The sequence below is a fragment of the Papaver somniferum genome, chromosome 9, assembly GCF_003573695.1.
Source record: "Papaver somniferum cultivar HN1 chromosome 9, ASM357369v1, whole genome shotgun sequence".
Lineage (NCBI taxonomy): Eukaryota > Viridiplantae > Streptophyta > Magnoliopsida > Ranunculales > Papaveraceae > Papaver > Papaver somniferum.
Window position 1 is genome coordinate 15024298 of NC_039366.1, and position 72089 is coordinate 15096386.

At 36.6% G+C, this 72089-nt stretch overlaps 2 protein-coding genes, 1 long non-coding RNA gene and 1 pseudogene across 5 annotated transcripts; all 4 read left to right on the forward strand.

Annotated features, from left to right (window-relative positions):
* Positions 1 to 20358: 20358 nt before the first annotated feature.
* On the forward strand, positions 20359 to 21582 carry LOC113311442 (F-box/kelch-repeat protein At3g23880-like). The gene has a single exon (XM_026560281.1). The coding sequence runs from the start codon at positions 20359 to 20361 to the stop codon at positions 21580 to 21582; it is 1224 nt and encodes a 407-aa protein (XP_026416066.1).
* Positions 21583 to 28185: 6603 nt separating this feature from the next.
* LOC113311443 lies at positions 28186 to 28816 on the forward strand (annotated as a pseudogene).
* A 5667-nt stretch (positions 28817 to 34483) lies between these two features.
* LOC113313908 lies at positions 34484 to 37285 on the forward strand. Of its 3 annotated transcripts, none has more exons than XR_003342120.1 (3): positions 34484 to 35910; positions 36043 to 36153; positions 37005 to 37285. It is a non-coding gene; the product is annotated as an uncharacterized LOC113313908 (long non-coding RNA). The 3 variants fall into 3 exon arrangements; XR_003342121.1 differs by lacking the exon at positions 37005 to 37285 and adding an exon at positions 36890 to 36947; XR_003342119.1 differs by lacking the exon at positions 37005 to 37285 and having other exon boundaries at positions 36043 to 36253.
* A 28588-nt stretch (positions 37286 to 65873) lies between these two features.
* LOC113308571 (putative F-box protein At3g52320) lies at positions 65874 to 67806 on the forward strand. Its single transcript, XM_026557033.1, has one exon. It carries the CDS (start codon positions 66351 to 66353, stop codon positions 67722 to 67724), a length of 1374 nt encoding a protein of 457 aa, XP_026412818.1. The 5' UTR covers positions 65874 to 66350; the 3' UTR covers positions 67725 to 67806.
* The last annotated feature ends 4283 nt before the right edge of the window (positions 67807 to 72089 follow it).

Below are 72089 nucleotides of genomic sequence, written 5' to 3' on the forward strand. Positions count from 1 at the left end.
AATATCAGTCGTGGAAGTTACTTCCGCTGACTTAGAACCTGATTTAGGGAGTACAAAAACTGTTCAATTCCTTAAACAATCTTTACTAATTATCTGCGAACCTGATTTACTTCACATTCAAGGTTCGAATTATGTTTTAAATAAGATTGAATTCAGTTTTATCTCTCTGTGTACTAATATATCTTACTGCAGGTTCATGTTTATGACTAATCATATTAGTTGGGTTGATCCCCAACTCTTCAGGCTTTATATATATGATTCGCAGCTTACCTTGGGGTACCAACTCCACATTGTTTGAGAACGTGCTACTGTCAAACAGTGAAACAAATACCTTTCGCCTCATGGGAGTCAACCCATCATATTTGTTCTCTGCACTCTATCTTTTACTTTTATTGTATTTTAAAATTTCCCGCCTTAATTTTTACGCTGGATGACTCAATTACATTGAGGACAATGTAATATTTAAGTGTAGGGGTGTGGCACTTTCGTTAGGAATTTTTAATAATAAAAAAAATGTTATGACCAGCTGTGTAGCGGGTCTAAAAAAATTAAAAAAGAAAAGATGATCAGCTGTGTAGCGGGTCTAAAAAAATGTTATGACCAGTCGCTTTTTGTTGTCTGCGGAACGTCTTCACGACGACCCATAGTAAGGCGGAGAATCCCTAGTCCCCAGACGCAATCCTCCTAAAACCCCGCTCTTCTTGGACGCTTCAAAGTATGGCATTCGCTGGTAGGATGATGGAAACGAGAGTTGAATTTGTAACCGAGAGATTAACCTCCTACTGTGGTCGCCAATTTTTTTAGGGTGAAAACGGTTTCTGCTGATTTCGGTAATTTCGTGTGCGTGGGTGAGAAACGAGTCTAAACCCTAAATAATGTACTGCACGGGAGTACTTTAGATTCGAGAGATCAATCTGCACAAATCCGGCCTAAACCAAGAAATGGTCGTCCCAGACTTGCTTCGATCACAAAGTGAAGGAGAAGGGTTGGTTTTGGGGAGGGAAGCGAAGAGAATGTTGAGAACAGAATAGTTGATTCTGGAAGAGTAGTTGTTTGACGACTTTTATCAGAAAGTGAAACGTTAGCAATGTGGAAGCTAACAGATGATTTTTGAGTGTTGTATATTCCTGACCAAGCTTGTCCTTTTGTGGAAATAGGTGAGACCTATTTAAACAAGTCGCAACGAAACATACGCTGGTCTCGAAAGAGTTGGAAACGGTTGAGTAAATGGAAGAAAGCGGTAATGGGTAACGCCTGGAATTGATGTTTCCATAATGAAGGAAACGTTTCATCATTACTTCTTGTGTTTACTAACCGCGTCACTCTTATGATACTTTCTTATGATGGACGTAGTGTACGCCGCACGCTGTAAACCGCTAGACCAATACCCTGATGAGCATCCCCCGGTTTATGACATGTTTTGATGTCTCGAGTTTTTTCGTGGAAAACGTGAAGCATGTTGCTTCTGTTTGGCAAGTTAAGCTTGGGAGGATTATCGGCTCGGTTGTGACCTTCGACGGTCGAGATTTTGCATTTTGAGAGGAAAGGTAGCCGTTGATTGTTCCAACCTTCCGTTTGGCATCCAGTGGCATGGAGGCGTGGCTGGCATGTTCGTGCATGCTTTAGGCGCCACCAAAATTAGGGTTTGGTATAAGCCGTGGAGTTTTGGCATTGGGCTAGAAGTTTCCACGCATTTGGTAGCGAAACGGCTGATATTTGCATCTCAGAAGGAAGGGTGGTCATTGATTGTTGCAACCCTTCGTTTGGAAGCCAGCGGCATGGAGGCATGACCGGCATGGCTTTGGTGCGGATACGTGGTTGGCATGGTATGCCGTTGGCACGTTGGTGCGGTTGGCATGGTTGGCATGCCTTGGCGCGGAGACGTGGCTAGCACGGTATGCCATTGGCACGGTGGTGCGGCTGGCATGGTTGGCATCCTTGGCGCGGAGACGTGGCTGGCATGGTATGCCATTGGCACGGAGACGTGGCTGGCATGGAATGCCATTGGATCGATGGTGCGGCTGACATGGTTGGTATGCCTTGGCACAGAGACGTGGCTGGCATGGAATGCCATTGGCACGGTGGTGCGGCTGGCATGGTTGGCATGCCTTGGCGCGGAGACGTGGCTGGCATGGCATGCCATTGGCACGGTGGTGCGGCTGGCATGGCATGCCATTGGCACGGTGGTGTGGCTGGCATGCTTGGCATGCCTTGGCGCGGAGACGTGGCTGGCATGGTATGCCATTGGCATGTGATGCGGTTGGCATTCCTTGGCGCGGAGTCGTGGCTGGCATGGTATGCCATTGGCATTGTGGTGCGGTTGGCATTCCTTGGCGCGGAGACGTGACTGGCATGGTATTCCATTGGAACGGTGGTGTGGCTGGCTTGGTTGGCATGCCTTGGCGCGGAGACGTGACTGGCATGGTATGCCATTGGCATGTTGGTGCGGCTGGCACGGTTGGCATGCCTTGGCGCGGAGACGTGGCTGGCATGGTATGCCATTGCACGGTGGTGCGGCTGGCATGGTTGGCATGCCCCGGCGCGGAGACGTGGATGGTATGGCATGCCATTGGCATGTTTGTCTAGCATGCGCGGCTGGCATGTGCAGAGACGATGCCAATCAGTACTGAGGGCTCTGTCGTGGAGCATGGCATATATAAAAAAGGTACCCCAGTAATTTTACGTAGGTATGTTTGGATGGTTCAATAAATGTGCTAGTGGCGACATTATTACTCAAGTGTGACGTCATTGTCTGACTAAGGTTTTACGATTTTAAACCTAAGTTAAAAACCACCATCAACAGATGGATACGATATTGAATTTGAACCATATAACACGGAAGAAGAAGGAGATGAATTCGTTGAAAACGAAGATATGCCTTTGGGGATGTACTACGGACCGTTGTTCTATCCAGCCGGGTATGTAATTTTCGATCCTCGTCGAGTACTCCGCTAATTTGGGTTTATCCAAACAGTCCCATATGATGATAACCAAAAGTTCAAGTTGCTGCCGAAGGGAGGTAAAGGCACAAAGAGCACCTCTGGTTCATGGAAACCAAAATATGATCCCGAGCCATCGCTTCTTCATTGAAAAGAAATGGATAACAACATGATAAGTTGGGAGGCATTAGAGAGTTTGCGTCAAAGTCCTTGTGAAGTTGTAGAAGAGTATATGGATTAGTATATATAATCAAGTTTCCCATCCCTTCATTATTAATAGAGAAAGTCAAGATCTTGTTGAAGGTGAAATCGTGGAGGCACAATCAAAAGAAGATGCGGCAAAGAAACCCTCTGACAACAAAATTCATAGTGTATCCGAGGCAATGATGCTAATGGTAAGTGATTTCTTTATTTACTCTTTCAAAAGTGTTATAAAATATGAAGGTATATTCCTCTCTAATTTTTGGTTTGAAATGAAATTAGTTGTCGTCGGCAACTAAGTTGTTGAGGAAAATGAAGAAGAAAGTTAGTTGCAAACAGACGACATCAGTGGCTGAGCAACAAGGTTTCTGCAACGAATTGCAAGATGCCATTCGCGTAGGTCAATCCTACAATGCAAAGAAAAAGTCGATGAAGAAAACCCGACAAAAACCCGGAGGCCCAAGTGGAGGTGGTAATGCATCTGATACCAATGATGAACATCGAGGCCGTGGAAGTGATCGTGGAGGTCGTAAAAAAGTGGTCGTGGAGGTGGTAGTCGAGGTGGTGGTGCATGAATATGTTTTTTTATTGCACTTCGATGTTTTGGAATAAGGGTAGTTATGTCATTATCAAAAAGAGTAGATAAGGGGTGATGATGTTTTTTATCTAGTGACCCTATTTTCCCATTGGCACGGTGGTACGGCTGGCATGGTTGGCATGCCTTGGCGCGGAGACGTGGCTGGCATGGGATGTCATTGGAACGTTTGGCTAGCATGCGCGGCTGGCATGTGCAGAGATGATGCCAATCAGTATCGAGGGCTCTGTCGTGCAGTAATTTTGCGTAGGTATGTTTGGATGGTTCAATAAATGTGTTAGTGGCGACATTATTACTCAAGTGTGATGTCACTGTCTGACTAAGGTTTTACGATTTTAACCCTAAGCTAAAAATCACCATCAACATTAAGTCCCTTGCTTATCTCGGAACAGGGGCATTGTTGCGAGGTAAGCATAAGATGGTGACAGACAAGGACAAAATCGAAACGACAAGTCATGAAAAGATGGTCGGGAAGATCCGTCTAACCTTTTTTGGATGCAAGGAACATATGCGATTCCCATGTTGGAGGTGGTAGTCGAGGTGGTGGTGCATGAATATGTTTTTTTATTGCACTTCGATGTTTTGGAATAAGGGTAGTTATGTCATTATCAAAAATAGTAGATAAGGGGTGATGATGTTTTTTATCTAGTGACCCTATTTTTCCATCGTTCAGTATGCCTCAAAAAAAATCAGTATGCCTCAAAATAGGTTTCTTCTTAAGAGGAGACCCGGGCTTTGAAGAACATATAGGTTAATTTGCACAAATTAGGCCCATTAGGATACGTGTGGGCCCTTAATGGATGTTTGAACCATGTTTTAGGGCATACCATGTAAAGATAAAAATAGGTTATTTGATAGTAAAATTAAGATCCCGTTATCCATATATCTTGCTTAATGCCAAAACTGCATTTGTTTACAATTTTTATTTTTATTTAACTTTTTTTTCAAAAATAATTTTTTTTTTTTAAAAATAATGTTTTTTATTATTTCTTTTTTAAATTTTATTATATTATTGGATGGATATTATTCCATGAAACTAGTTGCAAGCCTAACAAGCTAAGCTCCAACGTCATACTACTACATTAGTTGAACAAGTTGTTGTGCTAACCTACCAGCGAGCCTCATGGGTAACCTAGCCAAGGGAGCCGAAACGGCGGGAGAGGATGAGATTGCGTCACAAGGGGGGCGAACTAACGCTACCTTCCCGCCATTGGGGACTCGAACCTGGGACCTCCTAGAGCGCGTTAAACTTTGGGGAACGGGGATGACCAGCTGAGCTAGGGGCCCGATCCTGAAACGTTAGAACCACCATCCTCCACCATCAACACCCCATTCAACCGAAACCATTGAATCTTCAAAATAACATCGTTTCTTCCTCCTCCTCTCCTCCCAATTGTTAGCACACCATCATCCTCCACCACCTTCGATCTCCTCGCTGTCATAAGTACCACCAGCACCACATAAATTTCTACCATTTTTCAACTACAATTTCATATACCAATTAATTTTATTTCAATTCATACCTTTTTCAATTGAAAGAAAAGCAGAAATTAAGACATGAAATTAGAAATTAGATTATTATAAGAAATCAAATCTACCATACACCCCGAGATTAGAAGAAAAAAATTCAAATTGTAAAATTTCATCTAAGTTTCTTAAGAAAATTTCTTAAGAATATAACATCGTCAATAGAAGAAAAACCCATTGCACAATTCACCCAAACTCATTTTGGAACCAGTTCAAAGATTAACTCATCTTTAGTAAATATAATTGAAAATAAGTATGCTGATAGTAAATGATTAAAATAAATGACGGAACCCAAATCTCAAAAATTAAACCAAATATTTCTCCCAGGAAATAATTTTACCATGTACTGATTCAATCAGCACCATGTATCCAGACGATTTAAGCTAAAAGAGGTGAACATATGAAGAGGTTATAGCAATGTAGGCGACTGTGGATGAGTTCTGATTACATACTGAGGAGGAGAATAGGCAGGCTAATCTAAAAGATTTGTGTTTCTAAAATGAAAATAAAAAAATCAGGTGTTTCACACGTGTCCCATTTATGATAAGGGTTAGCTAATGAAGTTCCATCCTGCCAGTCCATCTATGAGTTCATTTTTCTGCTCTTTTATTTGCTTAAAAACTTTATTTACCTTTCCCATTTATAATCCTTCTGTTTCTGAAAGACCGTCCTCTATTTTATTTTGGTCTGTTGCAAAATTATGTCCATCTTCTGTTTATAGTCATATTTTTCCAATAAACTCTCTGATGTACCCTTAAAGTTTTATTCTCTATTTACAATCCCATAACAATTTTTGGTAGTTTTTATTACTAACATTTTTATACGAATAAATTAGGCAAGTAACTAAGGGTATGCATGTAAATTACTACGGTCTCCTTAATATTTTGACAAAGTCAAAGCGGACTGTCTTTTGGAAACGGAGGGAGTAATAACAATGTCGTGCCATTGTGGGATTTCGCATCACCACCAATATCACTGAGGCCACCAATGGCACCAGCACTATCACCGATTCACCATGTTGATGTCGGATTTGAAGCCATCGTCTTCCATGTGTATGATGTGTGTGATGTTGGTGTCGAAATCATATCGTATTAGATTACCCGGCCAAAACTAAAAAATCCATGTTCGTGTCCTTGCTATTATGGGACCGGTTATCCACTACGACTTATTACTAGAAGAGCATCTCCAACAGAGGGTGAAAGTTTTATTTTTTTCTTGACACATAGGATTTTAGACCCTCATTTAGATTAAGTCCATCTCCAATAGTAGGTCTTATAAAGTAGGAAGGGTGTAAAAATAAATATGAAGGTCTTAGAGAAAGTCTTATTTAAACCTTGGGAATGATCTCCATGTCATCTTTTTGACTATTTTTTTATTGTTTTTATTAGATAAAATTTTCTAAGTTAATAGGAAAAAAGGAATCATTGTTATCATTATCTAAAAAAACAAATTCTAAAACTAACACCTCACACTACTGGAGATGGTTCATGAGAAAAGTATTATTCTTTTTACTACGTATATATAACCCCACAAATAAGGATCTAAATAAAAACTCCACGTAGGATTAGTAGCACCCACTGTTGGAGATGCTCTAAAGAGAAAAGAAAATTGATCGCACTTGTCTTCGGAGTTACAATATTTGTTTTACAATCTTATTACAGTGGTGTTTTGTTTTGCTTCGGTCGGCCCTTGATGAGTGCTTAAAAGTGCATATTTTTATATATTTTTCTTGGCATTTAACTCATCTTTTGTGCATTAATTCTCCATTCTAACCCATATTCTGTATTTTCATTGTTTTCAAGAATAAATATTTTTATTAATTAATTTTGCATTTTTAGGTAATAAATAAAGTTTGGATGAATAGCGGAGCGAAAAGAGCAGAAAAGTAGTGAAAAGCCGGGAGGAATTACACAAGGAAGCCGCGAAGAATGTTGTGCACAAGACCAAAAGGCTAGAAGTGGGCTTGAAGAGGAAGAATTGTTCTTAAAGAAGATATGGGCTTGGCATACCCAAGGCCCAAAACCCTCACCCAAGTCCATTTCATATATCCATACCCGTTTCCCTTTCTAGCCGTCAGATTGGATCATCTCAGCATCTTACGGTCGTAGCATCGCCAGTCATCAAAGTCTAAAGCTCCTGTCTAACACTACAGCACCTAACTCCATCTTGAGCCGTCAGCTTCGTTGTACTTCAGCATCCAACGGTCGCTCCTCGCTCCCTTCCATCTCGCCGTTAGATCGATCTATCATTTCCGCATCACACGGCTCAGCTTCGCGAAACATCAAGATTTGATGAGCCCGCTCAACACCCAAACAACCAAATACCTATACCCGCAAAACAAACACACCCTTCTTCCCAAAACCATCGACTCCATCTTCTCCATTCCTTTACAGCGACCATCACCACCACCATGTCCGCTCAACCACCTCCATCACTGTACCCCATCAATCAGCCACCCCCTCCATCACTAAAGGACACCACCATGATACTCTCTAGCTCCTTCTCTCTCAACCCTTTTATATTTTCAAAAACAGTGAACCTAGAAACTAGGTTTGAGAGAAACAGAGTTAGTGAAATCAAACCACCAATTACGGAAGAGGAGAAGCAATAGAAGAATGGGTCGAGACCATTGATTGATTTCAGAGATTAGGTAAAGGTCAATTTTAGATTTTTTAGTAAACCCTAATTTTACTGATTTGGGGATTTTGGATTTTTTTTGTTGTAACTATAAAAGGGTGTTAGGGGTTGTAAAATTCGGCATCTCTGGGCTAGCCAGTGACCAATATTTGCAGTTCAATATTAATTTCGAAATTCATTTTCAATTCATGTTGAATCTCTCTTATGCATAAAGGTTGAATGTGAATTGTATGCTGTGTAATGTGGAGCATGTTTATACATGTTAGTATCATGATTACAAGCATGTCTGTGTAATGTGGAGCATGTTTATACTTGTTAGTATCATGATTACAAGCATGTCCATGTTCTAATTCACTTGCTAGGGTTTGCTGTTGCTGCTGCTGTGAAGCTGCTGTTGCTGCTGCTGCTGAGAAGCTGCTGTTGCTGTTGTTGGTGCTCCTCCTGCTTGCTGCTGCTGGTGCAATTCTGCTAAAGTTGCTAAGGAAGATCCAAGCCCAACTGGGCTAGTGCAACAAAAAGGGATAAAAAGCCCAAATTTGAGCTTCCCTCCAAAAATCAAGTAAGCCTAACCCATGAGCTAACCCAACTGGGCCTCATTAAATTTATTTGGGCTTGTATTTAAGTATTTATATTTGGGCCTGTAATAATTTTAGTTTTTCTTTTTCTTTATTTTCTATTTGGGCTTGTAAAAATTTTTCTTTTTCTTTTTCTCTTTCTTTTATGGGCTTGTAATTATTTGTTTGTTATTTTTTCTTTTCTTTTGTGGGCTTGCACTTTATTTTGGACTATAGGTTTATATCCCATCCATTGGGCTCCTAACCTTACAAAAAAAAATTCTGTTGGGCCGTGAGTTAAGATTTTTCTCACCAAAATTCTTCAAAAAAAAAACCAAGAACCAAAAGCCTTTTAGTTGGTTGGGCTTTGTCCCAATTAATCCAAAAATTTTCTAAACCCATTTTAAACCAAAGTTTCTAACCCTTTCAAACCAAAAATTTGGGCTCTACATTTTATAAACCAAAACCCATTGTGAAACTAAAAACCCAGCAAAACCAAATTTTAGGTCGTGTTTTTTTTCATTGACTGTGGGCTTGTTAGATGTTATTTCATCGATCAATGATCTTATTAGGATATGGTTGTGACCTTTAGAGACCAATCAAACCGACTAATTAGAGTCAATCCAATAGACCCAATAGACATACCCACATCTTCTGAGGAAAACACACCGGACCAACCTGAGATAATGGAAGAACCCCGTAGTCTCAAGGATTACATGTATCCCACAAGGACAAGTCAACCCTCGTGCATTGTTTTACCAGAAGCTGCTAGTCATTATGAGATAAAATCGAGCACAATACAAATGCTTCCCGTGTTTAGAGGAATTGAAAATGAAAACCCTTACCATCACGTGAGAGAATTCGAGGAGATTTGTGGAACTATACGTTTCACTCAGATGTCTGACGAAACCCTAAAGTTGAGACTATTCCCTTTCTCTTTGAAGGAAAAGGCCAAGTCATGGCTGTATGCTTTACATCCACAGTCAATTAGGACATGGGACAACCTCACAAAAGAGTTTTTCAAAAAGTTCTTCCCTAATCACAAGACTGCGACAATTCGTCAAAGTCTGAACAGCTTTGTACAATTAGAAGGTGAAACCTTAGCTAGATATCTTGAGAGATTCAATGAATTGTTGCTTAAGTGTCCCCATCATGGTTTTGAAAAATGAAGACTTGTGCAAATTTTGTATGAAGGTTTAGATGTCTCCACCCGAACAATTGTAGAGTCTATGTGCAATGGACTCTTCACAGATAAAAGTGCTGATGACTCTTTGGCTTTCCTAATTGAAGTTGCTGAAAAAACTCAACAATGGGAGTCCATTCGTGAACCTAGAAAGACTACACCTGTAGATAAGTTCCATAGAATTGAGTCTAATTTTGAGGGAAATGCAAAAATGGCAGCACTAGCAATAAGAATAGAAGCATTAGAACTTCAGAAAAACGTAAAACCTTCTACCACTACTTTCAGTGAACATGTCGAAATGGCTATCTGTGATATATGTAACGGTTCTGACCATCAGGTCAGTGATTGTCCGGAAATGCATGCATTCCAAGAATCTAGGCTAGAACAGGCACATGCTAAAACAAGAGCATAACCCTTATTCACAGACCTACAACCCAGGATGGAGGAACCACCCCAATTTTTCATGGTCTAAAGGACCCATTCAAGGAGGACCATCTCAACCCACTCAAAGCTATCAAAACAATCAAGGCTATCAATACCCTAAAAATCCTCAACAGCAGTCGTACCCTCAATACACTGCTGACAAGAAATTGTCTAGTATCGAAGAGAGTATCAATCAGTTGACCCAACATCTGATGAAAAATGAGAAAGCAACTGATCAACGAGTCTCCGCTCTAGAACTACAGATGGTCAAATTTGCGATGCACTGAATAAAGAGAAAAGGGTAAACTTCCTAGCCAGCCCCAAAAAAAAAAAGAGGATATTTCAAGCAGGCACATCATCTTGCAATGAAACCTCACCCGATCAAGTCCATTCCATCACCACTCTCCGAAGTGGTAAGATTGTTGAGAACAATGTAGGCATACCACAATCAAATGAATCTGAGCCAAACATATCATTGCCTGCACCACCAAAGAACACCTCCAACTTAGAAAAGGAGCCTGAGCACATTAGTGAAGCCGACAATCCCACTGTTGTGAATATCCCTCTAACTCCTAATGCTCATGTTGCTCCATATCCTCAGAGGTTAGTTCGCCAACAGATAAGCACCCACTACAATGAGATGTTAGAACTGTTCAAAAGAGTCAACATCAACATTCCTTTTCTTGAGGCAATTAAGCAAATCCCTGCATATGCCAAATTCCTCAAAGACTTGTGCACTCAAAAGCGCAAGATTAATGTGCACAAACGTGCTTTCTTAGCTGAACAGGTGAGTTCCATCATTCTGAACAAAACTCCACCTAAGTTTAGGGACCCAGGTTGTCCAACAATTTCTTGCACTATAGGAAACCACATGGTCAATAAAGCTTTATTAGATCTAGGTGCAAGTGTGAACCTCCTGCCATATTCTGTTTATGCGCAGTTAGGTCTTGGAGAATTGAAGCCAACACCCATAACTCTCCAATTGGCGGACCGATCCGTCAAAGTCCCTCGAGGTGTAATTGAGGATGTTTTGATTAAGGTTGATAAGTTCTACTTTCCTGTAGACTTTATTGTCTTAGACACTCAACCTGTACAAAACCCGGATAGTCACATTCCTGTCATTTTAGGACGTCCTTTCTTGGCGACGTCTAATGCGATCATCAATTGTCGTAATGGAGTGTTGAAGCTGTCTTTTGGAAACATGACTGTAGAGCTGAATGTGTTTAATGTTAGTCAACAGCATGTGAATCTTGATGATGAGGATGTACATGAGGTCAATATGATTGAGAGTTTGATACAAGATTCATTGACTGGCATTATGTCAAAAGATCCCTTGCAAGCATGTTTGGAAGATGTTAACTTGGAGTTGTATGATGATGAATACATTGGTGAAGTCCAATCTTTGCTCGAATCTGTACCTCAAATGGACATCACTAAATGGCAGACTACAGTGGAACAACTCCCAATTTCTGAGAAGTTTGTTATATCTTCGGATGAGTCTCCTAAGGTCAAACAGGAATTGAAACCATTACCTGATACTTTGAAGTATGCATTTCTAGGTCCTTCTGATACTTTACCTGTTATCATTTCTTCAAGATTAAACATAGAACAGGAAAACAAGCTTTTAGGAGTACTTGAGGAGCAGAAAGAAGCCTTAGGATGGACCATCTCAGATCTCAAAGGGATAAGTCCCACCATTTGCATGCATCACATTAATATTGAAGAGAATGCCAAACCATCTAGGGAAATGCAAAGGAGACTTAATCCTAACATGAGAGACGTTGTTAAGAGTGAGATCTTGAAGCTACTTGATGCGGGTATCATATATCCGATTTCAGATAGTAAATGGGTTAGTCCCATTAAAGTTGTGCCTAAGAAGTCAGGCATTACTGTAGTTCGGAACGAAAAGAATGAGTTAGTCCCTTCACGTACAACCACAGGATGGAGAGTATGTATCGACTACAGGAAGTTAAACACAGTAACAAGAAAAGATCACTTCCCCCTTCCCTTCATAGACCAAATGCTAGAACGTGTGTCTGGACACAGTCACTACTGTTTTCTAGATGGCTTTTCCGGTTATAACCAAATTCACATTGCACAGGAAGATCAGGAAAAAACTACATTTACGTGTCCATTTGGGACATTTGCTTTTAGACGTATGCCCTTCGGGCTGTGTAATGCACCTGCTACTTTTCAGCGTTGCATGATGAACATTTTTTCAGACATGATAGATAGTTTCTCGAGATCTTTATGGATGATTTCTATGTGTTTGGTTCCTCTTTTGATGAATGTTTGGACCATCTGGTCCTTGTGTTGTCTAGATGTAAGCAAAAGAATCTGATTTTAAACTGGGAAAAATGCCACTTCATGGTAAACTCCGGCATAGTTCTAGGACACATCGTTTCGGAAAAAGGAATTGAAGTAGATAAAGCTAAAGTCGACCTCATTCAACATTTACCACAACCCCACTCTGTGAAGGGTATTCGATCATTTTTAGGTCACGCTGGGTTCTACCGGCGATTCATCAAAAACTTTAGCCAAATCTCAAGACCTTTGTGTAATCTACTTGTCAAAGATGTTGTCTTTCACTTCGATGCTGCTTGTGTGAAGGCATGGGAAGAACTTAAGACTCTCCTCACCTCAGCTCCTATTGTCCAACCACCCAACTGGGAACTACCGTTCGAATTCATGTGTGATGCCTCTGATTATGCCGTTGGCGCTGTTTTAGGACAGCGTGTTGATAGACTACCATATGTGATATACTATGCTAGTAAAACTCTTAATGATGCTCAACTCAACTATTCGACTACCGAGAAGGAGTTACTTGCCGTGGTATTTGCATTAGACAAGTTTAGATCTTATTTGATAAGATCTAAGATCATCATATACACTGACCATGCGGCTTTGAAGTATCTTCTTTCTAAGAAGGATGCTAAAGCTCGCCTTATTCGATGGATACTCTTATTACAGGAATTCGACATCGAAATCCGTGATAAGAAAGGTTGTGAGAATGTGGTTGCTGATCACTTGTCCCGATTAACTAGTGAGTCTATTGATGAATCTGAGCTGATTAGAGAATCATTCCCTGATGAACAATTGATGTCTGTGTCAAACCTTCCTTGGTTTGCCGACATTGTTAACTACCTTGCTACAGGTAGAATGCCCTCACATTGGTCGAGACAAGACCGCTCCAAGTTCTTGGCTGAAGTTAAACATTTCCTTTGGGACGACCCATATTTGTTTAAGTACTGCCGAGACTAAATCATTAGGAGATGTGTACCCGACATGGAACAGAAAGATGTGATATCTTTCTGTCATGACCAAGCATGTGGAGGGCATTTCAGTGCCAAGAAGACCGCTGCAAAGATCCTGCAGTGTGGGTTTTACTGGCCATCGCTGTTTAGAGACTGCCATGAGTATTGTATTGCTTGTGAACGCTGTCAGAAACTAGGAAGTATCTCGAGGAGAAACACGATGCCGTTGAATCCTATTTTGATAGTTGAGCTATTTGACGTGTGGGGGATTGACTTTATGGGTCCATTTCCTATTTCTGAAGGAAAATTATACATCCTAGTTGTTGTTGATTACGTTTCGAAGTGGGTTGAAGCTGTTGCAACCAAGACGAATGACCACAAGGTGGTACTCTCATTTCTGAAGGAGAACATATTTTCACGTTTTGGTACCCCTAGAGCTATAATCAGTGACGGTGGTTCACATTTATGTAACAAGTACTTTGAGTCTTTAGTACGCAAGTATGGCATAACCCACAAGGTTGCAACTCCGTACCACCCTCAGACAAGCGGACAAGTAGAAGTTTCTAATAGGGAAATTAAGCACATTCTGGAGAAGACGTTCAACCCGTCAAGGAAAGATTGGTCATTGAGATTGAATGATGCTTTGTGGGCCTATAAAACAGCTTATAAGACACCAATTGGCATGTCCCCTTATCGTCTGGTGTATGGAAAGCCATGTCATCTTCCTGTGGAATTAGAACATCGAGCTTACTGGGCTATCAAGAAACTTAACTTTTCTCTTGACAAGGCGGGTGCACAACGGAAACTTCAACTCAATGAGTTAGAAGAATTGAGGAATGAGGCTTATGACAGTGCCAAGCTGTATAAGCAAAAGATGAAGTTGTTTCATGATAAGCGTATACTGCGCAAGTCATTCACACCGGGTCAGAAAGTTTTGTTATACGACTCTCGGCTGCATCTTTTTCCAGGAAAATTGCGGTCCCGATGGACCGGCCCATTCCTAGTACGCACGGTATTCCCTCATGGAGCTGTGGAACTTGAAGATGTCTCCAACAAGAACATTTTCAAAGTGAATGGGCAGCGATTGAAAGCGTTCCTTGAACCACTTCCGCCTGACATTGAGGCAACCGATCTGGAGGATCCCGTCTATGCGTCCTGATTGGTCCACCCTTGTACATAAACCAGGTTGAACGTTCCATTTTATTTTATGTTTTTCCTTTTCTGTACAGTTCTTTCTTTTGCACTTTTTAAACATTGAGGACACTGTTTAATTTAGGTTTAGGGGTGATAATCAGTATATACCCTTATAACATGCTATAATTGAAAACAAAACTCCTCCCTCTTTTTGAAAAAATGAAAAATGAAAATAAAAAATTAAAAAATGAAAAAAATCATAAAAATGGAGCTCATTTACCTTGAAATGTTGACTCTTGTGCAAATATGTAATTTTTAGGAGTCTTAGTCTAGATATTTAGGCACCCCTGATTCTAGCACAATTCACATATTGATAAGAAACTTGCACGCGCACGATCTACCAATACATGTATAGCCTCACCTTGAGGTGTTCTATCGGAAGTTTTAGTTTCCAATCACTTTAGAATACTGAACGAAACTTGACTAGCTTGTTCTTTGGTTGGTTGGGATAGAAGGTGGAGGTTACATTAAGAAAAACAACCATCGAATTTAACTGGGTGCATCAAAAAGGGCTACCTCTTGCAAAGTGTCATGTAATTTTTTTTTCTTTTTCCTTTTGTATCAAAAGTGTTTCCTTGTTCCAAAAAAAAAAAAAAAAAAAAAAAAAAAAAAAAAAAAAAAAAAAAAAAAAAAAAAAAAATCAAGTATTCAAATTCCATTTGTGTCATGTAAAGAAAATAGTTCTCTCTTATCCAAAAATAAAAGAGAGTAGTCAATGTAAATAAGAGTCATGTAAAGAGTCATCTTTTGTTTTATTGTAATAAGCAAGGAAGGGTGTATGCCATTGATGTACAACGCGAGTAATTGTGAAATACCTCCAACTCATTCACAATTCTCGTAAAGTCCGGACAGCTAGCTAGATTTCGACCTCAGTTCTTAGCCTGAGAAACTATCTCTTGGTGATTAGTAGTCATAACATCCGATCTTTCTTTACACATGTGTAGATACACTTTACACTCTTATCACATGTCTTTATTTGTTATCAGTGCTAGGATTGTGCCTTAGACAGCTAGATTGACATCTCCATTTTGCTGTGAGCTTAAACTGTCTTGCACATGTCACATTTGATGGAATATGAGCTTATATTTTGACCTAGAACTTTGTAGGTACGTTCTAAGCAAACCTTCACGAGACTTCACTCGTCCACTAGGGACACTTAGTGGTTTAAAAGGCTTAGTGCATACGCTAAATGCATTCGAGAGACCAGCGACAGTGGTATAGGCAGGATTTCCTTAGTTTTGTTTTACTTGAGGACAAGGAAAATTCAGGTTTGGGGGTATTTGATGAGTGCTAAAAAGTGCATATTTCTATATATTTTTCTTGGCATTTAACTCATCTTTTGTGCATTAATTCTCCATTCTAACCCATATTCTGTATTTTCATTGTTTTCAAGAATAAATATTTTTATTAATTAATTTTGCATTTTTAGGTAATAAATAAAGTTTGGATGAATAGCGGAGCGAAAAGAGCAGAAAAGTAGTGAAAAGCCGGGAGGAATTACACAAGGAAGCCGCGAAGAATGTTGTGCACAAGACCAAAAGGCTAGAAGTGGGCTTGAAGAGGAAGAATTGTTCTTAAAGAAGATATGGGCTTGGCATACCCAAGGCCCAAAACCCTCACCCAAGTCCATTTCATATATCCATACCCGTTTCCCTTTTTAGCCGTCAGATTGGATCATCTCAGCATCTTACGGTCGCAGCATCGCCAGTCATCAAAGTCTAAAGCTCCTGTCTAACACTACAACACCTAACTCCATCTTGAGCCGTCAGCTTCGTTGTACTTCAGCATCCAACGGTCGCTCCTCGCTCCCTTCCATCTCGTCGTTAGATCGATCTATCATTTCCGCATCACACGGCTCAGCTTCACGAAACATCAAGATTTGATGAGCCCGCTCAACACCCAAACAACCAAATACCTATACCCGCAAAACAAACACACCCTTCTTGCCAAAACCATCGACTCCATCTTCTCCATTCCTCTACAGCGACCATCACCACCACCATGTCCGCTCAACCACCTCCATCACTGTACCCCATCAATCAGCCACCCCCTCCATCACTAAAGGACACCACCATGATACTCTCTAGCTCCTTCTCTCTCAACCCTTTTATCTTTTCAAAAACAGTGAACCTAGAAACTAGGTTTGAGAGAAACAGAGTTAGTGAAATCAAACCACCAATTACGGAAGAGGAGAAGCAATAGAAGAATGGGTCGAGACCACTGATTGATTTCAGAGATTAGGTAAAGGTCAATTTTAGATTTTTTAGTAAACCCTAATTTTACTGATTTGGGGATTTTGGATTTTTTTTGTTGTAACTATAAAAGGGTGTTAGGGGTTGTAAAATTCGGCATCTCTGGGCTAGCCAGTGACCAATATTTGCAGTTCAATATTAATTTCGAAATTCATTTTCAATTCATGTTGAATCTCTCTTATGCATAAAGGTTGAATGTGAATTGTATGCTGTGTAATGTGGAGCATGTTTATAGCTGTTAGTATCATGATTACAAGCATGTCCATGTTCTAATTCACTTGCTAGGGTTTAGAGGAAGCTCTTGATCATATGCTAGGAATGTTAATGTATTTGTATGTTCTTTTATTGAGCTGAATTGCCTTAGGATGAATGCTTAGCCATTTGGGCTACCTGCTTGTGATCACCTGTGCTGTTAGAAGACAGCTGATACTAGGAGTGGAGCTAGGTCTTTGGCCAAGAATTCAATCCACTAGAGAGACTGCCTTAAGCTAAACTAGCTAGAGAAGCTAAATGCCTGTGATTAGTTGTGCTGATTAAAGACAACTGATGCTAGGGGTAATTTGGCTAGGATAGTTAGTAGAATCCTCATTGTAATCTTTCAGGAAAGAACAAGACATACATTGCATCATAATTTCCTTAGCCTAGGGTCAAGTAGTGGAATCAAAAGCCTTAGTACCCTCCTTTGAACTCAGATAACCTTAGAAATTTAGAAAACTTTAGCAAATCCTCCAAGTCCCTGTGGACAAACCTCTATTTACTTTCTATCTTCATCAAGACCCTGTATACCTGTAGGTAAAACATAGGTTGTAGTTTATAGGTCTCATTCCTTGAGCTACCAGCCCTCCCACCGTAGCAGCGGTGTTCTAGTAAATTCATTGAGGTTAACTAAGTAATTTACCTATCCTTGAATACCCCTTATAACCATACCCTAGTCAGTATAATCATTTTGTATGCCCTGAAATTTTCTTGTATGCCCTAAAACATGGTTCAAATGTTTTGTATACTATTGCGATGCCATTCAAGTATGGGTGTAAATAATCCCAGAAAATACTCAGCCTGCATGTACCCGCCCGAGCCCGCCTGTACCCGAAGTAGCCCAAAGCCTGTTATGGTCCGTCATCGTCCACCCAGCCTGGCCTGGATTAATTTATTGTTCGGTCCCGGGCTTTCCAATTAATTATGATGCCCGGCCTGGTACCTGGCCTGAAAGCCTTCTATGTGCCATTAATCATTTAATATCCTCTTAAAAAGATTTAAAAGTTAAAATTTTATAATTGTCAATTTTGTGTCAAGAAAAATAAAATATAGTTGTTTTTACTTATAATTAACCTTTTCAAAGCATTAATGATAATATATTTTCTTATTAATTAGAAAGTTTATTGTACTCTAATTAATTATTTATTATAGGTTAAAATTAAAAATTTGTCATTGTAATTTAAATCTAAAATAATACTATTACTTACGGTATGCAATGTTAGAAAGGAAAGGATATCGTATTAAAAATAAATAAATTTGATATCGTTTATTTGAAAATTTAAACTTAAAAAAAAATATTCAAAATAGTGGCCTGTCCGGCCCGATCTGGCCTGCCCGTATAAAAAGCGGGCTTTGGGCAGTCTTTGGGTAGCAAATTATCTACTTTTGCCCGGACTAAATTTGTTTACGGACTCACAAAAATTAAGCCCGGCATGCCCGAATTTACACCGCTACATTCAAGCAACAACAACAGTGGTTTTTACTTTCGTTGGGATTTCTCACAAGTGAAAATTACAAAGAAACCCATTCTTACTCATTTTCCTATTGTGAAACCCACGCCCAAAAAAACTCAGGCGCGCACCCATTTTCCGTGAGAAAATTTCTCACAAACCCAGAATTTGTAAAATTATGTTCGGGTCTAATATTCTCTTCTCTTCATTCTCTCGTTTTCTTATGTTCTTCTCGTCTCTCTATCAACCTCAACTCAAAGGAATTGAGCTTGATTTTGTGTGAATAATCTCTAGGAAGTTTAGTAGCTCAGAAAAACAAATCGACAAATTTTAAAATCTCAGAAAAACAAATCGACGAATTTTACAATCCCAGAAGCGAGGGCTTGAGATGATAAAGTGTCGATGTTAATTGATAATGATCGAGGTGGTTGTGATTAGGGCTTGGAGGAATTGGAGGCATTGATTGAAGGAATAAATTCAAGCTACGGGAAAGGTAATCGAAATTAGGGATTCTTATTGTATTTTGAATGCCTGTGAAATTTGTGATTATTCTGTAGAAGTTGTTTCCAGAATTGATGAAGTTAGGTGGAATTGATGTTACGACCATCAATCTATGAAGATTCTGAAATGAAAATGTGTGCAGTGGTTTACGGAAGGGTTTTGAACAGAATTTGCAGATGAGGAAGAAACTGAGTCGACGTTGCGGTGTTGGGTTCAGTTTGATTATACAGATGAAGAAGGGAGTGAGGAAAGATTGAGAAGTTCTATGCTGCCAAGAACAAGGATTAAGCTTAATGGGTTCTGATTGCAATTGCAGGGAAGAACTAGTGGTGCTGTATGGAGTTGAGTTGTGGTTTTGGTACGAGTTAGTGATGGAAGATTTAGATGGTAAAGATTAATGGAGATTCAGGGTTTGAGATGGAATCAGAGAATGGGTGTTTAACGAAATGAGTTCTGATGCCATTATTTGAGAATGACAGTGTGTTGCAGATGAATCTGGTGTTTGAAGTTAAGAGATGGGTCTTGTTGTGTAGTTGAGCTGAAAATATGGCTACATAATGCATTATGCATTAAGAAAATAGATGCATAACCTTATATGCATCCGTAAATATGCATGCATACTGCATTATGCATCATTTTTTTTTATGTACGCACTAAAATCAACCAAAAAAACGGTTAACAACTTGTTATAGATGCATAACTTTGTTATGCAGTGAAGAAAATGATTGCATAATTCGTTATGCGTCTGCAGAATGTGTTATGCATCTTTTTTGGTGGCTGCATAATGGTTATGTATCAAGTTTTCGAATATTTTTCCTAAAATGATGATCACCTCCGATTTTTTCGTGAAAAACAAAAATTTGGTATTCTTGTTTGTACTCGTTGCGTAGCTCACTTAAAAAGATTTCCAACGATATAAAATTTATAAAATTCCAAGACGCGGATTTTTAGATATGTTATATCTAAGTTGCGTTGCCAATTATACCCCTGATGCATAACCAGTCATGCGGATGCATAATCCGCCATACATACATTTTTAATAATTTCATATAATTATGGGTGTCACGGTACCTAAAATTAATTATGGGCCTGACAATAAGAATATTTTTTTTTGGGTCTCCCCCTAATTTCCCCTTCTCACAAAAGAGAAATCCAAATTCAAGGGCCAAGGCAACAGTTAGCAACAAAATTATCCAAACCCACCAAGATCGGCCCACCAAGGCCTATTTGGGCCTTCCATGGACGTATTAGAGTTCGGAATAGTTCGGGGAAGGATGTGTTCGTATAGAATTCTATATTTAGAAATCCCAAGCCAAATTTAGCACCAAACTCTCTCTATATATACATAAACTCATCAACGCTACCGCCTTCAGCATAACAATTTATTTAGCTATGTCTTTGTCAAGTCTGCTAGAGGATATTCAAGTTGAGATCTTACTGAAACTACCAGCCAGTTCCGTCTTAGCATGTAAGTATGTATGCAAACTTTGGTTTACGCTAGTTTCTAAACCTGAATTTATCAAGAATCACCATCATCGAGCAATTCAAAGAAACAGTGATCGTAAACTCTTGCTTAGTCATTACGATTCGACACGGCCAGGCGATGAAAAACCTGCAATAAGTTCTATAGATTATGCTTCTATATTGCCATTATCATTATCATCTGATTATGAATGTGATGGGGAAATTCCTGTGGATTACCCTATTTCCCCGTTCCGACAGGAGGATGTTAAGTTCCTTAGAATATTGGGTTCCTGTAATGGCTTGATTTGCTTAGGTATTGTAACGTATGATTGCGATGCTACAAGAATTTGTATTTGGAACCCAACGACAAAAGAATATAAACAAATCCCTAGATGCGGTAGTCCAAGTTCCGACAAGAATTGGTCTTATGCTAAATATGGATTTGGTTTTGATAATAACAGTGATGATTACAAGGTGGTACGCATTCCGTGGGACAATTATTGTGAGAGTTCAGTTATTCAGGTTTATACAATGGGGTCAGATTCATGGCATGAGGTTCAAACCATCCCTTACTGGCTTCGTTGGCAAGAGAGGTCTAGTTTGCCCTTTTTCAATGGAGCTCTTCATTGGTTAGGCTATACCACCCAAGGAACATCCTCTGATTTTATAGTCTCATTCGAACTGAGCAATGAAAGACTGGCGCAGTTGCCTTTTCCTGAAAAAAATAGAAAAGATTGGGACGACAGCGAGAAAGTATTTACAAGTGTAGGAGTGCTGAGAGATTGCAATTGTTTAAATATTGGATATACGGATGACCACATCGATATATGGGTCATGCAAGATTATGGAGTGCCAGAATCTTGGACTAAGCGATTTACATTTAGCATTAACTTACACGACCTTATGTGTTGTAGGCCAATTTGGTCTTTCGAAAATGGTGACATTCTACTAGATGGATTCTCCAATTTCTTTATATATGACCCGAGAAGTGGAAAAGTTAGAATGGCCATGCCCATCCGTCATAGTTATAAGAGCAGGGATGTGGAGTTTTATGTGGAGAGTCTTGTTTCCGTTAAATCGAATACTTGTCTGAAAAAATTGATTAAGATGAAACTTGAGGGAGTAAGAATGAATCTTGAAGGAGCTAATTAGTGGAAACAATTGAGGCAGTTATATCGAGTCTTCTCCTTAGTTATCATTTACATTAAGTTTTTATATTAACATTCGATCTTTAATGGATTTTATTTTGATTCGTCGCAATAAAAGTTATGCTTTATTTCTTATGTTGGTTCGTAATTTTTCAGTGAATTTTTTTTTTTTAAATTCAAAAATATATTTCTGGACGCTTTTTCATTCATTAACTCTATCCGCCAAAGGTTCTGAATAACCTTAAATTTAAATTCTGCGGAAGGCAGTAGATGCATGCCTATCTAGATGCCTCTCTACGCTCACTTTGTACTTCCTAAGATGTATGGGTTTCCAACTCAAGATCAACTGGGTATTTTTGGAGGCAAGAGGTTTAATCCATACATGCTTACTTTGATAGTACGGTAGAAAAGGTAGAGACGTACGTTAGATGCTGCACATATAGAAAAATAAAAGAAATCTACACTCTTGCCTTCAAATTTTTTTTTCTATTGTGTATAACCATAGACTGTACTTTATCTTTTTGTTCATTTACATAGGCAACAACTAAGACCATCCCTAAGTTGCAATAGTACAAAGTTTACTTCTTTTTTTTCCTGCATCAGTTGCATGGCAAGAATACAAATAATTATTTTTTTTCAATTTGCATGGCAAGAATACAAATAAAATTACATGCCATAGAATTATTAAAAGGACTGATTTATGATTATGTATGAACCATAGTAGCCCACTCTTGAAAGACCTTACGAAAATAAATATTATCAATCAAAAATGAATTAAGTGATTGGAACTGGTTTGCTACTCTATGTCAAGATCATTAAAAAAAAAAAATCCAAATTCAATGAAAATCTCGGTTATGAATCAACAATATTTACAAGGGTGCAAGTAACTGAAAGAAAAAGAAATATGAACAAACACAAATTTCGTGTAGAACTTGTTGAAGGATCGATATACGTATTTGTTGGAACAATTGCTGAATTATGTCTGCGGAAAAAATAAAAATCAAACACGAAACAATTAGTATGGCTGAGTCGCGGACTATGTCGCTTTCTCTGCCCAAGATTGTGCAAGCAGTTCTTCAATGTCGCGTCGTCCCCAGGATAAAACAGCTGAATTCAATCTCTTACACAATCACTCTTGCACGATGAGAGGATGTGAAACTTCTACACTTCATTCTTGCTCAGAAACACTTTTAAAAAAATCAAGGATGATCACACACTTATTTTTCTTTCTCACACAAATTCATTTTCTAATAAACTCAAGAAACATGATAGAAAACTCTCACATAAGAAAAAAGACTTTTTACAACTCTCCAAATTCTTTTTTTTATCAAAAAATGATTTTCAATAACCAAAAAATTAAATAAAATTAAATGACATGCATTATTAAGTTCTTAATTAGCACCATTAACCTATTCAACAAAAAACGGTTTTTGGCATTAAAAATGAAATAAATTTATTCTTTAAAATAAAGAATAAAAGTCACATTAAAACCATTTAAATGAGAGACAACTATTCAGAAATTAATTAATGTTTTCAAAACATATATCTCAACAATCCCCCACTTATATTTTTCAAAACATTCAGCAAGAACATACAGAGATGTGCATAAGCAAAGGTGTCTCGCGACTTGAACCTTTACATAGTATTAACATGCTCTCTTAAAATCTGACCATAGAGTGAACACAAGTCTTGAACTCTTGTAGATAAAAAGATCGCTTAAGACACACGACTATATTAGTGTAAAGTCTAAAGCCAGCACATTACGTCCCTGTGCTTGTATCCCAGTTTAATGAATGATTTAGAGAACTTCCCATATTCTCATAGAAAGCGGCCACACTTTCACATTCACATAGGTGAGTTTATCAAGAGTACTCCTGAAATAACTCCACTCTAAATAGAGATATAAACATCATTAAGAGTTTAAAAAATTAAAAAATTAAAACTTAAACTCAACCTCTACTCACATCAGGATATCATGCCGTGGGATGAATTCTTCAAAAGCATGATTCTCGCATCTCCATATTATCTATGAATTGGTGTTCCATTTTAACCTATATTTTGGTATCTCACTCCATAGGTAAGGGTTACCCTTTTGAACCTACTTTTGAGATCTTGAGTTATAGGTTGGTAACCGCATCGTAAATAACTCAATCTCAATGATGCTATCATCTATGACTTCGTCTAGTCCCTTTGAACCTATTTATAGGTTGGGTATCCATCACAAATGACTCAATCACAATGGGCATCAACCTCATCTCTAAGATGTATTCAAATCTTCTTATCAATCCTTTGGTCAAAAGACTAACGAAAACTATTTTGAGACATTATATAATCCATTTTCAAAATATCAACTCTTATAGTTGTCGTTGCATGCATTCTCAATTCTTGCAATTGACGCGATACTATCACATTGGATTTATATGTTTGTTCCTCTATCTATTAGAGGATCGAATCGCTTCACCCCTTAAAGGATTCAACTGAAAGTATGTCCAATCAACTTCGCAATATCCTTAAAGGATCGCGGTAACCATTTAGATAGTGTATTTCTAGGCGTAAGATGTGTTTGAAACACCTCAAAATCTTCTCAATATTTTACCAATTTTCCATACTGGGATTGGTAAATCTGAATATAAATTAACCCCCACTATGGAAGCAATATATTACACCCCCACTACAAAAAATACTTATATATATATATATATATATATAATCAATCACGTAGCAAAGAAGCATACTGAGCTACCATACTCATGTCTAGTGCAATCACACACAATCTCAAAATCATTAGCACTAAACCAAATGAGTGAAAACCTGTTTACAGTCAAGATTATATATATTTCTATCTCTTTTAAAATTCTATTTTCATTGAAATGAAATAGATCCAAAGAAAAAAAATTTATTTTTAACAACATACACCATCTTCATTCAAGTCTTTCATGTCAAATAGTAAACTAAGCATGTTCTCAATTTCATTTTCATCCTATAAGTTAGAATAAAAATTCAAAAAATCACCAATGCATACAAAACAAAGAGTATTGTGCATTTCACTTTCATCAATTCTGAAATCATCTGAATGAATCAAGCAAACAATTTATCTCTTTTAAATTGTTTTAAAGTTGTTTTCAGAATATAAATGATAAATATATAATTTATATGCTTTCTTTTTTGGTAGAAGCTACATAGTTTTCCATGCTTGGTTTACATATATTCTCATCTTTGACTTACAAAAAGTATATATTTCTACTTATGACTATAAAAAATCATATATCGTAGAAACAACATCAACAACACAAGCATGTAAGTTAATTTAGAGACATGAATGCAAGTGTCAACAATTTTATGTTTGCTTGTCTAAAGATGATATGTTCACGAATTTATTTTTCCAAAGATTTAATTTTTAAACAACAAAGTTACTTTTTATGAGAAGTTATCTTTCAAATTATAAGCAACAAAATATTCATGACTAAAATTTAGTCTCACTAAATATGATTTTCTAGGTTCATTCTTAGTGAATTACTCGTCACCTTCATTTTTCTAGTTCCTCTAATTCAAATCAAAGTTTGTAAAACATAGGTTATGGAACCCTCACTATTTTTTGACTAAAACAACAATTTCGAAACAATATCAAAAGACTCCAAAAATTGTGAAAAACTAATGAACCAATGATTTAAATCCAAAGCGTTTTACACAAGATAGCGGGTAAAAATTCAAACAATTTTAGTGAAGACAACATCACCTAGTTAACTACTCAAAGTATCATATTTGATATCAATACAAGTCATTTAAAGCATCACACATGTTTTTATAAAATTCTCTAACATTTTATTTCATTTAAAACTTATACAACTCGCATTATATTTGAAAGGGTACATGCTTATATGAGTTAGGTAAGATTACATACATGTTATTCAAAAATTTACCAAGTTTATAAGAAAATATAACATGCTCATATTCATCACTAACTCACTGATTTCTTAAAAAGCATGACAAAATCTCATATTTCAAATATTCAAAATTCAATTTATGTTATGATAAAATTGCAATATTATGCTCAAACATTTTATCCATAACATATCATGTGTAGTAGTGCAATGATCAAATTCAACAAATTTCTTATCTCACTCTTGTTTATGACAAGGTATGAACATCTTGTTATTAACAAGATGAACATCTTGGAAACTAGATACATCTTTAACAAGATTGTTCTACCCAAAGTAAACTTTTAGGCTATACCAATACCGAAAATCCTAGTGATGTGAGTATATCTCAACGCCACTTTCTTTCAAAACGATTTGGTTCAACTTTCGAATCATAACCTATCAAAACAAATATGGTGTAAAACACCAATCTATATCAACCTCTCACCGTATTCATAGTTCACATTAACTAAGCTTGAAAAGGGTTGTTAATAACATTTGATATCCTTGCAATGCCGTGCAAGAATAGCAAATAAATTCATAAACAATAGTTTGTTCATTTCTTGGTGAAAGTTGATATTCACATTTGTTTTGACTAGGTTTCTAATTATTTCGGTTTTTGATTCGTATAAAATTCCATCTCATAAGTTCCAAACTTACATGAGTCGCATGTTTATTTTCATATACAATAATTCTCAATATCTTGTTTCCCTAAAATTTATTCTAATATTGAAAAATCAATTTATTCAATTTAGAATACCATTATTTGATCACTGCAATAACTACAAATAGTTCATCAAACATACCTCAATTTCTTTTAAAGCTCAATTGGTTATAAACCATTGTCCATTCTTTGCGCACCAACAAAGAAATCAGCAACCCCATTGCTCCTCATATCGATTAGTCTCCCGTAATTTTTATTTCATTGGAAAATAAAAACTTGCTCAAGTGAGTGAATTTTCACCTCTCACAATCATGTACATGTGAGCATTTAAAACCAAAAAATAAGTAAGGTATGCACTTACATAATTACTTTAAAATCAAATAATATAGTACTCCAAGTTTCTCTTAATTGTCAAACAAAGATTCAAAGTTATATAGTCGTATAACATCGTACATATACTTATAACTTTCTATTAAGCATATTATCAAACATATGGGGTGCATTAGTTTGATTGCTATCAATGATATTCTTTTTCATTTCCAAAACAAGAGTATGAAGTATAATATCAAAACATGATTTTTTATGTAATTTGTTACATCTGTATTCTCTAAACTCAAGTATCACTTCAAATATTTAGATATATATACATAACGATTTTGTTATCACCACATCTCTCAAACAAAAACTTCAAATGGAAATTTTCAAAAATGTTTCATGTTATATGAATTCAAATTATCCACAAAAACATTTAAAAAAACATATTCAAACAGGATTAAATTTCTGCCCGTCAGAATATTTTCAGATACGTTGTTCAGTTTTTTAAAATACTTTAAAAAATACTTTTCAGATTCCAAAAATTCTGAAATTTTACGTGGATAATCCTTATGATATCTAATACACCCGGTTAAAATTTCAAGACCAAATTCACTTTTTTGTAGGAGATAAAAATAAAACTCTACAACATGTTATAAATATTCGTTTCACATCAATATTATTTTTCTACGTTAGATATTCATGATATAAAAAATATTATCCATATTACATTCCTAGTCCATCAAGATTAGACATAAAGTTAACTTTAGGTACCATGTTACCTAAAATCTCAAGCATCATGTTTAATCGCTAAATAAAAAAAATTCCGGTTATAATTTTATAAAACGAAATAAAACAAAGATACTTATCGCGTTTCAGCAATCGTTTTCATTTTGATTTCCGTGGCAGAATAGAACGTCTTAAAATTGTTGGAACAATTGCTGAATTATGCCTGCGCAAAAAATAAAAATCAAACACGAAACAATTAGTATGGCTGAGTCGCGGACTAGGTCGCTTTCTTTAAGACGTTTCGCGGCTCTGCCTAAGATTGTGCAAGCAGTTCTTCAATGTCGCATCGTCCCCAGGATAAAACATCCGAATTCAATCTCTTACACAATCACTCTTGCACGATGAGAGGATGTGAACCTTCTATACTTCATTCTTGCTCAGAAACACTTTTAGAAAAATCAAGGATGATCACACACTTATTTTTCTTTCTCACACAAATTCATTTTCTAATAAACTCAAGAAACATGATAGAAAACTCTAACATAAGAAAAAGGACTTTTTACAACTCTCCAAATTCTTTTTTTATCAAAAACTGATTTTCAATAACCAAAATATTAAATAAGATTAACTGACATGCATTATTAAGTTCTTAATTAGCACCATTAACCTATTCAACAAAAAACGGTTTTTGGCATTAGAAATGAAATAAATTTATTCAGAAAAAATAAAAATCACATTAAAATCATTTAAATGAGAGACAACTATTCAGAAATTAATTAATGTTTTCAAAACATATATCTCAACAATCCGAATAGAGTTATAGAAAGGAATCCTATAGTATCTAGCAAACCGAAACCAAATTTCTAATCGAACTCCTACTAAAATACCTAATAAACTCCCTCTATATGTAAACGCATCAACAGACATTACCATCTCTATCAACTTTCTTTTACATTAGAGACAGAAGGGAGAGTTAAAAGAGAAAGAAATGGAGGTGACAAACAACTCTAGATTCAACAGGATTTGCGTATTCTGTGGTAGTAGTTCAAGAAACAAACCTGTTTATGAAGAAGCAGCCGTTGAATTGGGAAAGGAATTGGTGGAAAGAGGGATTAATTTGGTTTATAGAGGTGGTAGTATTGGAATCATGGGTCATGTTTCTAAGGCTGTTCATGATGGCGGGCGCCATGTTTTAGGGATTATTCCAAAAGCCTAAAGAGTTAACTGGTCAGAGTGTTGGAGAAGTTAGAGTTGTTTCTGGTATGCACCAAAGGAAAGCCGAGATGGCTCGTCATGCTGATGCTTTTATTGTTGTTCCTGGTGGATATGGTACCTTTGAAGAAATACTTGAAGCCATTACTTGGGCTCAGCTTGGAATCCATCGTAAACCTGTGGGACTTTTAAACGTCGATGGGTTTTACAACTGGTTGTTGTCTTTTATAGATAATAAATCAGTTGCTGATAGGATTATATCTCCTTCTGCACGTCGCATTATCGTTTCTGCTGAAAATGCCAAGCAATTGGTGGATGGACTTGAGGAGTTTGTGCCAGAGTACGATGAGTTAACAGCAAGTTTGGTAATGAAGCCGGAATCAACAACAGGTGTTTCTACGTAGTAATGATACGGTGGTTCATGAATCATGAGTTTTGAACTTAACTTACACTTTTTTTTAATGGTATTTATTAAAGTCTGCGGGCATCCAACTCAAAACCAACTGGCAATGAGTGGAGAGGTCCTAAGGGATTATAATCCGCAGGATCTTAGATTGTCCAACAATGTGGGACTAATAATCTCAACACGCCGCCTCACGTGTAGCCTTTGTTGGGTCTAACACGTGGACAATAAATCGGGTGACGCGGAGTATAGACGCGGTCAATGACTCGTCGCAAATAGCCTGCTCTGATACCATATTATATTTATGATAAGAGTTAGGATCAGAGACAAATAAGAGACAAGAGATTAAAGTGGTTCGGTCACTTGACCTACGTCCACTGATAAAACCCTCTAGAGGTGAATTGTATTGATCATCAGTACTACTGAGATGATTTACATTTACATTGGTATTCCTATTTATAGGAATGATGGGATAATTAGTAAACCCTAAATCCTAGAAGATAGTAACAAACTTAACTTATCTTGACTAGGTACTAGAACAAACATATTTGCTATCTAGATTAGAATGACTTTGTCTTCTAAATATCTTTGACTTTATCTTCACAATTGCACGTGCAAAGAAACTGCACGGCCACAGTCTTCACGGTCACCTTGCTCGGTATCTTGTATAGGACGAGATGTTCCAACACCCCCCCTCAAGTTGGACACGGATTTTTTTTTTGAAGTGTCTAACTTGAAAACTCTTGAGTAAAAATGTAGAATCTTGTCGCATTAACTCCAAGTAGAATCTTGTAACATAGACTTCAACACCAAGGTTTATAAGAGTGATGTAGACTTGGTTTGTTGATTACTAACCAACACAAGACATGATAGACAAAACCAACAACTTGAACTGATGGTGGTCGTCGTTTATGAAAGTTTTCACAAGAGAAAACAAAATAATAATGAGATAAACTCGTTAAACTGATAAACAAGACTTGAATGCAGAGATATGAGCACATGGAGATATTTAATCATCCACGAATCTTATGTGCAAAATATGAATATTGCACAACGTCTTCACTGTTGATTGTTTGAGAATAGAGAGACCTTTGCACGAGCATCTTTGATGAAAATTGATAAAGATGCTGAATAAATTAGAGATATCCCAAAATGGAATGATTTTCCCGAGATATGAGACCATACAAAATAGATGGGTTACCAAAATGGTAAGATGAAAGTATTTTGGGATTGATACGAATATTCTTGACAACAAGAATAAAAGATTGATCAAAAGTAAAACATCTTTAATTGCCAGTAAATATGCAGGAGAGTAATCTTAAATTGTGGCAACAACATAAAAAAAAATCACTGTCACAAACAGGATTAATTGTGTTTAACAAACCACACGAAGAATAAAACCGACCATGAAAGGATCAGTTAAAGATTCAAGAAGAGATTAAGTAGCGGAGCAAAACCGTGGCATGAATCGACATGAGATTCCAAAATATAGAAAATATCTTTGGAAGTAATGATTTGATCAAAACTTAGAGAGCCAATAGATGATGGCAATATCAAAGAATTAGAGAGCCAATCGATGGTGGCAATATCAAAAAACAAAATTAGCTAGATCAACTAGTTGTTCTAAATGTGAAATAATTGAATAATACTGAGTAAAATCAAGTTGTTTGATTAAATGAAAGTGCCAATGAACGCACAAACACTAACAAAGGAAAATGTGTTGTACCCTCCATCCATGCTTTGAAGAAAAATTTAGTTCTCTATGAAATGGAAGAATCACGTTGGATAAATGAAGACAACATATATTCATTTCATTTAACGAGTGCTTAATATATGGAATGAAAATAGTTTCGGAAATAATATCTTTTACATTAACAAAGAAAATCATGCTAAAGTTAAGGAATAATATGATAGCAGAAAATTTTATTAGGCTATCAGAATCAACAAAATAAAAACATAGAGTAATTAGATTGTTGATTTTAAAGCAATAATCTTTGCCATGAAAAATGGAAAGAACAAAAGAAAGTTAACTGTATTGATAGACCCTAACAAAAAAAGGCCATGATCACTTACTGATAGTCTATGAAAATCAATAGACTAGAAAACTGATTTAATGGGATAATCAGAATATTGAGAACTAATAGCTAACTTCCGATATACGAAAATCAGAATATTTTAGGTTTGACGGTGAAAATCAAAGTCACTAAAACTTTGTTTTATAATTTTTATGGACATAAAAAAAAATTGATTGCCTGAAAAGGCAAGATATTCTTGATGACAAGAAAGATCATGTCAAACAAACGAAAACCTCAATTAGAGGAATGAACCTTTGTTTTAGAGTTTGATTAAAGAAAAACAAAAATCATCATTATAATTTTTGATATCAAATGGAACTATGTTTGGTGTATGATCGATACCCATAGTTGCAAATTAAGAGAAGAAACTCATGATGTCCAGATAGAACCATGAATACTAATTTCTTTGTTCATTGATAGTGCGTAGTGATAAGCTATCAATGAGAATAAAAACTAATTATGCAATTCGTAGCCCAGATTAAAAAGTTTGTCAAAGAAAAAGGATTGGATATAATAATCTTTCTTATTGAAACTCTGGGTATAAATGGCAAAGAACAACTCATTGTTGATCTTAACATAATCAGTATGGGAATAAACAATCTAAAAAAAAGTTATGCGGAAGCGATTGATCAGAAAAATATATTTGGATCTTTTCCTGCTCTGTACCATATTAAAGTCTGCGGGCATCCAACTCAAAACCAATTGGCAATGAGTGGAGAGGTCCTAAGGGATTATAAGCCGCAGGATCTTAGATTGCCCAACAATGTGGGACTAATAATCTCAACAGTATTTCTCTTGGAGGTTTTGGTAGACTAATATTCCCTCCGTCCCACTATTAGATGACCTAGTTCAAGTTTGCACAATTTTTAAGGCAAGGAATATGAGTATTTTTAAGTATTCTTTACAATTATACACTTATGGATAATAATTTAGAAATGATTTATCTCTCAAACTATACCATGGATTTTTGTAAACTTTATATCACTGAAAAGCATTTTAAAAGAATGCGAAATTGGGGATAAAAAAAACTAATTGGGGGATATAAATTACTTCCCCCGACCCATGGTATGTGCTAAGGGGTGATTTTTGGTATGAAAATACTAAAATACTCTTTGCTCGAAATAAAAATCAAAAAACAAAATCATATCCCACTCCCTTTCAAATTAGAGTTTTCCCCACTCCCTTTCAAACTCTAAATTTTCCCCACTCCCTTTCAAATTCTCTTCCTTTTTAAATTTTTCCCACTCCCTTGAAAATGATTTTTTTTATCATTCGGAAGCGATAAGGACCATGCCGTTAGTGATGAATACCATGCCGGTATTGATGAAGACCATGCCGGAAGTGATTAAGACCATGCCGGAAATGATGAAGACATGTTGGAAGTGATGAAGACCAATGCCGGCATAGATGAAGACCATGTCAGAAATTAAAAAAAATTACATCGCCGAAAGTGATGAATATCATGCCGGAATTGATGAAGACCATGCTGGAAAACGGTGCCTGCATACTTGGTAACTAACATTAAATGTCGGAACTGAGTGCCGGCATGCTCGATAGAAATCTATCAATGCCGATAGTCAAGTGAAAAAAGTTTGAAATTTCCTGGATACTTTTCATCATGTGCTGACATAGAAATTTAAGCAACATACTATGCCAGCGCAGGTACCGGCATACTCGAGAATTAACTGACTACGCCCCCGGACCCCCCGGATAGTGGCAAACATTTATGAAAATTTCCAAAAAATGCCAGCATGATTTTTTCGGTTGAATACAATGCCGGCACCGAGCTATTTCAGCTGCAATGTGGATTCAAAGCAAGAAAAATTAAATTTTCAACCTCTTAGTAGCAATTCTCTCTTCACAATCGTCCTCCACTTTCACCAAAAAAAATTCCCTCTCAAGTCTTTTTTCATCTTTCTACTCTCATCTCATTCACCCAAATACAAATACAAATACACACTAATCATTTAACAAATACTTAAGATTTTTACTAATTATTATTAACCACTAAACCTGATTAGTGAGGGGTAGATTAGGATTTAAAAAAATACTTAGATAAAGGGTGACCCTGATTTGATATTTGGATCCAGTTTTTGTCTTTTTCCTCTATCCCCCAATTAGTTTTTTTATCCCCCAATTTCGCATTCTTTTAAAACACCTACGCAATGAGTATAAACATGAATATCAAATTATACCTATTTCTTATTGGGCCCACCGAACGAAGCGAGAGAGGACCTTTATATGGCAACTTTTTTGTCAAATGTAAGTGATCAATTAACAGAAAAAAGATTGGAAATAGTTAGGACAGAAAAACCAAAAATGCCCCTCTTAAAGCTGGAATATTTGTCAAATTGACACAAAGGTCGCCGGATCGAATCCCGGCTACCTCAAAGTTTTTAATTTTTCTTTTTTCTCCTTCTTCTTCCTTTCAACAAACTCGATGTCAAACAGGGGGTTAGTCGTGGGAGAGTTCGAGAGATTTTAATGTATTTGGGTTTTCTCCTGTTAGTCCTGAGGGAGTTTGAGGGAGTCTCGCCAAATCCCTGTTAGTCGTCGGGGAGTTTAGAGGAGTCTCCTAAACTCCCTAGAAAACACCTGTTAGTCGTTGGAGAGTTTAAAAAAAGCTCTTGAACTCCCTGTTAGTCATAAAACCCTACAATACTAGGGAGTTGGTTGCTTTGGGGAGTTCGAAGGACTTTTTAGTGTATTTTGGTCTCACAACAAATCTCTCAAAAGAGTAGAGATTTTAGTGTATTTTGGTCTCACAACCAAATTTGGTTCAAAATCTTTCTTTTCAAATCATACGGATTTCTCAAATCTCACCAACAAAAATGTTGTTCCCAACATGATGAAATGATTGTCAGATGATGGCCATTATGATACGGTGAAACATTTCTAGGAAAATATTAGGATAGTGATCTAGAGTCCATGAAAACGTGTGGATATATAGATTTGTTTATATCTACATATCCCGTAAGATGCACCAGCAAAAAAAAAAATGTAGAAGTCTTCACAATTAGCGCTTCCCTGAGTTGAATTACATTACCACTTCTGCAACCACCGTCAAAACTATTTTCTCACCACTACCATCACCACCTATAACCAACCACTACTCCTTTAACCACCCCAAATAAGAACCCTAATTTTAGAAATAAATAAGATTCAATAAATGCTATAGCTCGGAGAAAAGATTTTGAACCAAATTCTAATTCCATCACAATACGTGACACATTTGGTCGCTCTCGGTGGACAGTTAGTAAAAACTTCAACAGGAAAATGTGGAAAAATGTTCGTGAACAAAGGGAGTTAGAATTGTATGGAGACCGTTAAATTGAAGGGAAAAAAAATTATCTCGTTGAACAGAATAACATACTATTGATACAGATATATGATCATTTTCATTTATTTTTTTCTTTTGATTAAAGATCAATATTATTTGCAAATGAGGGTTTATTGTTTCTTAAAAGAGAATGAGTTAAGAGTGAACTCTCTAAAACTCCCCCAAACTCCCTCTAATAAACTCTCTCAAACTCCCTACACTCCCCCAAACTCCCTGAACTCAAAAACACCAAACTCTCTCAAACTCACTACACTCTCTCAAAATCTCTCAAAATTCCTGAGATTTAAAATACACTCGACTCCCCAGAAATCACTCGAGGACTAAACCCCTGAAAATTTCTTCTCTTCTCCTCTCTAAACTTCTGGTGATTTTGGTTCGAGTTAGAGAACGCAAAGAAAGGATGGGGTTTACCTGAATTGGATGTTGCAGCAGTTAAATCTGATGAACGGAGAGTGTTTTGGTCTGTGTTAGGGTTTGAAATTGAATCAGAATCGAGAGAAAAAGGGGAGGCGCTGTTAATGGAGAAAACATGAGCATTCAAAGAGATAAATTGAGAAGATAAAGAAGAGATATCTTCCATAGATGGAGAATGGATTTGTGTTTGAATCACTTGATTTGGAAGAAGAAACCAGAAAAGAAATTGGTGGTGATGTTCTCAGTTGATGAAGAAGATGAAGAGGTTTAAATGAGTGTTAGAACAGGGGTTAATGCTGCTAATTTCAGAGACAAAGAGATGAGGGTTTGCAAGAATTTCAGAAATCAGAGATGGTGTTTGTTGGTGGTTTTGGGTATATTTCTAGACTGAAAAGAACAACAACATTCTTGTCTCATTCCCAGCTTCCAATCAAGAAGAAAAGGTTGGGTATCTTCAATTTAATCCTTCGAATTTTAAATTTTCTTTTCTTATATTGTTTTCATTCACTGATCATATCAAATTTCTCATAAAAACTCCAAATTTCACACAAAGAATTCAAATTTCTTTGGGTATTTATGATTATACACAATTATAGAGACATTTAGAGGAATTTTAAGGGTTTATTGATATCATAAACATAAGCCCCCCACCCACATGCCCTAACTGGAAATTTCTCACCTTGAGAATGTAGAAATGAAGGTTTTTTTAGGGAGGTATCATAATGTGTCACAGGGATGATAACTATTGATAAGACCCACTCGTGTTATCGACGGTGTGCGATTTTGGCATTGAATTTTTGAATTAATGTGCATTTATTCGGAGGAAAAGTCTAATTTTTTATTGAGTGTGTTGGAGCTGAAGGATTCGGAGAAGCTTCGGAACATAAGCATGTTGAGATAGATGAGGAAAAGGAGAGAGTGAAGTTGAAGTTGGAGCTGAAGAATCCGAAGAAGCTTGGCATCAGATGCTGGAGTGTTTAAATAGCAGGCATTGGAAATGCAGGACATATCACAAGAAGCTTATGAGTTGTATTCTAAAAGGGTTGTGGTTATCTTGAAGGAGACTTCGGAGAAATTGAAAATTCAGGCAGAAAAATCAAGCCATGATTTGAGTAGATTAGCTAAAATATTAGTGTAGAAGGTAAGGATTATCTCTTGTCGATTGCAGAGAAATCTCCCGAGCAGGTGAAACTTTTGCAACCTCATCAGCGGATGATTGGAATAATGTTGACAAAGTTCCTCATTTTTTCCTTGGCATTTTATATGGTATGTACAGACCTGTGTATCTTAGTCGAGAGCTCCATTTTACAGTTTCTTCGTAGACTATTGTATGTTGTGCAGGTGCATTTCTTTGTCTCGGAGGATTTCTTTCGTTCATGCTAACCGGAAGCATTTCAGGTATTAGGTTTGGTACAATTCTGGGTGGTGCTCTATTGACTTTAAGTATATCGAGCATGAGATCATTCAAAAGAGGGCACTCATCCGCTTTGGCTTTGAAAGGGGAAGCAGGTAAAATTAAGCGATAATTTTGGATTGATATTTATTGTTGAAAACATATGCTAAGCACCATGAAACTTATGAAAAAACAATTTTCTTACCGATTAGCTAAAGACAGTTTCTTCAGCTAAACAAAGTGTCTCTGTTGGTGTTTCGAAGAACACGATAACTTGGCATCATGCCTCGACTGTAATCCCATTAAGCTTTCAGGGGATTTCCCAATCTGTCAAGGGAGAAAGAAATTTTGCCCATAGTATAACCACTACTTCATGGCAACAAAACTTACATTATGTGGAACAAAGCTTATGCCGGACTTATTTTTTGCTTTTTGGCTTTTGTCGATATCAGTTGGATATAAAATTAAAAATATCCTTAGTGATTATTGTCCAAATGAAAGATCAGGTACGCTGCTCGAAATTTCGCAGCAACCAATGTTTAGGTAAATGCAGATTCCCGGACGGAAAGGAAATGTTAATGTCCTATCGTTTCTTTGACCTTCGATTTTCATCACGACTGTGTTTGCTCGAGTATGAACATAACTTTCTAACAACATGCTTTTAAGAATTTTTTTGGTCTCTGAGATTGAGTCATAACTTATAAGACAACTTTTTGTGACTTACTTTACCCACCATTCATTGCACGACATGCATTATGACTTGTACTTGCATTATTTTGTATGATTCCTAAAATTAGTTTTGATACGCATTAGTCTCCAAACTCATCCAAGTCTGCAACTCGATATTGGCAGGTTGGTGATCTAGGACCAAACGAAGATCCATATACAATAGCCTAACAAAACCCAACTTAACCTAAATCTCATCTATGGCCATGTGATGGACGTTTTTATTTTTGTGTATTTGTAGGCATAGACACTTCCCCAACGAAGTAGGCAAGTCTATGCAGCTAAGAAGAAGATGATAAGAGAAGAGCCTCATTTTCCCCAGGAGGAATGGCAATACAGTCTCAGTGCAAAAGTATAATTATCGAAGTAGTGTAGTAGTCATAAGCAAGAGAATATTACCACTGTAATGGATAATAAGTAAAATGAAAAAGATCTTTCTCCCTTTCACCAATTTTGGTAGGATATATCAACATATAGCTCGCATTCTCATATTCAACTGTAGAGTGTATATACAAATAAAATGATATGCAAAACGTTTAAATCATCTCATTAGTTATCTGAATTCCCTAAATAATGAATGTAGCGTGCCAGGACAACAACTGCAGCAAATACCGTTATCTGAATTAGTTATCTCATTAGTTATTGAAATTATCTCGTTACTTGAAATAAATTTTTTGCCTGTACAAATCTGAATCCGTGCAATCACGTAGTGGTGTCGTTTTGTCAAGTTCTTCGGTCGGCCCATCCACCGTGGCAACGGTTGTACTAGTACTACCGATATTCAATCAAAAGAATAATTTTAGAAATATTCCCTTATTTATGAGATAGGTTAACTAATGATGGGACAAAATTTTAAACTAAATAGGTCATCTAATAATGGGACGGGGGAAGTATATAGTTTTCTTTTTAAATGTTTATGCACATAGTTTAATGGTTGATATACTATGTTTACTTGGCCTTGGGAAGGGAGGAAACATGACTAATGGTTAGTCGAAACACTCCTGGCCATTTTAGCCACCAAGGCCAAGTTGTTTAAGCTCTGAGTCTCTAATACAAAGCCCACTTCGACTTATATATGGTTCTCTTGTCCTTATCACCTCCCCAAACAAAATTCTTTTATATTTATTCTAGTTAAAAGACCTCAGAAGTTTGAGCATTGACATCACATGATTTGAGATAGGGTCCCGAACCGATATAATTAAGATTGACCTGGTGTTCGTGGGTGAAAACCCTGTCTGCTGATTTTGGTAATTTTGAGTGTGTGGATGAGAAACGAATCTAAACCCTAAACAGTGCACTGCACGGGAATACTTTTGATTCGATAGATCAATTTGTACAATTCTGGCCTAAACCAAGAAATGGTCGTTCCAGGCTTGCTTCGGTCACAAAGTGAAGGAGAAGGGTTGGTCTTAGGGAGGGAAGCGAAGAAAGTGTTGAGACCAGAATAGTTGATTATGAAGGTGTGCTTGTTTATGACTTGTATCTTAAAGTAAAACTGGCTAGCAGAATGGAAAGCTACCAGGTGATTTCTAGATACTGTGTTGTTGCCGACCAAAACTTGTTCTTTGGTGAAAATAGGTGAAGCCAATTTATGCAAGTCATATTGAAACGTACTCTGATCTCGTAGGAAGTGGAAACGATTGAGTGGTGGAAGAATAGAGTAACGTGTAACCGTCGGTCATTATGCTTCCATCATGAAGGAAGTGAATTCGTTTACACCGATACTTTTTACCACCATTAATTGTCCTGCTTCATGACACTTTCTTGTAACGGGCGCATTGCACGCTGCACGCTGTAAACCGCCAGACCAATACCCTGATGAGCATCCCCTAGTTTGTGACATGTTAGATGTCTCGAGTGTTTTCGTGGAAAACATGTAGCTACGTGTGGCAAGTCAAAGTCAAGGGACTTGCCGCAGGAAAATAGCATGTGATGCTATTAGGCTCGTTTTGGCTAGTCGCTGAAAACTTGCCATAGGTTTGTCACTTCGGTGGCGAACTTCGATGGCTGAGATCGCATCTCATGAAGGAGGGTAGTCGTTGATTATGGCTACCTTGTGTTGGCGCCTGATAATGGCGCCGTGGCGTTTCGGTGTACCGCAGTGGAAATGTGGCACGCCGGGCATGGATCGTGCATGCCAGTGACACGGTGGTACAAGTGGCGCCTAGCGTAGCCATAGCCACTAGATTTAGGCAGTTGGTCGCCTGAAACTTGCCACAAGTCTGTCAGTTCGTTAGCGAACTTGGATGGTTGAGATTGTAATTCAGGAGAGATGGTGGTCGTTGATTATGGCCACATTCTGTTGGCACCTGTTAATGGCATAATGGCATGGCCACGCCTGTGGCGTTGTGGCATGGCCAAAGCTAGGATTTAGCTCCGTGGCCAAAATTAGGGCTTGGCGGCGTGGCCAAGACTAGGATTTGGCGCCGTGGCCAAAATATAGGCTTGGCGACGTGGCCAGGGCTAGGATTTGGCGTCGTGGCCAAGGCTAGGATTTGGCGCAGTGGCCAAAGTTAGGGCTTGGCGGCGTGGCCAAGGCTAGGATTTGGCGCGGTGGCCAAAAGTAGGGCTTGGCGGCGTGGCCAAGGCTAGGGTTTGGCGTCGTGGCCAACTTTAGGGCTTGGCGGCGTGGTTAAGGTTAGGGTTTGGCGCCATGGCCAAAGTTAGGGCTTGGCGTCGTGGTCAAGGATAGGATTTGGCGTCGTGGCCAAAATTAGGGCTTGGCGGTGTGGCCAAGGCTAGGATTTGGCGCCGTGACCAAAATTAAGGCTTGGCGGCGTGGGAAAGGCTAGGATTTGGCGTCATGGCCAAAGTTAGAGCTTGGCGGCGTGGCCAAGGCTAGGATTTGGCGTCATGGCCAAAGTTAGAGCTTGGCGGCGTGGACAAGGCTAGGATTTGGCGTCGTGGCCAAAATTAGGGCTTGGCAGCGTGGCCAAGGCTAAAGTGGCTCGTGGCATGTGGACATGCCGATTAATATGTTATTGTGGCAGGGCGCGTTTGGCTTTCCAGTTAGTATGGTGGCGCGGCAGGGCGCGTTTGGCCTTTAATGTATGGTGGCGAGTTTAAAGCGACTTGATTGGTCAAGAAAAGGGGTCGGCCAAACATAAGGCGCGACCACATCTATAGTGCTTGTGGTGCATTTTAAAGTGACCTGATTCGTCGGTAGGAAGGAGAGGGGCCGGCCAAGCATGGGCGTGGCTACACTTTTGGTGTGAGTATGGAGGCTTTAGAGCGACCTGATTGGTCGATAGGAAATGGGGCCAACAAGTATGGGCGCATCCACAACTTATGTGCGCGTGGCGAGTTTAAAGCGACTTGATTGATCGAGGGAAATAGGGCCAGTTTAGGATGGGGCGTGGCCTATGGCAAGTGCGCCAGCTGGCCTAAGGCATGGCCACGCCTCCCTTTGCTGCTGCGGCTCCCTGTTTTCTGATTCTGGGTAAGGTTTTGCACCTATTAATCCATGGCAGATTAATTTCCTAGTTTGCCTAGGCTTACTTTCGACAAGTAAGGTCTGGTATACTGCGCAAGGCGCAAAAGTAATTGATTGAATTCTATGTGTTGACACAGAGTTCTTTAAGATCATTGCCAGAGAGCAACATGCTTTCTGATTGAATACCTTATGCAAAGACTTTATCCTTGATATTTGGAAATTTGTGCTACTCTGCTGCGAGTGAACACAAATTGTCATGCCATATCAACGTTAAGGGTTTAGCCGGGGAACATAGCATAGAAAGCATTCAAAGAAACTTATATTAAGCGAATATAGGCAACGCGCCGAAATTTACAAAACATCTGGGATGGTTGCTACATGCGCCGGTCTGGATAAATTTCATGTAAATATATATTGAATGACTCAATAAATATGCCAGTGGAGAGGTTAACACTCATGGCTCTGTTTCCTTATACAGTGACGTCACATCAGATGCAAGTTTCTACAATTTTAACCCTAAGATAAAAACCACCATCAACACCTGGCTACCTACCATTTTCAAAATTTTACTTTTTCATCCTTGCATATTTTTTGGTAAATTTTCTGCCATATCACCGAAAGTATTAAGATTTCTTCTACCTTGTTCAAGCGGAATACCAAGATACTTACCTGGAGCTTGTGTGACTTGTACCTTAAGTGCAGTTTCCATACCTATAGAAAAGATTTAATTCTCCTTGAATTTCCAGAAGTGAGCAAAGTAGGTTTGGCATCACTTATTCTCTGTCCAGACCACATGCAAAACTTGTCTAGAATAGCTCTGGGGTCACAAGCATTCTTATAACTAGCTTTGAGGAAAATAATGCAATCATCTACATCAAAGAATGAAATATTACAGGAGCAACCCTATCCACAAAAATAACGGTAAAATCTCGCATCATAAATCCGTCATTGATGAGTCTAGAGAGAGCTTACATGCATATGATAAACAGGAAGAGGGACAAAGGATTCCCCTGTCTTAAAACATTAGAATGTCTAAAACTCTTACTAGGAAAACCATTGATCAGATCATGAAAATACTCATTGTTAATCCAACTCCATATCCAATTAACAAAAGTATCGGCAAAACCAATACTTTTTATAATCTTAATAAGAAACTGTCAATTGACCATATCATAAGCTTTGTCAATATCTAATTTCAAAGTCATCCATCCCTTTTCCCCTTCTTATGATTAAAAGAATGTATTATATCATTACATACCACAGTGGAATCAAAGATAAATCTACCCTGTTAAAGTATTGCTCGGTTGAACCCACAAGTTTTGCGATCTCAAGTTTGTTGCCAATGTTAAGTGATCAAAACTATATCTTGATTTTTAGTCCACTAAGTCAAGCTTCGGATATGTTAGAATTGTAGTTGAGTATCAAAGATCACCCTTCAAGACTGAAGATCGATGAAAACATTTGGAGAACTTCTGTATCAGGTATGTGAAGACCGAACCATTCTATTGTACTCATTATACCATTACTCTATCTATTGAGACTATGTCGCATGACTTATAGTAGAATCACAAAGAACATGTTTCGAGTCAAGCTTGTCTTGTAAAAGATTTTGAAATATGATTTAGCGATTAGATGTTCAAAGGTCCTTAATAATATTAGTTTTATGAATTAACTAGAAATAACCCGTGCCGTAATGGCACGGCATGAGACGGAATAAGTTTTTTCCATAATAATTTAAATAAATACCAAAAATTTTGAGAAGACTTATTTTGACCCCTAAAAACTTGTAGCTATAAAAATCTTAGATATTTGTCATCCAAATTATAAATCTAGTTACACTTATAATTGATTAAAATAAAAATTTCTGATAAAAATAAGCTAGGTACATTGTTTTATTTTTCCTTATAATAAATTTTTGTAGTCGATCCCCAAGATCGGTGGTCTTTCATATTGTTTTGTGTTGTATTCAGAACATTATGCTGAATCTTCATCGATATTTGCAATAATTTCCGGATGAAAATATAACACCACTCTGCACGATTTCCATATTCGGTATTTGCAACACCAAATCAGGAGTTCAAAAGCTGAAGGTGAATCATGATAACAAAGAAGGAATTGGTGATGGTGCTGAGTCAGTTATGGTGGAGAAGAAAATCAAGTTCTAGAATATAAAAAAGTAAATTTAGTAGATACATAGGAAAAAGTAAACCTCCCAAAAAGTCTGGGAGGTTTATGAAAAGATTGAGCTTTCAGTCTCAGTTTATCAGTGTAGCTTTGATAAGAAATGCGATTCCAAGCTAGATTATTTTTCCATTTGCAAAGTTACAAAGAGTGCAAGTCTGCGAGTCTACATGTCCTACCTAGGTTATTTATTTTTTCACTACAATTAAAATTAGGTTTATGAATGAAGTGAAAAGTTTGGTGATTCGATGTTTGAATATATCGAAGTAAAAACTGAAAGAATGAAGAAAATTCAGAAATTTGAGTGTAATTTTTGAATGCTCCAAAATTTTATGATTTAAATTTTATTTCCACCCATATAGACAAAAATTCAACCAACATCTACCAATAGTCAAATTTCCCCAACTACAATTTTATTTCATTTTGGCTTTCCCCGTAATAATTATCTAAAATAAGTATATTCTTGATCTCTCTTCTTATGAACCTCCTAATCTTTTAACCCGCCAGAAGTTCTTTGCACCTGCAGCACAAATCATGCATGGCGTGACACCAACAAAGCTATAATTTTCATTTGAAAGAATGTATTACGAAAAGATAAAATAGGTGGAAATCGAATAAAGCTTCGTTTGCTATACACCCGTATAGGTGGCTAAGTCCACAAAATCTATCGATTATGTATAATAAGCAGGGAAATCGTACACTTTTATGGTGCCCTAGAATATTTTTTATTCTTTTTTTTTGGATTTTTATGAATTACCAGATGAGGGGAGAGCCAGATATTCAGACTCTAAGACAATAAATTTATACATTTAAAGTGATAAATTAGGTTATGCGGACGAAGGTGGTAAATTAATTTAGCACTTACCACGGAATGCGTTAGATTTGGGGTTCCAAACTTGTAATGGGGCATAAAATGCCACAAAATGGGTTAATGATTTCAACAAATTTAAAAATTAATTGTTACAAATATTTACCAGCAACTAAAATTGTAATAATTGTCTATAATTTAAATAAGTGTGCTAAAACAGTTCAGTTACGCTTATAAATATCACAAATTGACTATACATAATAAATAAAGAAAAAAACTTTGCCCTCAATAATTTGAGGTGGCCTAGCCCATAAGACGATTACTACACCAAAGCCAGGATTTTGTAGCAGGGCATTTCTGTTACTATTTAAATTTGTAACACATAAAGGCCGTTAGAGAAACGCTGTGATAGTATTTGTTATCTTTTTTGTAGCTGTTTTCACTGTGACAAGATTGGGTTAGAGTCACATTTATAAACTGTTACATTATTTAACAGTAAAAGTTAACCTAATTTTAGAACAGCGATACAAGGTTCATTTGTCACAGTAATTATAACAGATTTAATTGTTACTCTAACTTTGCAACAATTCAGCGATGTCACGTGTCTTACACCGCCAGGTTGGCAGCTATTTAGTTTTGCCACGTGTCACTTTTTTACGATTACAGTAACCATATAAGTGTTGCATAAATTTTTGCAACAATTTCCTTATGGACACATGTCATCTTTTTGTTACTATTACTGTAATGTTTAAACTGTTACTCTTATTTGTAACGGCATTAAGATGTTGACACGTGTTGTTTTTTCACTGTTTTGGTCACAGTTAAATCTGTAACAATTCTTTCAATTACAATTAAAAAAATGGATAGTCCAGGTCATTCTCATGGACCTGGCCTTCCAGTTTACAGGCCTGCACAATTAAATGTCTATAATACAACAACCGAACCTGAAGCACAGGCCTGCAATCTTGTATTTTTTATCCGTCCAACATTCTCAATTTGCAAACTACAAACTATCCCCAATCTACAATTCAACACATTACAAAAAATCATTCTATTCATTATGAACTAAGAAACAAATATGAAGGGGCGTGGACAACAAATTTCAACAAAGCAAATTTAAAGAACATTAAAGTACTTACTCTTAACGCTGCGGAGAAGGAAATTTGAACCACAAGGTAGCGGATAAGGAAACCAACGCCAACTGTAAGAGGTCTAACTCACTCTCCTCCTCAACTTCTGTTAGCAGCAAACAAAACAAGGATTGGTGAGTTAGAAACATGCATCTCATTCACATGTTAAAATGTGATAAAGTAAGAAATCAAAATTTTGTGATATGACAATATTATTTGACCTGATGCAAATCCGTTAACCCATGCTTTATTGCCTCCACGTGATTAATATCTTTAATTTACCAGACTTTGACTGTAGGTCAACAAAAAAGAGATTTTATGACTTTGACGACACCTAAGAGCAAGTCTTATGGTGGAATCTAAACTATTCCAAGTGTGAAAAAACCATGGAATGTCAAGTCTAATGACCTTCCAAGTTGGGATCTTCCACAAAAAATCCAAGCAAGGTTCCACGATTTCGTGGAAGGATTCGTGGAATCCATCTGAACGCCAATAAGAATAGCGCTAAACACTAATAAGAATAGCGCTAAAAAAACGCCATTAAGAATTGCGTTTTTTTTTATCCGTAGATTTAAAATGAGTTGTTAAAATTTAACGGCTGAGAAAAAAGCTCCGTTCTTAATAGCGATTTTTTAGCTCCATTCATGATTGCATTTTTTTAGCTCCATTAAGAATAGCGTTTCTACTATTACACCATTACACTTGCGCTTCCATCCACAGTTCCAAGTACTGAGGTGGCGTGGAAGATGGATAGATTCCACCATAAGACTTGCTCTAACAAATGTACAACCAAAGAGAACCCCCTTTGTGTTCCAAGCATTATTCTTGGAAGCAACTCATTTCCTGTACATGTTCTAGTTTAGTCTGTACTTGGAGCCACTATAATTTTTCTGACCAGTGTTTAATGCGCGGCAAAAGCAATCTACAAATGATTGGTGGAAGCATAAACAGTCAACTACTTGAAGAACCATTTAACTCGGGAAATCCTCATACACTTACCCTCATCATACTCGTCGATGTTGCTGTCATCGTCATCTTCATCATCATCAGCCTCATCTTCCCTATCTTCTTCCTCATCACTCTCAATCTTTGGCTTTGGTGGCATTATAAAATGGGACGAGGACCTTCTACGAGAACTCGAGGCTATGTTGCCAAGGTTAATGCCTTCAAGTTCTTTTGTCCTTTATTTTTTCTTTCTCACTGCCTTGATTTCTAAGATGAAAAATACAGTGTCAGTTCCACAGTATATGACACCATCCAAAAACACAAACAAACAAAAATGCAGAATGACAGTTAAAGGAACACAGAATAAACTCTAAGGACTTTTGTCTCGACACAAACTGAATAACAAACCAGATCTAGGACTCACTGAAACCAGAAGCTATCATGATTGAAAAATACACATCTGGACTCATAATTGTTTAGAATTGACAAGAGGACGTGAAAATTTAGTGCCAGAAGATAATTTTCTCTTATCAATTATCATGTGTTCTGCTTACAACTTCTTCAATTTTCTAACAAACAAATGGCAGTTGACCGAAAGTTTGATGCCAAAAGGACAGATTCGTTATTCACAGAAGAGACTCAATAGAGGATTACAGGAGAATAGAAAAAGCAAGAAGATTAATAAGAAAGGAAAAAACACTGAAGGTAAATGCCCTAAATATAGTAAGTCTGCTTATCTCATCTAGCTATAAAGAATTGTGGGTCTAAAATAGATCAAATACCCTAATACAAGTCCAGAAAAAAGTTAATAAGAAACCTCCTTCCTTCCGAGGTTGATAAATGTATAGTCTCGAACTATAATTACCAGCTAAAGATGTTCAACCAATCAACAAACCAGATAAACAATCAACACATCATTTGGAAAAGAGACTGCTTAAATGGAACGAATCAAGAAGCCAAAAAATGTTCAAATAGCTGCATCCCTTACCAGTTCTATTTTTATCTCCACCTGCAAAAATAAACAAAAAGTGAATTCAAAGCAATAACAACACATCACTTAAACTTAAGTAATTCAACCATGGAGTTCCATACTGCACTTTATGTTATTGGTACCTCTACATTGGCTGAACCAGGACTCCCACTTCCACCTGAACAATAAGAGAATAAACTTAGAACGATAACGTAAAGTGTATTACAGATTACAGAAAAAAAAAAGTAGATTGACAAAAATATAACAGACATACCTGCACAGCTGCACTTAGCAGCAGCTCGATGCCTACGCCATCGAAAATACAAAACAACTTGATATGTCCTCCGCAGCTGCGGGATCAGGTTGCCGAGTGGCATTTTCTCAGGGATATTACTTGTGTCATCTGCAAGAAATTGGAACCTATATGAACTTCCAAAACAAGGTATTATAAGATAAAGCAGCTCACATCACAAAAAATAATCATATAACATGTGCACTTGAACAACAAAAACAGAAGTGGGGACAGTAAAGAGTTAACTTCTTACAAGAACATAAAAATTAAGATTTGAAACCAACACTTCTACTCGACCAAATGCTTTGACCAAGTAAGCAGAAAAGAAAAGCACCCAATTTTTGCTTGTGCAAAAAGAGAAATCAAGTAATAAAAAGGTAACAAAAACATGACTTCCAGCTCAATTAATAAGATAAACTCAAGAATGTTAGTAAATCCTATGCTAGCGTAGTTGAAATATGAACTGAAATCAAAACCCCATGCTGTCACAGTAAACCTTAACTATCACTTACATAAATAAATAAGACTTGAACCCAAAAAATGACTCTGAAAACTTTACCAAAATATGACTTGACAAAAATTTCAACTCAAGAATCACTATCACAGTTGAAGAACCGAAATAGAGGAAAAAAGCTGGGAAGTATAGAGATGTTTGCAACAGACAAAAGAATACAAGAAATTGAAAAGAAGAATAAGATGATGAATCTTTGGTAATGTATTAGGTCCAAAATGAATGCAGTGAGCAGATAGAAAAATTGACCAGATGCTACCCTTACTTGTTGTTACTGATATTCCAACAACTTCACTCTAATAATATCTATCCCTAACTTAAACCTGTGGTCAGTTCCAGTGCTTCAACCCTGCTGACACTGTGGACTAGTTCCCCTTGCTGGAGTTGTCATAGCATAAGGATTCCAAGCTCGACTGCACATGAGCGTCCGAATACCACCATATGTACCTTTTTTTAAGCACCTGCGCAGTCTTATCCTTATCTAATCCAACATACATATAATTGTATAAACAAACTATGACACTAGTCTCTATTCATTGAATCAATCAATGTTGTTAACCACTGAACAACACCCACAAAGGATAGAAGAAGGAATTTATAAAGAAAGAAGTAACTTGGTATGCACAAAGGATGACAACAATAATGGCTCATGGCAAACCTACAAAATTTACTTAACCCGATATACTGAGAATCAATCCACTAATCAACTACAAATTTGAACTTGATCCAAACAAGTTCAGGCAAAATTATAGCAACCAAAGCAAAAAAATTCATCAAGCCTGCAAGTAATTAAATGTAAACAAGCCAACCAACCACAGAAAAAGAATGACTTGGTAAACAATGAGTTCCTCTAAATAGACAAGGAACTAAAGCCATAACAGTATCACAAATTTCTTCATCACTAGAGTACAGACATGAAGAAGTCTTAGCAAAATCAGTAGATAATGTCAGAAAATACAATCAGAAGAACTTAAAACAAAGTATTGCAATGGTTGCAGTATAGGAAGAAAATCTAATCAACGAAAACGGTGGAAGCTAATTTGACTATTAGAGTTTAAGTCGAGACTCGAAAGACCATATTCCCTTCAGCTCTTACAAAGTTTATATCGTTCTGTGGGTAATACAATCACACAGACATGAACTTTTCAAAATAAACAGTAAGAAACCGAAACAGCTCAAAGGCAGAAACCGAAACAGCTCAAAGGCTTACTAAGTAGAAGTTGAATTGAACAGACACGTAATATAAAATAAACAAATATAACAAAGATTGGATGAAATTCTACACTACTGAATCAGACAGATAGATTTAACTAGTTCCCTCATATGGTCCGGATTAACAAATGGATTTGATTCATTAAGACCAAATAGAATCTCAGAAATCAACATTTTCAAAATCTGATAAGAACCTTAATCTTTAAATGCATAGAATTACAGAAGCCCTAAACTAATTTTGAGAAAAACGAGCAAAGAGATTGAAAGAAATAAATTTGGATGCTCAGATATAAAATGGATGGTTTAATTCCCTGACCTTCCACAAAGTAAGGTCTCGTAATGAGCTGGGATTCCATCAAAATCACCATTGCACCGTGAATCAATAATCAAAACCAATCTAAAACCTTAGAAAAACAAGCAATTTTTACCCTGTAGAGACATGAAGTACAAATCTAAAACCTTATTTAAAATTTCGATATGGTAATCTCCTTGAAGTACTAATTATTGTTGCAGATATAGTAGAATATGTGAGGTTAACTCTGATGCGATTCGATGTATAATTTTCACTTAACCATCTGAAAAATCAACAAACAAACAAAACACAGATTCGAATGAGTAATTATTAAAGCTTAATCAAATCTCAAAATACATGAAATCTAAGAGTTTAAACAGAGAAAACGAACCTCAAAATAGTGTAGCACACTTAACGGTAACAGGGATAGGTTTAAGTTCCGTCAGACAAGGACGGACCCAGGAAGGCTAAATTTCTTTATAAGGTCCGGGCTAGAAGCCTTGGTGGAGTAGACTTTTTTTTTTTTTTGGCTTGTGGATCGGGAGGACTACCCGGGCTAAAGCCCCCTTTAGCCCAGCTATAGGTCCGTCAGTGCCGTCAGAAACTTAATAGAAAACTGATTCTAGGATCAAGATTTTAAGGTAAAATATTAATAAACAAACTTGATAATAATATTGATCATAAGTTGTGTAATAAGATGTGTCTTTTAAACAAGAAGGCATAGCCTTTAAATAGGTTCACAAGAACAAAATAAAAGAAAAGAAAAAGGAATTCTACCTAAACTAGGAAAGTAAAGGACTTGCAAAGCAAGTAAGCTAACATAAATGCTAGGGATCAACAACTATTGTTGATACGGACTAAAGAATCAACTATAATAGTTGATACAGACGAAAGGGGTCAACTGGTACAGTTGACACAATGAGATAGGAAGATGTCCTGCATCAGTCCCCCTTCTTGAAAGAAACTCGTTCTCGAGTTAACCAATAAGAAAAATGTCATTCTCTCAATATATTGTTCTAGATTTCGAGATGTCATCAAAGAGTACGAGTTCTTTTCGTCCATGAAAAATGTAGATATCACGTTTACCGACTTACCACGATCAAACACAAAATACATAACTCTGGAGATCATAAACAGAAGTATCCACGAGGTGATGCGCCACGCGTAATATGATGCGCGTTTGAATTTCCTGCGATCAAACACAAAAGTCACATTACCAGTGATGATAATGTAAACCATGCAAGCAACGACTATCACGAGTAAAGCAAGTGTATATTTCAAGTTCTGAACTACACCTTTGAAAACGTAATTAATTGACTCATTCCTTCTTTGTTTTTCAAGTGTATATTTCAAGTGTATATTTCAAGTCCAAGAATACCTCCTTGACTTCAGTATCAACATCTTTGTTTTGAAATAGAATCCACCAACCAAGTCTTATGTCTTCTATGTATCGTCTGGCATTAATTTTATTATCTAGCAGTATCCCAATCGTTAATGCAGCTAAATGTGGTGAAAAGAATGTTGGATAAATGATGTCATTTAACCATTTCCAGTAAGTAATAACTGGTCCATCACTGGCTTGCTTATTCATGAAAAACGAAAGACCCAATATGTACATAAAGTTTAAACTTGCACATATGCTTCTTGCTTGTTTGGTAGCAAAAATTAATTGGATTAACTTAATACTGAACTCCTCAAACAACATAAAAATGTTACCACTTGATTCGACCAATGAGTCTGGGATATAGTACGGCTGCTGAGATGTTTTGCCACAAATTCGAAAATGACCAATGCTCCGATCATCCACCCATGCTCCTGTATTTCTCATTCTAGTGATGTCTAATGTGACTGGGCCATTGCCAGAAGATGTATCGAGGCCCATCTTGTACCACGTCAAAAGCTGGTTTGCTATGGCAGAGTTTAAAACCCATCGTGAAGAACTTTTATAATAAAAATCTGACTCCCCTGACAACAGTTTCTGGAAAGACTTGAAAGAAAAATTATCATGAATAGTCGAGGTCCAGACTAACTTATCACCAACCCCGAAAATTGAGAAAAAAATAGAGCAAATATGGGTAGCGGTGAATGGATCCACAATTGTTCCATTTTTCAAAGTAACTGAACTAGTAATACCAGCACCCATTAATTTGCCAAAAGCTCTGTAGTTCTGGAGTTCCATTGTTGCATTCAAGAGATCAAATCTATTCTTCCCTAGTACCAATGCAACGAGTACCTCAAGACCAATTTCCATATTGTCACTACTTCCTTGTGGCAGGTGTTGTCGAGTGCACTGCAGTTCTGGTAACAAATAAAATGGACCAACACAAATCTCTTCTGCAAGAATAATAATGCGAAACGCACGTTCCATGTGTATTGCAACCTTTGTTGTTTTTGAGAATTCTTTTCCTCTCTCATAGTAGTTACCTCCTACGAACACACTTCTTTGACCAACACTGTGATCTGCTCCAGTAATAACCTTTCGTTTAAGTCCAGCCAATGCACTTTTGTTATCACGAGTCCAGTCTATAGCATACTTTCCGTAGAGACTACGAGCACCATATTTCAAGACACCATTATACCGAGGATGCCCCCGTATAGTCATTGTTGTAGCAGTATTGAAATTCGAAACTTCAATAATATCCATCCAAAGACCATCAATGGGTAAAAATGCACGACAATACTTGGTAACATCAGTCCACCATACAATAGTCGCAAGGATAAGAAAAACTGTGAAGTATATAGTTCCTGCACATACTTGAGTAAAGAAAATTTCACCATCAGTTTTGACGATAACACCATCGGTTGTCCTAAATTGTGATGAATCGTATCCTTTTCTTGTTGTCAACAGCTCCGTTTTCATTACAGAGGAATAGATAGCACCACTATTACGTGCTGAACAGTCTAACTCAAGTGCAGTTGCAGCAGAAATTAAATCATGGTCTGCTTGAAATCTGTAAAGCATACATGTCCACTCATCAGACCACGATGCAGCAGTGATAGGTTCGAGGAAAAATTCATGGAAGTCTGAAAAGCATACAGGTCCAGGCCATACTCGACAAAAGAAGGATTCACTGTCAAATGTGATGCAAACATAATCTTCCATTCCTTTTCCAAGCAAAAACAACTTCTTCATGCGAGAAAATTCCATGAGATCAAGAGAGAATTCCAGTGTTGCACCCATACGTAAATTAGCCACAATTGCTCCAATCACTGGCACGTTCTTATAACTCCATATTTGCATCAATCTGTAACTCTTGTCGATCAACGCCCTAACAAATTCACTGTCTCCAAGAATCGCTGCTAGATACACAATTGTATATCCATTATCCTGGTTCACCAATTCTACGAATCTCTTCTCGTATTTCACATCATGTTCGCTATTAAGGCTTGGATTTTTAAAACGTTGCTGCACAAGGACTTTGATAGAGAACAATAAACTCTGAAAGTCATCTTTACAGGGTAGCTTGGTTAAAGCTAAATATTCTCCGTTTAACCAAATTCCTTACTTGGTGTCAAACGATCCAGTTTCGTGACAGGTGATAAGATGTCAATTACACCATTACCTACCAAACTGTCAAACCAAAGTGCAACATGAATAGAGTAAAATGCATCATTTCTTATAGAATCAATTCCATCGGAGCATAGTGGACTAACTTCTGAATTTTCTGCTTTTGTTAACCTCTCCGAGTTCGATAATATTCTACCACGGACTCTTTCGGTGTAATTTTCTATACTAATAGTAGGAACATAAACTAGCCAAAGAAACTCTCCATGATGTCTCAAAGACAAGATGTTGCGGTTGTTATGGCAAGACTTAAAAACAACTTGAATTGTCTTCAAAGGCCATCTGGGATCATCTTGAACTATAATCAGTTCAGTATCGTTTAAAAGATCTTTGTCTCCTAGTAATGATCTTGCAGCTATAATCACTTCTAAACCATTAGTATCACGAACATTAGATCCAATGCTAAGCGTACTTCTTTGAACATTATACTGTGAAGGAAAACTCAATCCAATACCTTTTGGTGTAGATCATTGCACATACATCTCTTCATTGTGAAAACCAAATTTTGGTTATGTTGTAAACTTGACGTTTTCAAAATCCCAAAGTAGCCTTTTTGCTAAAGTTTGTCTACCTGTATACTTTTCTATAGGAATATCCCCTTGAGACACTAACACATCTACAGAAGCATATGGAAACAAAAAAGAATTCTCTTTGGTTATCTCAACGAGTTTAGTCTTACTAGAGTTTGTATGCAATAGTATTTGTGTATCCAGTTGATCAATAACTCGATTATGTTCATCCCTAGATAAAACATGCATATCAACATCAGAAGCTATGAAGCTAAGAACCGAAGACTTACCATTCTCCGACAAATCATCTAATGAATCATGTAAAACTTCCTTCAGATGGTTTTCTTCATCCTTTGGCGAACTTTCTTTTGTATTCTCCTTACCAACTGAACCATCGGAAGACAACGATAACTCCTTTTGAGTTGATAACGAAACATTTTATCGTTATGTAATTGCTCATCTTCTTCGACCAGATTTTCTTCTTACATAGAAACATGATTTTCTTCACCGTTCTCTTCAGAAGTAGTGTTTATAATAAGAACTGGTTCAACGGAACCTCATTGAACTGTCTAAAACATTCCACAAAATCCTCAAATTCTGCTCTTGTATTAATATCTTGAGAAACAACCGAAGCTTTGTCTACCTGATTTTTCCTTCGTCAGGAACAGGTGTACTCGAAACATCTTTAACACCCATAGATGATAACAAAATTTTTTGAGCAGACGATGAAATTGTAACAGTAACTTCCTTCTCGTCTTCACTAACTGACATAGCCGAAACAACTACAAAAGCATTAGAAGATGATGAATTTTTTTGTACTTCTTTACCGGAAAGCTTGTCCCAAATAGCTTCGACAATGGCATCAATATCAATTTGTGCGAACTTGACTCCCATTGTAACGCAAGGTAGGTTGTTTGAAAATTTAGGGTTTTGAGTTGTTGCGGAAGCTGTGTAAAGGATCTGTTTCTGGATAAAAATCTAAAAACTCTGTATCTGATACCAACTAGTGTAGCACAGATAAGGATAACAGGGATAAGTTTAAGTTCCGTCAGAAACTTAATAGAAAACTGATTCTAGGATCAAGATTCTAAGGTAAAATATTAATAAACAAACTTGATAATAAGTTGTGTGATAAGATGTGTCTTCTAAACAAGAAGGCATAGCCTTTAAATAGGTTCACAAGAACAGAATATAAGAAAAGAAAAAGGAATTCTACCTAAACTAGGAAAGTAAAGGACTTGCAAAGCAAGTAAGCTAACATAGATGCTAGGGATCAACAACTATTGTTGATACGGACCAAAGGATCAACTATAATAGTTGATACAGACAAAAGGGGTCAACTGGTACAGTTGACACAATGAGATAGGAAGATGTCCTACATCACAAAAATTCAAACGAATCTCCAAAGATACCTGAAAATAGCAAAGATAAAGAAGAATCAATACAAAGGAAGGTATTGATTGGTGAGAATGCAGATAGAGATTTAGGGTTTCATACCCATCCAGAAGAAAACAAACCCTATAGATGCCTGAAACACTAATCTACAAAATTAACAACTTCTTTGAGACTCAAAGACATCACCAATGACTGATTCAGGGTTTTTGTACAGAGATCTAATCGATCTACTAGTTTTTGCATAGAGGGAGTAGAAGAGAAAATGGAGTTTTCTGAGTTGGGGTTTCTTCCGAGGGAGGGAGGCAGAGAAAAATAGAGCGAGATGAAGAGGAAACTAAAGTGGAAGGTGAAGTTATCAAAAAGGATTTGCACGGTGATAAGATATTGGCACGTGGAATACAGAAAATCTGGACGGTGAAGGTTTAGTTTGGGTTGTCAAACTAAAGGGAATCAAGGCAAGTCCCTTTTTTTTCCCTACTAAATGGATATTACAAGAGGGTATGAGATACCCCAATGATCACAAGTTACAATTACATTGGTAGACAACGAACCTATAGAAACATGATACTGGAACAAAGTGTGAATAACAGTCTTCATAACGCTTTCCACAAGAAAAGCTGTATTTTTGATAGGCATAACACTGTCCATAAGAACTTGGTTGATGGTAAAGGGATCTGATGCGATCTATCTGAGACGCTAGACAAACATTTATATCCGGTTGTTGTGAGATACTGCTCGTATATTACCAGTCTATTTCCTTTTGTTTCCGCTTGAACTATTGTGAATCTTTTATATTGAGTTCCCTTTTTTTTTTTGACTGCACTACAGAGTTAAAGCCTAGGAATCTATTACACTTGAACATAATCTTCCACACTAGTACACTAGAAATGACACAAGTAAAATCTAAGGCTAAAAATAAGAAACAATAAAGCAACTGGATGTAACAATAATAAAGAACTACAAATAAAAAGCAAACTATAAACTATTGCTACTACGAAGACAACTACAGAATTGGAATGGAGTTTACCTGAGGCAGCACATTGGGGGGTCAGATAGGTTAGGAGGAAGGATACAGAAGTTGAAAGGACAACCAGGTTTGACACATTACTTTCCATTAACTTATTTATCCCTCAGCATGAGAAATTTTATCAGTTTTAAAGGAAGTAGAAAATAAAAGTAGACTGATTGTGAGGAGCCGGGGTTTTTCACATGTAATAGAAAATGGATATTAACTTTTTTTTTCCTCTTTTTTTTTCTAAAATAAAAAACCAAATCAAAATAATGATCAACAAAACCTACAAATCACCAGAATTAACACAAACCTTGAACTCTAACAAGGGGATAAACACATGAAATTTTGACGAACTGGTCGGAAGAAAGATTAAGCAGAGGATACATGATAAGATTAGGTTTTTGTTTCAAAGGATCTTGCGCTGCTAATCTCGAGGAAATCCTTAACGAGATTAAGGGCTCTGATGACCGGCGTGTGTTTTTCGCATGTGTGTCCTTTACTCACAGAATTGTTGTGGGTAGGCCATTGATGGTTTTTAATAGGAAGAGTGGTAGAAATCCCATTTATCGAATCCTTGATTTGTTTTCTCAACAAATATGAGAAGATACAATAAACCTCATAAGAGATATAAAGAAGAAATTTATATTCATGGGAGAATCGAACGGAAATCGAGATACTCTCTGATGGCAAAACCAATTACCGGATCTACTATCCTCAGTCGAATCGGGATGCATCTAGTAGATCTGGTGATTTGTTACTATTAGTGAGAAGTTGTAACCGCAGTTTCTTGAAGTAAACTGAAGAATCATCCAGTAGATCTGGTGCGTGAAGAACGTATGAGAGAGTGAAGAACGATGAGAGAGTGAAGAAGGTAGCCGCAGTAAGGGTATTTTTTGCGAGTAAGGGAAAAGAGATGGGAGAATGATTATAGAGAAAGAGATGAGCGAAATGTCAACAGAAGTGAGAGAAGAAAAAAAATCGAACTTTATACAAATATTATGAACGGTGATAAGATATTGTTGAATTCTTTGGATGCTAGAGATTTAGCTTGGTATTTTCATAAGGATCAAGACAAGTGTGTTTCTTTGTGATTCTTTTTGTGCTTATCTTTCGATTTTCGATTATTAGGAGCTCGTGATGTAGATCCTGAATAACATTTAGAGAATCATGAATAGATTTTGATTATCCGGAGGTCATAATGTAGAATCTAATCAACATTTTAGATGTCATGAATTAGTATCCAGTTAATGAACATTTGTTCATACTTGATGAATTTCGGTTAAGAACAATTTATTATTCATAATCTATATAGTGATTCAAGATTATCATTCGAAAATAGCCCGAAACAGTGATATGTGTCATTGATGTTATTTGGGAATATTTCAAATTCATTTAGAGAGAAATATATAACTATTGTAAATCTAGATACGTGACAGTATGCATACCAGTTCACATAATGGGAAAGAATATTATAGGTCCGGAGCCGTCTTACACCCCGTACACGTACCGAGGTAGCTATATGTCAACATCAACTATTTGGTACGCATACCCTGTATGAATACCATAAAACTTTTGTTGCTCGTGAACCATAAATGGTACACATACCAAGTATGCATACCGCAAAAGAAATTGTTGGTTTTGAAACCAGTGTGGTATCCATACCCGGCATGCAAACCATTCCGAGGAACTGAAGATGTGCAATTACATATTTTATCATCTTAGGTTCAGGGATTACTAGATATAGACTTCAGTCCCTCATTTCGAGGAACCGAGGATGTGGAATTACATATTTTATCATCTTAGGTTCAGAGATTACAAGATACAGACTTTAGTCCCTCATTATAAGGAATCCAGAATATATTATATTTGAACATCCCAGGTTCAAAGATTACTGGAGTTAAACCCAAGTTTCTCATTTGGATGAACTGGAGACGAAATATATCAAATTCGAACATCACAGGTTCGAAGATTAATAAAGTTAGACCTGAGTTTCTCATTCGGGTGAACTGAAGAAGAAATATATCAGATTCGAAAACATCCCAGGTTCAAAGATTGCTAGAGTTAGACCTGAGTTTCTCGTTCCGATGAACTGGATCAGAAATATATTAGTTTTCAATATCTCAGGTTCAAATATTTCTAAACTTAGACCTGATCATAAATATATCCGTTTTGAACATCCTAGGTTCAAAGATTACTAGGGTTAGACCCGAGTCTCTCGTTCGGATGGACTGGATCAGAAATATACCAGTTTTCAACATCCCAGGTACAAATACTATTAAACTTAGACCTGGGTCTCTCGTTCGGACGAACTGGATCAGAAATATATCAGTTTTGAACATCCCAGGTTCAAAGATTACTAAAGTTAGACCCGAGTCTCTCGTTTGGATGAACTGGATCAGAAATATATCAGTTTTGAATATCCCAGGTTCAAATATTACTAGAGTTAGACCCGAGTCTCTCGTTCGGATGAACTGGATCAGAAATATATCAGTTTTGAACATCCTAGGTTCAAAGATTACTAACTTAGGCCCGAGTCTCTCGTTTGGATGAACTGGATCAGAAATATATCAGTTTTGAATATCCTAGGTTCGAACTATAGTAAAGTTAAACCCGAGTCTCTCGTTTGGATGAACTGGATCAGAAATATATCAGTTTTGAATATCCAAGGTTCAAAGATTACTAGAGTTAGACCCGAGTCTCTCGTTCGGATGAACTGGATCATAAATATATCAGCTTTCAACATCACAGGTTCAAATATTACTAAACTTAGACCCGAGTCTCTCGTTCGGACGAACTGGATCGAGATATATCAGTTTTGAACATCCCAGGTTCAAAGATTACTAGAGTTAGACCCGGGTCTCTCGTTCGGATGAACTGAATCAAAAATATATCAGTTTTCAACATCCCAGGTTCAAATATTACTAAACTTAGACCCGAGTTTCTCGTTCGGATGAACTGGATCAGAAATATATCAGTTTTGGATCAGAAATAAGAGCAATAAATGTCACACAGACAGTGAAAATAACCATATTACCGTTACTAGGAATTAGTGCAATAAATATCATGGGGATTTTGAAAATGACCATACTACCCTTATCCAAAATAAGTGAAATAAATATTACAAATTGTGAAAATGACCATATTACCCTTACTCGAAATAATTGCAATAAATATCACACAGACAATGAAAATGACCATATTACCCTTACTAGGAATTAGTGCAATAAATATCATGGGAATAGTGAAAATGACCATACTACCCTTATCCAAAATAAGTGAAATAAATTTTACAAATTGTGAAAATGACCATATCACCCTTACTAGAAATAAGTGCAATAAATATCACACAGATAGTGAAAATGACCATATTACCCTTACTAGGAAATAGTGCAATAAATATCATGGAGACAGTTAAAATGACCATACTACACTTATCAGGAATAAGTATAGTAAATATTACAGATTTTCGAAATGACCATATTACCCTTCACTGTCAAAATGACTATTTTACCCTTACTGGAAATAAGTGCAATACGTATTATGGAGACTGTCAAAATGACCAAACTACCCTTATTGGAAATAAGTGCAATAAATATCACAGACGGTGAAAATGACTATACTACCCTTATTGGAAATTAGTGAATAAATATTATAGAGATTGTGAAAATGACCAGACTACCCTTTTCAAAAATAAATAAAGTAAATATTATAGAATGTAAAAATGACTATTTTACCCTTACTGGAAATAAGTGCAATAAATATTATGGAGACTGTCAAAATGACCAGACTATCCTTTTCAGAAATAAGTAAAGTGAATATTATAGACAGTGAAAATGACAAAACTACCCTTACTGAAAATAACTGCAATAAATATTATGGAGACTGTGAAAATGACCAGATCGCTTCGGATATGAGAAAAGTAAATATTACAATCTGTGAAAATGACCATTTTACCGTTAGGGTAAATAAGTGCAATAAATGTTATGGAGACTGTGAAAATAACAAGACTACACTCATCGGATATAAGTAAAGTAAATATCACTGACAGTGAAAATGACCAAATTACCCTTACTAGAAATTAGTGCAATAAATTCATGATGATAAAGAAAATGACCATAATACCCTTATCATAAATAAGTTAAGTAAATATTATAGACTATGAAAATGACAATTTTACCCTTATCACAGTCTCCAGTACATTTATGAACCTTATTTCCAATAAGGGTAAAATGGTCATTTTTCAAAAACTATAGTATTTATTTGACTTATTTTTAATAAGGGAAGTTTGGTCATTTTATAGTCTCCATGATGTTTATTGCATTAATCTCTAGTAAGGGTAATATGGTCATTTTCTCAGTCTGAAATATTAACTTTACTTATTTTTTAATAAGGGTAGTCTGGTCATTTTCACACTCTCAATAATATTTATTGCACTGATTTCAAATATGGGTAATATGGTCATTTTCACAGTCTGTAATATTTACCTTACTTATTTCCAATAAGGGTATTCTGGCTATTTTCACAGTCTCCATAATATTTATTACATATGTTTCTAATAAGGGTAAAGTGGTCATTTTCATAGTCTATAATATTTACTTTACTTATGTTTGATAAGGGTAGTTTGGTAATTTTCATAGTCTCCATGATATTTATTGCACTTATTTCCAGTAAGGGTAATATGGTCATTTTCGGTCTGTAATATTTACTTTACTTATTTTTGATAAGGGTAGTTTGGTCATTTTCATAGTCTCCATGATATTTATTGCATTTATTTCCAATAAAAGGTAATATGGTCATTTCCACAGTCTGTAATATTTACTTTACTTATTTCTGATAAGGGTAGTCTGGTCATTTTCATAGTCTCCAGAATATTTATTACACTTATTTCCAATAAGGGTGAAATAGTCATTTTCATACTATGTAACATTTACTTTACTAAATTCTGATAAGGGTAGTTTGGTCATTTTCGTGGTCTCCATGATATTATTGCACTTATTTCCAGTAAGGGTAGTATGGCCATTTTCGCTGTCTATAATATTCACTTTACTTATTTCCGATAAGGATAATCTGGTCATTTTGACAGTCTCCATAACGGAAAATGTAAAGTGTCCTTGTCGGCTCAATCAAGGACACTCGTCTCTATATGCGACGCGGCTCGTCTAAGTATGCAACGAGGCTCGTATGAGAGGAGGCCGACCAGCCTATGTAAACGTTGTCGTCTCAGGTTGAGACGCTTGGCTCATTCCGAGACACGATAAATAAACTCTTTTATTTGAAGATTTGTCCATCCATTTTGAACGTTTGCCAGTCTAAATGCAAATGTATAATGGGAAAATATGTTAATTTATGAGTCCCATTAGGATTGTTCCAATTCAATTATAATAGATTGGTCGAGTTTGCTTCCGGACCTTGATGATGGGAAGCGTGATCATATCAACAAGGAGGCAAATAGCCCCGCTAAATTGCTAGCAAAATAACCGTGTAACTAGAGCAACTTTTAGAGTTTTAGATTGTTTGATTTTCTATTTTTGGGCTATTTTGCGTTTCCTCCCCTCCCAAGATTGTTAATTAGCGTTTACTCTCCAAAAAGATTGAAATTAGCGTTTCCTACCATCGTTAGTTTTTCCATCCATTGCTTGGTTAGCTTAGTCAGCAACTGCGCACACATGGCAAAAACAAAGAACCTTTCCATTAACTACCCAAAATACCCTGACACCTAAAAACAATCCTTATCCACGTGGACCGCTCACGATCCAGTAGCTCGATATCAACGGTGAGTTCTAGTCTTCTTCTACATTTCCTATCTAATCTATATCTCATAATCTCCCAAATCTCCAATACTTATTCAAACCCTAAAACATCTCTGTAAACTCCATCAAAGTCCTGAAATCAACGACAGTCAGCTTCGTATTCATGGCTGACTTCTCGGCAATAATCATCACCCAAAACCAAAACAAATTTGTACCCAACCTTTGTTTCCATCTCAACTTCTAAATAACACATTAATCAGCCACTGTTCCCTTAATCAATTGCAGAAACTACAACTTCCACTATTCACTTTCCCATTCATAATTCTTTCCAGATCTTCTAACCAACTGAATCCAACATCCTTTATTATTTCAAATTAAAATAAACCCATCTCTTATTCCTTCCCAGCTTCCAAAAGCTATCCATTTCTCCACCATTCACTCAATCAACTTTCCGGTATATTGTGAATTAGGGGTTTTTGGGAGAATTTCGGCTTACTCTGAAATAGGAGTTTGGGTATTTTGAATTTTAAAGATTGTATTGATTGATGATTAATTTTTCTTATTTTCCTGTCGATGGTCGTGATATTGCTTGTGTTTCTGGTGGGATTGGGAATATGAAGATTATAAATACGGCTGAGCTTTATAGCTCATAAACCAGGTCATGGGAACCATTTCCAAAAATGCCGGTGAAAGAGATTATGTAATATCCATCCCAAATTCAAGGGTATTTTTGTCTTTTACTAAAAGGGTATTTTTGTAATTTACTTAAGAGAGTATTTTGGTATTCTTAAATTATGGTTCACGTGACATGTCAAATTTATATCTTACTTGTTAAATCTAAAATTGACACTTGTCCACACAGTATTGGTTTTTTTAAGAGTATTATAATTATTTTTTTGTTATTTTTTTTTAAATTTAATGGCCTTCTTGTTTTAGACTTTTAGTGGAATGGAAATTAGGTGTGGTTAGACTCACACGATCAGTGGACCGAACAAAGGAATTTGAGCTTCTCTTTTTATTTTATTTTATTTTTACTTCTTGCCATGTGTCATTATTTAATAGGGCATGCATGACATTCCTTGCGGTAAATCTTGTTTACATTTCATTGGTGAAAATTCATGTGTGTGTGTAAACAGTGGATTTTGGTTGACATAGAAAACTCTGACCGAGTTGTTCGTATTAGCTTAAAAATGTATATTTAATGCTAGGTGTCGCTACATCATTAGTTAAGAATTATTAGGGTTTAATGAATTTTGGCTATATATATCAAACAAGAGGAGGTCCGGCAGTCGTGGAAGTTTTAGAAAAAAAAAGTTTAAGCCTCCGTTCAATGCCTAGGTTTCCATATTCGTAGAAGAAAAAGAAAACGAAACAGATTTGGCTACTTTAAAATTATTTTTATTATATCATACAAATCATCAAGGATAGTTGGGAGATTTTTTTAGCACCAGCTGGTTTGGAGATTTCAGAATTCGTGCTAATATTACTAGCGTTTGAGGTAGGCGCAACACAATCAAAAACCTTCTTTTTATTTAAGTTTCTTTTAATTAATTTTATTTTGTAAGTTTTGATTCATATATGAAATATAATCGATGTTGTGAGTATGATTATGTATGTTGGGCTGCGGTCCATAGATTGTAATTCTTAAAAACAATTATGATGGGATACGAGATATCCTTGGGAATGGTTTTGTTCCCTAAACCCACGTGGGGCTCCCTAGGGCGATCGGATTTGATGTGATTGATTTGATTGTTCTTATGAATGTGGTGCTTCCATGTAATTGTGATGCTATTAACCATGCTAGTTGTTTTAAAAAGAATTGAAAATGTTTGATAAAATGTTTTGTTGATTCTTTTCCTACTGGGTGTCACAACTCACGTCGTTTAATGACAAAAAATTCCATATTTTATGGCACCACAAGGAGTTAATGGCGGAAAAGCGTAGAGATCGGTTTTGGTGCTATTATTAGTAGTTTGCATAGGATTTATGATTGGGATTGTAATAAAATATCATCAACTCTTTTATATGATTTAATTAGTTATTTATTGGTTAGTAAAGCTTTAAAGATTATTGGGTTAATGTATAACCAAAGAAAAAAATGCTTTGTTTAGACTACTCTATTTGATTGAATAATGGAAATTTCTGGATCATGTCAGTTTGACTGTCTATCATAATTATTATATAATACTTTTTTGTCTAATTTTTTTATGTTACATGTAAAAATCTCTCAATATGTACACATAAAAATTTCATAATTTTCTGAGTTCCAGAAGTATTTTTAAATCAATTGTTTTCACTATACAAGGATCAGACGTTTTCTGTCAGATTCAATTTTACTGAAGTTGTCTATTTTTTTTTAAATATTCTATGTCATGTTTTAGCCTTTAGAGTCTACCGAAAACTCAAATATGGTTCTTTTATCTTTTCATAATGATCGACCAAAGAAAATTTTAAGTTGTGAGTGAATTGATATGATTTTTCTAAAACGAATCGTCACTGTTGTACGTTTCTGCAGTACTGGTCAACTACTCGTTTGACTATGGTCAAAAGGTATTTAAGATAAACTAAAAATCCTAGAAATTTTATTACTGGAAAGGCGATAAGTTAGGATTCATAATATATAATTATAATAATTTATGGATTCGTATTGGACTCAGTAAAATTATTTGAGTGACCTGGCGTCAGTTTCTGTTTTATGAATCTTTCTTAAAAACGTAATTATTTTGGATTTAATCTGGAACTTTTAACGGTGAAATTAATTTTTCTGATAAAGTATATTTCTTTAGGGTTCATGTAAATTAAAAATCACGTCAAATTAACGGTTAGATGTTCCGAAAAGAATTTTTATGTATCCGCTGCAACAGAATTTCTGAATTAAACATAAATAAAGATTAAACAAAGAATTAGTCGTTTGGACTTGGGCCAAGTATGGAAGTAAGGGCCTGATATTTAAGGTAGCATTTTGGATTTTGGGTTTTGGATTTGGGTTGAAATCCAGGACCGAAATCGGGGTGTTACAGATTATGTGCCATGAGTGAAATCGAATGGATTATAGGGTTATTGATGATGTTAGAAGAGAAGGTATATGTGTCAAACAATGCTTAAGCTTGATAAACATTGATGATCCAAAATTGGTGGTGGTGGTGATTGATTGGTGATGGTGGATTTGATGGATGTCAATTGACCGACTGCTGTAAGGAGCTAGTCGACGACAACGAGCTGGTCGCAGCAAAGAAGGTGGTTATGAACGTTTTCAATCAAGAGATCAAAACAGAAAGTTAGAGGGTATTTTGGGTAGTTTGATTGACACGTGGTTGTTCTTTCCACATGTACATTTATGCTGAGTCAACTAACTCTGTATTGGATGGAAAAATTAAGGATGGGAGAAAACACTAACTTCAATCCTTTTGGGGAAGAAACGCTAATTATCGATCTTGGCAAGGGAGGAAATGCAAAGTAGCCCTCTATTTTTTATGGAAGCCTCTAATGAAGATTATGGTGCTTAATTTAATGATCAAAATTATTTTTTCCTGTTAAAAAAAGCACACACACATAAACCATGTACACACATAAATAAAAAGTAAGGGATTTGAACAATAATTTTTAGGGGATCGAGGATCCAATGACATGGTTATACTCACAATGTTCACAATTTTATCCAATGATTATTTTCAGAAAACCTGTAACATAATAGATATGGAATTAACTTCGTGACGATATATTCTTTTTACAAAGTCGTTTATAACAACAATTGGTGCCGTCCACATAGTAACCCTTACCGTTTACCAACTTAATTTGGATCGTCGATTTTTTTCAGCTGATTTCCAAAAGGGTGGATGGTAGTCTTGGATTGTGGAGCACCTAAGAAAAGTATATTACTGGAACATCAACTTCCCGATAATTATCTTTGGGAGAAATTGGGAAATGGTATAGTGCGAAGAACCAATTTTTTTTTGCGGGTTGTGAGTTATAACCCCAAAGGTGTCACTATACATGTACAAAAAGTCCATCAAAATAAAAATAACACAAAAACTCAAATAATAAAAATAACACAAAAACCCCAAAAATGTCACTATCCACCACCAATTACCACCAACTAGTAACACCATTACTAATCAACGTTAACATGATAAACAACATCACTGCCACAATCTTACCATCACCAACCAGCAACATTATCATCGCCGCCACCACTACCATCACCAACCACCACCACCATATCCACCAACCAACACCACTCATCATCATCAACTTCATAACCATCATTGCCACAAGTAACTACCACTACTAGCAACCGACACCACATCAACCAACAAATACTAGCACTACCATCTCCATCAAAAGCACCACCACTAACCAAACCAACACCACCACTAACCAAAAACAGTACCACCAAAAAGTTGGTTTCATCATAAACTTACTGTTTTATCATTAAAATCTTTTGTTTCATGATAAAAAAAATAGGCAAAAATAAGTTGATACTAAATTGGATTCATAGAATTTGATGAATCCAATTTTGGTCTCGTGAATTTGACGAAAACAATTTTGTTTAGGGTTTTTGTATCAATTTTTAACAATTTGGAGTCTTTGTATAAATTTTGTTTAATATAGAGTTTTAATGAATCTCAACATTTGAACCGAATTTTTGTACTCCAAATTTGATCATTTTGGTGCGTTGCTAATGATTCTGTTTTTTTTATTAATAGTGCTTCTAAATAGAATCGTCCTTTCGACAATCTTTATACTGCTTACACACAACTTTTTTGGTGTGGCCCGCATTGGACCCCGCAAAGGACATCAGGGTCTTGCTTTTGTGAGAGCTTTTAGAAGTGGTATTTTTTTTTCCTTTTTCTTTTCAGAAATGATACGCGTACCATAGCAATGCACCGTGATGTGCACCGTGATCAGATCCAAGAGCCATTAAGGCAGCCTTGGGAGAGATTTGATGGGGGTGGAGTTAAGGGTGGGATCCACTACTTTTTTTCTCTCACACCAAACATCACTGTGCACTGCTTCGGTACACCAAACATTTCTATTTTCTTTTAAGAATTTTTGTTTATGCAGTCTGGAGAGATAAAGATAAACTAAAATTTGTAGAAGACCAAGTATCCTTTCAACAATTTTATTTATGCTCTCTTTGGGGAATCTTTTAGGTAATCCAGACGTGAACACAACGATATAAATTCATCGAAAAAAAATTAATTAAGTCAATTGAATTTTTATTTGATAAATTTAATCAATAATCTTGCCCTCTACTATGAATTTTCACAAATCAATCGGAAATCTTATCTTTGGTGTTTTGGTGGTTCTCCGACTCGGGTAGCTTATCGAAAATCCTAGTTGGTCTTGTATACCGATCTTCTGTATAATCATCTGAAGTCTACATAGCTAAGGCCAAGGAAACTCCGAGCAGACCTATAAGCCTCCACCGCAACCAGCACATCAAATCCGTAAACGAGAAACACTTTCCGGTTCCCGGCGCAGCTTGTCGTCGGTTTGTCTGTGATCATTTTTTATTTTATTTTTATTTGTGTTTGCTCAAACGAAGAGAGACGCCTTATAGTAAGTAAAGTACAAAGATCATGAGTGATAAGGTTGAGTTTGTTTCTAATGATATTCCTCAAGACATAGTTCTACATATACTCCATAAATTACCTGTTAAATCTTTGATCAGATTCAGTTGTGTATCTAAGTTGTGGTTTTTCTTAATCAACAATCATCATCAACAATTCAACAAATTTCAAATGGTCGAATCTCAAAAGAAGCCGATACTCTTATTTACTTTCCAAGATTGTTTCAAGCAGAAGAGATTCTACTATGTACAGAAAGAAGAAAACGGTAATACTCCCAATACCAATCTCTTTACTTACCAAAAAAACATTAGTTACAATGGTCTCGAGTATATGATTGGGTATTCTAATGGTTTAGCTTGTTATTGGAACTATGGTGTGCATCGTGAATCTTATAATGGTGAATGGGTCTATTTCTCACTTGAAATTTGTAATCCTAGTAGGATTGAGAAGCTAATTATTGTCTCCCGTTTGATAAGTAGGGTGGGTGAACATATCTGCTGCTTTCGAATTGGGTATAACCCCTTTCGCAACGAATATAAGGTTATGTGTATCATGAAATATTATGAATATGAATATTACATCTTTACACTCGGTAGTAGTAAACCATGGAGAAAGATTAGTAACCCATGGCCGAAACATCGTCCAATGAGTAGTTTTCCATCTAATGTTAGGCGAAGGATACCACCAATCTCTTGTAATGGTACCCTCTTTTATGAAACTGAAAAACCTGAAGAAGAAAAAAAGATTTACAGACGTTTAAGTCCGGCAGCAGGAAAAGAAAATTATAGACGTTTTGCTTTGGTATCATTCGATCTCCAAGGTGAGAAGTTTCAAATAATTGAACTTCCGCGTGATGATGAGTTTGTTTTAAATTATAATAAGGGTGTTTTTTCTCCAATGGAGTACAAAGGATGTTTCAGTTATTCAAGAATGGGTACGGAGGAATATGATCCTTATAGCGGCAAGGTTGTACTACATATATTGAAAGACGCAGTTAAATCCGTTTGGGTTAAGGAAACTATTAAGTTCGTTCTTCCAAGAAACCAGTTAGATAATCCTCCTCTTCCCGATAGGGACGTTATTGTGATTTTTTGTAACCAAGTGATTCTGTTTTGGAGCAATGTCGGGTTCTACAATGTGCATTCAAAAAAACTAAAGAAAGTTGAAATTCCCAAAGAATGTTTTGCGAATTATCATGAGAATTACATTTCTAGTTACGTTGAAAACTTTCATTCTTTAAAGGCTTGGGCAACGGTGACGGGTGAAGGAAACACAAGAGATGTATTGGAGGAATACAAGAAGAACTCCCATCTTAGACGAGAAGTTTTCAACAATATACCAACAAATAATCCAGCAGTTATTTGTTTTTTAGACTCATTATAATCTTCTCAATAGCAAATAACGAGTCTTAGTTTTCATGTTTGGTTCAAGATGGATGGTCTTGCTGTTATGTTTATAATTTTATCAAAATATTATTTTGATTTATAAGGCAGTTTATTTGTTTTGTTAGTTATCAATGAAGAACCATTTGTTAATCAGTTTCTCTTATTCAGTGGAAATTTGGAATTTCTTTTTAGGCTGTGCTCACATATGTAATGTTACTCAAAGGACAGTTAAAGAGATAGTGGACAGTTGGAGAAGTCTAAATGTTTCTGATATGGGAAAGCAACTTTGGAAGAGACTTCCATCTGCAATAATGTGGGGAATTTGGAAATCCTGCAATGCGCTTAATGGAAAGAGTTTCAAAACCCAGGATTTATCAGGGATATAAATATCGACACGTTCAATTAAGCTAAAAGCCTAGATTGCTTTAAGGGGATTAATACTTCAAATGTCATAGTGGGATGGGATAATTTCTTTCTGTACTTACAGCTATGTTGTAAAAAGCGCTAGGCAAGGCGAGGCGCCAAGCCCAGCGCCTTTGACGCCTAAGGCGAGTGCCTAAAGCGCCCGAGATTTAGAAAACAACAGGTGAAGGTATACTTTGGCGCCTTGGCACCTTTTTTGGCTAGGCGTTAGACGTGTGCTTAGTGCGCCTTTGGCGCTCGCCTTTTACAACATAGTCTTACAATACTGTCTCTAGTCTAGCCTTTAGTGCTAAGGGTTGTTTTCTTGTTTCTTTTTTTCTCTTTTGGTTTGTTAGCTTCTGTAGCCTCTTGGCTGTTGGGTTTGCTTGTGTTTTGTAGTCTCTTGGCTGTTGGGTTCTTATATTCTTTCATTCTTTTAGTATACCAAAATAAAATAAAATGAAACACATATGAAGAGAACATTCTTTAGGTCACAAATGTGATGCAATTTCTTCCAGGGAAAATCTTACGAGGTTATTGGAAGACACTTTGGACAAAACTAGTTCTACAAAATGAATTTCGTTATATTTTTGGTCTTAAACTTTTTGTTAAAATTTTTGATATTTATATCTTGGGTATTGGGTAGCATGAATATGTTCTTGTCTTTCCTCTAAGAGCAAGTCTTATGGTGGAATCCATCCATCTTCCATCTTTCACGCCACCTCAGCACTTGGAACTGTGGATGGAAGCGTAAGTGTAATGGTGGAATAGTAGAAACGCTATTCTTAATGGAGCTAAAAAAAACGCAATTAAGAATGGAGCTAAAAAAACGCAATTAAGAATGGAGCTTTTTTTTCAGCCGTTAGATTTCAACAACTCATTTTAAATCTACGGATAAAAAAAAACGCAATTCTTAATGGCATTTTTTTTAGCGTCAATCTTATTTGCGTTTAACACTATTCTTGTTGGCGTTTAGATGGATTCCACGAACCCTTCCACCGAACCATGGAACCCTCCTTGGATTTTTTTGTGAAAAGTCACAACTTGGAAACCACTAGACTTGACATTCCATGATTTTTCCACACGTGGAATAGGTTGGATTCCACCATAAGACTTGCTCTAACGAGCTGAATAGGAGTGGCAATTGACGGCAACAGTGTATTCTTGGTTCTTGTAACTTGGAGCACAGGCAATTAAAGGGTAATGTTGAGTCTGTGGATTGCTTTCTTTGTATCTATCTATATATTTGAATGATATCTCAGCATTATGGTTCTGGAATGAATATGGTAGGCTTTGTGGGGGTAGGCAACTCGGTTGAGTGCAATAATAGTTTTCTTAGTATCTTAGTCTATCTGTCAGTGATTATAACCAAAATGTGATAAATAAGCCAAAGTTGTTAGATATAACATTAGTGCGCATAATTCATAAAACATTTTCTTAACCAATATGAGCAACTTTATATATCAAATGGTTTGTTTAGCTTGTAATTGCAACTATGGTGTGCGTCGAGAATCTAAACGACTAAACCATTTGTTTGTGCCATAATATTTGGGCGCCAATACTGACTGAGGCAAGCCTTATTTTATTTTAGCTCAGCAAAGAAATGAATTAGAATGAAAGAATACAAGAACCCGACAGCCCAGAGGCTTACAAGAGGCTAAACTACAGAAACTATCAAGAGCCCGACAACCAAAAGGCTACAGAATCTAACAAACCTAAAGAGAAGAAAAAAATACAGAAAACAACCCAAAACTCAAAAAGACTCAACCACAGTCAAATAGGCTAATGCGGAGTCAGAAAGAAGTTTCCCCATCTCACTATTATATTCGAAGTATTAACCCCTTTAAAACATTCTAGACTTTTAGCCCAGTTGAAAGCGTCAATCTTTATATCCCTAATAAGTAATAACATCTTGCGCCTTGAAACTCTTACCATTAAAAGCGACCGCATTGCGAGATTTCCATATTCCCCACATTATTGCAGTTGGAAGTCTCTTCCAAAGTTGTTTCCCCATTTAAGAAAAATGCAGACTTTTCCAATCGACCACCACCTCTTTAACTGTCCTTGGAGTAGTATTACATATATGAGCACAATCAAGGAAGTAATTCCAAATTCCCACTGAATAGGTGCAATTGATTAACAGGTGATCAACAAATTCTTCATAGTTATTGCACAACTTACTTAAAATTGAACTATTTAGGTTAGAATGTCTAGAGTGCAAGTTGTCCATTGTAGGTAATCTACCCAAGAAAGCCTGCCATAAGAAGAACCCTACTCTTTGTGGCCAAGCTCTAGACCAAATCTTAGATTTTGGGAAAGTATTAGTAAGCGAATTACCTTGTGAGTAGCACTCGTATGCCGCCTTTACAGAGAACTTTCCTTTCTTATCTCCCAGCCATATTAGTTGATCATCTTGTAATGGGTCCAACTCAATTGCGTCTACTAAAGGGAGAAGAATAGTCAACTCCGCAATTTCAGGATCATAAAGTCTTCTTCTGTCAGCCAACTCCAAGTTCCAATTCAAACCATCCACACTATCTTCACGCGCTTCTAAAATAGAAGTGTTTTTATTACTGGACAAGTGATAAAGTTTTGGGCACAATACTGATAATGGACCTTGAACATGCCACTTATCTTCCCATAATCTAACCTCGTCTCCCTTCCCAATTTTGAACTGGCAAAGCTTAAAAAGGTCCTCCGATGTCGAGTAGATGTTTCTCCATAAACTAACACCATGTTTTTCCTTAGGTTGATTAGTCCTCCACCCAAAATCACATAATCCATATTTATCTGCTAACACTCTAGCCCATAACGCTTTAGACTCTTTTCCCAACCTCCACCACCATTTTTGGAGAAGAGAACGATTCATATGTTTCAAGTTACGGATACCCAGACCCCCTATCTTAAAATGTTTACTAACATTACGCCAACCCATCCAATGATGTTTCTTAGTGTCTGCAGACTCATCCCAAAGAAATTTTCTTATATGCTTTTCAATAGAATTAATCACTTTTGCAGGAGCCATGAATAAAGAGAAGTAATAAATTGGGATGCTTTAAAGAACACTTTTAATAAGGGAGAGCTTACCAGCCTTAGAAAGAGTTCTCCTTTTCAAATTAGCAAGTCTGTTCTTGCAAATTTCCAAAATTTTATCCCATTTACAAGAAGAAATAGCACTGGCTCCCAACGACATTCCAAGATAATCAGTTGGGAAGCTATTACAAGAGCAATTCAAAATTTCAGCCAACCCTTCCAAATCCTGAACATTTCCAACACCAAACAAGCTACTCTTAGTGAAATTGGTTTTGAGGCCAGAAGCACATTGGAACCATATGAGAATTACTTCAAGTTTAACATTTGATCAGCATTATCATCCATGAAAACTAGAGTATCTTCAGCTGCAAGTGGCTGACTTTAACTGCATTAGGAGAAGAAGATGAAAGAAAACCACCTAATAACACCAAGTTTTCAGCTTTAAGGAACATCATAGTAAGTACTTCAGAAACAAAAAGAAAAAGAAATGGAGATAACGGATCTCCTTGACGCAATCCTTTTTCGGAAGTAAATTTACCAAAAGCGGAACCATTGATTAATACAGAGAAGGGAACTCTAGAAATACAACCCAAAATCCATTTTCGCCAGACTCTACCAAAACCCATGTGTTGAAGAACATCTATAAGGAAAGACCATTTGACATTATCAAAAGCTTTTTCCAAGTCTATTTTACAAATTACCCCTGGAATTTCTTGTTTTAATCTAGAATCTAGACATTCGTTGGCCACTAGAATACTATCTAGAATTTGTCTTCCTTTTACAAAAGCAGATTGCTGACTGGAGATAAGGTTATGAAGCATTACCTTGAGGCGTTCCGCGAGGACTTTGGAAATAGCTTTATACACCGTATTTGTCAAACTGATTGGACGCAAGTCTTTTACCTCTTCCACCACGGGTTTCTTTGGGA

What these genes read in the sequence shown, in the direction of transcription:
- LOC113308571 (XM_026557033.1), top strand. Translation starts at nt 66,351, where the DNA reads ATGAGTGATAAGGTTGAGTTTGTTTCTAATGATATTCCTCAAGACATA.
- LOC113311442 (XM_026560281.1), top strand. Translation starts at nt 20,359, where the DNA reads ATGTCTTTGTCAAGTCTGCTAGAGGATATTCAAGTTGAGATCTTACTG.